The sequence below is a fragment of the Pecten maximus genome, chromosome 7 (genome assembly GCF_902652985.1).
Source record: "Pecten maximus chromosome 7, xPecMax1.1, whole genome shotgun sequence".
NCBI classification, from domain to species: domain Eukaryota; kingdom Metazoa; phylum Mollusca; class Bivalvia; order Pectinida; family Pectinidae; genus Pecten; species Pecten maximus.
Window position 1 is genome coordinate 44,646,981 of NC_047021.1, and position 55,301 is coordinate 44,702,281.

Sequence of the window (55,301 nt, forward strand, 5' to 3'; positions counted from 1 at the left end):
ACTTTCCAAATTGATCATCGAAAACTTATAATCGATTGATTGTCAGTTATAATCAGTTTTCTAAATTTAGTACAGAACTGTCCTTTAGTAGAAAATCTATTGATAAGTACATTTGTTACATGCCTTGGCCTTTGTTATCCATATTTTAAATACTGAACAAAAAACAAAGAATTTAACTTTTGGTAATACATTTAAGACTTCTTAATCACTGGTAAATGACCAATAAATATTTTTTGTAAAATATACGATCAACTACTTCTTGGTACGGTGACAATATAAAAAAATTGAAGCCAAAGACACTTTTAGAAATTTCTGATTTAATTTCCTTTTCAAAATTTTCATCAGTGATTTTTTTTTTTTTTTTTTTACTATTTTCAATTATTTTCGATCATAGCACCACCCCTGATTAGAAGTCCTTTGTTTTCATTAGTAATACTGTTATTTGAATCTGTAAGGTTAAGTAAATTAAAATCCTTCATTGTAATTGTTTTTTAGCGGCTGGCTTTGGGAAAAGTTTATATAGTATAAGCCAACATCAAAATTGATAGATATATACATGTACATGTATTCCCAAAAATGATTTTTATTTGTCCATATTCACAAATTTGACATTGCATTTTTAACTTTTTAACATACCAGTGAGTAGTAAGAGAAAGAATGTTCAAGATGGTGTGTGACAGTCATTTTGTATTTTCATTTTTTACCTGTACTTTTTTCTAGAAATTTCTTCATTTTACCAAGTGTCCCGGTAGACTGTTGTCATAAAATCAGTATCATGGTGTTAAAGGTAAAGGTCATCATAAAGGTCATCATAGAGGTCATAATAAAGGTCATCATAAAGGTCATCATAAAGGTCATCGTAGAGGTCATAATAAATATCTTCTTTGAGGATTCTGCATAACAAACTTGAGAAGCAATATTATATTGGCATTTTGCATGTTAATGGGTTAAAAATAATGTAATTGTGCAGATATTTTTGTCCTGGTTCTGAGGCAGTCCTAATTTCCAGACTTTTACACCCAGAACCACCAATTTATACAGAATAACCATTGTATACACTATCTGTATATGTGTAGAGTCCATTTCAACGCATGAAAGATTCTTACATGGTAACATCGTTTATGAAAACACCTCTTATAGTATGGATGAATTGAACATTTCTTCCGCCCATGAGTTGGTTTGAATGACATATTTTGAAATGTACAACATTTGAAAATTGAATAGCATAATATATGCATGAATTTTATAAGAGAGCTTTAAGGATGAGTGCTTTTACAGCTAAAATGACCAATGATATACAATTATAGTCTTTTGATCAGGTGAATGCATGGTTTTATTAACCTTAAAAAATAAAAACCAATCAGAAAGTGTGAAAAATATGATTTTATAATAATAGACCATATGAGATACATAACATGTTTGATATCTACACATATCCAAAATTAGCTCATTTTCCATAAGAATTACTGGTGATGAATTTAGAACAGAAAATTGATGTATTAAAATTGGTGGTAAATGATAACTTTATATAGTAACATTGAATTTTCCGTGTGTATGACTTTCAAACATTTCCAATGTGAAAGAAGTGTTGGTGTCATTTGAAGTAGACATGAAATTTAAAGTAGCCTTATAAACTAAAACTCATGTTCAAAATTTATGTGGAGTATGTCACTATATGAAAAGAAAATGCAATAGTTGATCTTTACCATGAACTGTTGTTTGATACAGACATATTTTGTTGTCTAATAGATATTTTTATTGTATTTTCATGGAATTTTGATGTGTTCTATAAATCTATGAAATAGATATTTAATAAAATATTTTAGTTTTAATTACTATTTTTTTTTTTTTTTATTTGCACAATTAAACATATCTGGGAGAAGATATACATGTATAATATCTTCCTCACAAGTAATGGATATATAAATTAGCAAGCTATGATTTTTGTTATCGCTACTCTTATGATACATGTACGAGATCTCTAATAGTCAGTAGAAATTTCAGAACAAGACTTCATCTGAGGAATTGTGAGTGACTTATGCCTCACTCAAGACAGCAGCCATCTTGAAAATCTTTTTAGAATTATTTCTGAACAGAAGCATGACAGGACTTCCATTTATGAGTTGTATATGGTCAATAGATGCATTGGAACCTGATTTATTCAGATGAATATGATAAAGATTATGTCAAGAAAAATGCTGGAATTTTCTGATTTTAAATTATGTCATTCCTTTTAATAAGAATTAGAAATTACAAACATTGTTTAAACAGGATATCAAAATGCAAACAAAGATGAGAGCTATACAGTATCATCAATAATGATGCCTGTGATGTAAAAAAAAAAAAAAAAAAAAATCTGGCATATATACACATACAAATACATAGAAATTTGTTGTCTATTAACAAGCCAGATGAAAATAAATTATGACTGGTGCATGTGAGTTTAATACATACAGCTGTCTTTACCCCTTAAAATTGAAATATATTTCACAAGTGTTAATTATGCGACATTATTACAAACAACAGGCATTTGATTTAAATATATTTTATTTGCTTCAAAAGCATAAAAGCATTAGACACAAGCTATTACAACATTACTTAGGCCATCTTCACAATACATAGTATATAAATTGAGAAATAGCATAATGTGATCGCAATGAATATCATTTTTAGAAAAATAATTCAACAACAAAAAAGCAATGTATATCATATCATATTATCGAAACCACAGGCTGGATTTTATTAATTTTGCACACTTCTAAAATGTTATTGTTTACATCTACCATCAGATTTTCATTTCCTTCCAGCAGTAAGTTTAAATCAATGACAACATACAGATTTAAATTTTGTAAATTTGAGAAAAGGTTACGTCTTTGTAAAATATGAGGACGGGTGAAAAAGAAACGTTGGACATTCTCACGGGAATTTCCACGCCAACACTTAGACGTTTCAGTTAGATTTACTCTGAAAAGTTCATAGTTTACTAGTAATGAACTACATTTGTACCTCAATTTTGCATGCAAAATGTTTTATTTTATTTCCCCAAAACTGTAAAAGGAAGGTGTTTTTTTGGTGGTTAACTGGGTGAGAAATAGCGGATTTAGAAATAAAGAGAAGGAGAAGATCTTGTTTCCTAGTTTAAACTGTTCCAAGAAAGCGAAATTTAAATTAAGCAATTAAGCAAAAATAATGATCATTATGTAAAGTATAGTTTTAACGAAGATTGAGTACTGTTTAATCTTTTTTGATTTGGAACAGTAAAATCATTTCTGTTTCTTTAATGGATTGAGATTATTAAAAGCAACACTAGGTGGCAAAAGGTCATTAAGGAATCGGGGAGTGATACTATTTTTCATTTTAGATAACTACTGTAGAATCTAGTGATTGTAAGTCTTGCTTTAATTTTCAATTTCAACACAAAAAGATGATTTAGTGATAGATGTTTCATCGTCGAATAGTGGAGATGAAGAATGTAAAATTTCAGAGATATATTTAAAAAGAAAAGGACCGAGAACATAGCCCTGAGGCACTCCTGCTTTAATGTCACCAATGGAAGAAAGTGAATAAGCAATGCCAGGAGACCTACATTTATAGCATGTCTGTCAACATCTGAGTTCTGTTACATGTAGACGGGTGTAAGATCTACAGCTGCCATAAAAACTGTACCAACAAGGTGTGATTAGGGTTTAATTGTTTACTTAAATTGTCGATACACTTTATAGTACCATTTGTATATCGTTATCTTCAAATACACAAGAATCCTTATCCTATTTTGAGAATCCTTCATCCCACATTTCCATTCCATTTTTACAATACTGATTATCCAAAAAAATAATTTTGCTCAATAATTTGCTTGGTTGCAGTTAAATGTAAATACTATCTGAAGTAGACTAGTTCAGATCTCAAATGTTATCTTGAGAAAAAAAGGATTTCTGACAAGCTTTGTTTGCTGGGTTTTATTGCCTTGTGAAAAAGTCATTTTGATGCGGGGTCTCCTTGTAGTAGTTGGTGACTACCTCACTGAACAACATACGTGAGTCCCGTCGCATGTCACCCAGAGCAATTAAGATAAAGTGTCTTGCTCAAAGACAAAACCACGAAAGCACAGACCGGTCGGTTCTCGGATTCCCGAGAAGCTTTTTCTGACAAGCTCCTGACAAAAATTAACCAACATATCCATGCTGGATTGAAACTAAGTAGCAATAAGATTAAACATTAACTCATTTTATCACATAGGTGGCACATTCTGCCGTATCATAAATATCGTAAGACACATGTGTAATAACACTATTGTGACGTCATAATAAATATGTGACATCGCATGATTGTCAAGGTGATTTCGATTGTCTTATATAAAAAAAAAAAAGAACATGACAGTTTTTACTTAGTATAAATAGTATTTATGTGATAAATATAATCTTACACTCATGGTTATGTCATGAATTAAACTCGTTCAATAATTTGATATGCCACACGCTTAAATGCTTATGTCATATCAACTTATTGAACCCGTTTAATAAATTCCATATGACATATAACCACAAGTGTAATATCCTCCATGTTCATTCAATTATAATACATATGTAATTATGCAAAATAAAAACACTTTCCATGCATTTGTGTATTTCACGAGGCACATATTACATGAAAAACAAAATAGGATGCTTCCTCAATTAAAACAATTGCTTAAATCATCGTTAAACGTACAGTTAGTGAATGACTGACGAAAATTTGACACCCAAATGTGTCATCATGCCTTACAAACAATGATACCATTTTATTTTGATTATTTTCTGTCGACGCGGTCAACGATTTACATAATGCATAAGCAAAATCGATATACAGCCTTTTTTCGGAGCTTTTTAGTACTGCTCTCACCAATGGAACGCCGGCGATAGTGAACATATCCGATGGTCATTAATATATTAATTGTATTTATTCATCAAAAACGTCACCCACGAGTTCAATTTTAATGGGATAACATGAAAACAGTATACCTATAACAACAGGCAGTCCTTTCAAAGTTAAAGCAATTTAGTATAAACTTTTATCGATACACATTTTAAAGAAGGTACAAATCTAATGATTTGAGTAATATGACATATATTATTCATCGCTGCACAGCGCCTGTAATGATGCATACTATCCAATTTGGAAGAGAGAAATGTAAAAACAAGGATTCATAAAACAACAAACATTTAAGTTTAAAATTTAAGGAAAAGTCTTATTGAATACCAGGTAAGTCCGTGAGTAATACAACAAACGTTCACGGATCTTCCTCGAGTATCAATTTGGTTCTATAAACATTTCATTTACAAAAATATAACCAACATATCATATTCAATGAGTAACTTTGGAGCAAGGCAGATCAAATACTGCAGAAAATGGTCATGAATATACCTGGAGTATTTCTCTACGTTTGTCTCAGTTCAATGTGGTTCTATTGTTTAATAAACATTCCATTTATAAAAAGAAAACAAAAGTTCAAAATGACAATATCAAATAATAACACCAATCGCTAAACATATCTTATACAAAAATAAAACAAAACTTTGAAAAAATACTGAAGATTCTGGGATTACGTAACAAAGGCACTTGTGCAAGTTTAAAACAAAAGCATAGTTTGAAAAAATACTGAAGATTCTGGGGTTACGTAACAAAGGCACTTGTGCAAGTTTAAAACAAAAGCATACTTTGAAAAAACACTGAAGATTCTGGGATTACGTAACAAAGGCACTTGTGCAAGTTTAAGACAAAAGCATACTTTGAAAAAATACTGAAGATTCTGGGATTACGTAACAAAGGCACTTGTGCAAGTTTAAAACAAAAGCATACTTTGAAAAAATACTGAAGATTCTGGGATTACGTAACAAAGGCACTTGTGCAAGTTTAAAACAAAAGCATACTTTGAAAAAATACTGAAGATTCTGGGATTACGTAGCAAAGGCACTTGTGCAAGTTTAAAACAAAAGCTTTGTATCAATGGACTTAAATATTAAAATACATTTGATCAAATGGTAAATCTCAGAACTTATTGCTTGATGAACAAGAGGCCAAGAGGGCCTGTGTCGCTCACCTGGTTATTTCATTGATTATGGCAAAACGCTCTATTGTCATTATATTGGCTATAGTTTCTCAGTCTCAGATCTACCAGTCAGTACCATGCATTCCGTGTCTTTGTTGATTAACGTAAGTTTCGAACCCCGTTACAGTGGTGGACATCAGACCTCGTTAAACCTATCACACTTCACTTATACCAACCTTAACCATTGAGGACAATTGTCTATAACCAGGGGGATATATATATATATTGAACATAGTGCAATAACGATAGGAATTTCAAATCTCAACCATCGGGTCAGGAACATATAGTCTATATGACATTGTGTTATAAGTGTATATATATATAGCACAATAACACAAATGACGAAGCAAGACTCGTCCCCTGGAACTCATCATATACGACACCTAATCCCATAGCCAGAACCACATGCAGCTAGCACCACTACACCAAGTCGACGTCGAACGAACGCTTCCTTGGCGCTGTGATGAACGCGCCGATGCTTTGACATGCTCATAGTGACAAATTGTCTTTTAGATATTATGAATACCTAGATGGCAAGGAAATGTACATACAGATGTTAATTTTCACACAATTACGACAGGAAATTCAAAACATTGGTTAGTTATATATAAGAAGCACGTTAGAAATAATCTCGTATTCTTGCAGATTAATTACTATTCCACATACCATTTGTTATTCATTGCATTAATATCACAGTTCTGAAATATGTTCGAGTTTCTTTTAAACTTTAATGATCGTCAGATAGTACCACTTCACAGATCATTATGTAAAGTATTGTTTTACCAATGACGTTTGTAACGTCCTAAACCTCTTCATCTTTCTCTTGTTTCTTATTCACTAGAACAACTAAATGATCCGGAAATTCGTCCTTTGTGTTCGATTCTGACTCAGGTGTTCCCGGGCTTTAAAGGTTCTGTCTCAGATTCGTCACTCGATTCAACCTTGACGTTTGTCATCTCAATATCTGTGATTGGTCGGTCTGCAGACTCCTCGACGTTTGTTATCGCAATATCTATGATTGGTTGGTCTGCAGACACCTGGACGTTTGTTATCTCAATATCTGCTACAGTCCATTCCTCTTCGTATTTTCTGATAGCATCATTTAACACTTCACGAAAATGGAGGTTTTCAATGTCAACCCCTATGTTCTCAGGAGCTTGTAAATACTTTCTTAATAACCAGTGAATTAGACACCCCGCGATGGCTGTCAGCGTTTGATTAGTACCAATAGAATCAGTCTCCTCACCGAATGACAGAGGAACAACCAAGACGAAGAATAAGAAGAAAAATATCCCCAAGATGCTGTTGAAAACATCTAAGAGATTTTGCCCAAGTGGACCCGGGATTCCTACACAGTCAAAGACACACGCTTCTGAGAAAAATTCCTCTTGGTGTGAAGGGCGTGTCTTTTCTGTCAAGAAAAAACAACAACCGTTTTGTTTTCCAGGAAAGCGTTCCATCCTCATGAACTAAACTGAAGTTGTCAGTCGGTATGACGCTCGCTTGCTCCACATCAGGGTTCCCTTATAGGTGTCTCGTCAACCAACTGAAATGCTAAATTTTTCTGAAGTTTTTCATTGGACAGGGATATTCCAACAATGTCTCCTTTTGTTTTCTTCATTGCTTCTGTAATGATGGTATTATTGAACTTAATGTAGCGATTTGTCACACCTTGAAATAAATCGCGAATACAAAAGGCCAACATGAGTGATAAAATCACGTATTTTGTTGTAAATGACGCATTGAGGAGTAGACCAATCAGGACGTAGATAGATATATCTATATAGAATGACATACAATCCAGCACTACGAAGATAAGCAAAGGCAATGAGCAGATTAGAATAAGTATGATCAGCATATCGGCAGGTGAGCTCTTTTCGTCATTTACATTGTCAGCTTTTTTTAGGAAGATAGGATTGAGCCCTAACCCATCGGAGAGGTATTTTGCGATTGCTCGTGCGCATCTACTACTTGAAAGACATCCACACTTGTTGGACAACACAAACGTGAAGAGATAGATCGGAACGGAACACGTCAGATTAACCGTAGGCAAAAGATAAAAGAAGAAGCTAAAAATAACAAAAGGAAGAAACAGTACAAAATAAACCAGAGCAAGCACTCGGCCTAGCATGGTTTCCGCAGTGACGACTGAACAACACGCTTTATATATCGTCTGGAATGCTAACTTAATCCGCCTTTTACGCGAATCCCGGAGGCACTGTTTCAGGATTTCTATTACAACATTTACTCGATGTGTCCCTCGAATCTTAAAGAACTGAACAAGTAAAAACAGACCGATGAGAACTAGGTATGTAAGATACAATTCCATGCGTGGAATAACGCTGACTCCGAAGCTGTTGTACTGTAAGAGTTCAGCATTCAGTTGAAGCTTTTCTAAGCTGTTGACAATGAACCATTGGGGTTCGACGTACGCAAAGAAAACTGATAATCTTACAATAACAGGAATGTTTACTAGGATGATAATCAGTAGTAAATACGCTGTATTCAATATCTTTCCATACAGGATACGAAAATACTCTCCACACGACCTTCCCTCACTAAATTCACGTCGCCTAAGTTCGTACCGTGCAAGCATGTCGTAAAGGATTGTAAAAGGCCCAAACGGATCGCCATCCTTGCCGATTAAATTATCTTTATCCACATAAAAGTGGATTTTCTCAAGCGTACAGTCGTACTTGACATCTTTATCAAGTCCAGCCAAAGTTTTACTGAAACTTGGCATGTCTTCGAAATACGTTTCTGGAATCTGTATCTGTGTTTTTTCCTTGTGAAGATCATCTGCCCGTTTAGTAACGTGAACATGAAGCTCTGTGTCCAAATTATGCTGAAAAACGGAGTCGTTAATGTCGTCCCGGAAAAGATCGAACGGTATCAGCAATGGGGCAAACATAAGAGCTACCAGTGGTAACACGATAATACATAGAAAGAAAACATCCATCCAGTCATTACGTTTTAGTTCATAGCACGTGGAAAAATCATCTTTTGAGCAACACACAAAGTACACTTCGGTACCAGTTTTACCTTTTCTGAATCTGGCGTTGCATATTTCATTGCCTGACCAGGCGTTGGTGGTGGTGGAATCAGTGAGGTTGTTAAGGATGAAATCTCGAACAGCCACCGCAACTTCCGATGACGATTTTGTACTTAAACATCCCTCCGGATTATCGGATAGCTGTATTTCAAATCTGGCAACACCGTATCTTAGACTCGTCAGTGATAACAACTCAAAGTTCTGTCTGAGCCAAAATAAACCCTTGCCATGATTTCCGGACACGTGGACCCACGTCATAGGCTGAGGGTAGTCTACAGAAGTAGGAATATCCCGACTTGCATTGCTGAAGGAAAATATCATGAACAACATATATTTCCCAACTTCCAGAGCTTTTTGAAAGTCCTCATTGTTCTTATCAGTATTAATGTTGCAGGTTTGTCCATCAGTGTCAGAACACAGCATTAGTAACAGAATGGATACCAACAAGACCCCGTTCATAGCGGAAGACTTTCCCATGGCTGCGTTGTATGCTCTAACTGTAATCCCTCTTATACCATTTGGAATATGTTGTTATTTCTGAAATGAAGAGATATTATAGATTTATTTAATGCAAATGTGGAATCTTAATCAAACATCAATAAATCTTCTTTAATTGGTCAATTGAATATGCCCCTGTACACTTCGGAAGTCTCTTAAAAAATGTCAATGTTACAATATCCGGTGTACAAATTTAATGACTCTTTTAAACATCAGTTTTGATATTCAAGTTACTGGATATTTCTATATGGTCTCATCACTAGAGTTTATAGCGCGATATGGAACACAAAATTTCTTTCTGTGAGAATGTTACGTAAAGAGAAACCAGGAAATAAAAAGTACACCCACCCACACCAGTGCTGTTTATTAAGTGGCGCTATCTTTAGAAGTTGTGTCATTAATCATATCCTGTGTTATACGACATCAAATGTGAAGTAACTTGAATATCACAAATGATGTTTAAAAGGGCTAAAATTGACATATTAAAGGCGGCGGTCGAAGTGATAGAACAGAAATATAATGACGTTAAATGACGTTTGTTTCTGTTGGGTACAAACAAAGGAAGAGACGTCACAAAAGTATTATGTAAGATGACAAAGCTTTAGCATTTTAAAATCATTACCCTTCCATATATTCATACATTGAGTATATGCACTACGTATGGTTCGTCTAAAGATAACAGTGTGCTATCAGACACGACGTCACATCTCGTAACGATATAAATCCACAAGACGTAAAATAACATATGCAACGCTTATGAATTACGGTAACATTCCATCTGCATACTTCCCGAGCGAAACCTTCCTTGTGTTCATACGGAAATGATGTTTTTCACGGGATCGGAAATGAGTCTTTAAAATACCATATGATAAATAGAGACAAACAGTTCGAATAAATAAGGCATTTTCATAACTGAAATTTGCTGTTCTATTTTTGCGATCTTCATTAACAACACATTGTTAACAATTCTCTCGAATGTGACAGATATAACCCAGTTCCGAATTTTCCTTTCGTGTCACACACGTATTCATTTTGCATGTAAATGGAGTCGGGTTTATCCATTGGGATAAAGTAAAATGCATCTTTCCTAAGAATCAGTGTTAGAATTCAAGTTTATGTTTAGTAGTATTATAATAATACGGCTTATACACAAATAACGAATACAGCTAGACTGCGCCGTATTATCTAGGTCATGCTTGCTGTCTTGAAGCAGAGTAACAACTTACAAGTATAGTAATTATATCAGTTTGAATCATTTTTGGTGATAATAGGACTGCAAATGTGTCATTTGAATAGATGCATCTACTTATTCAGCTTGCATTCAATTGGGACATCACGGCAAAAACGTTGCAATTTTCACTGAATGTACGCGTTTTGTTCCTTTCCAGTTATGTTTCTGTGCTGTCCCAATGTTCACAGTCAATCCCTATGTCCAGCTTGACCACTCGATTTAGTTGGGAATCCCCCACTTAATTTAGCGCGGAAATTGTTTTTAAATCATTACGTGACTGTTTTGAAATCGCGGCAACACAAACAGACGATAGTTTACAAGGCGATATCTATATTCCATCTGTGTTAGTTGGATAACGATATTTTACAGTGGTTTAAATGTTAAATAACACGTTCTGTATATATTACGGCACACATATTTATGTGTAAATAAGTGTAAACACTGTTCATATAGTATAGTGACAGAAGCGATGTACTGGCACAGACTGTGTAAATATTACCGAGTTTGTGGAACTATTACCGAGTTTGTATTAATATTACCGAGATTGTCATAACCTACTATCAAACAATCAAGCAGAATACGAGCGGCGTCCGTATTACTGCTGTTTTCATGTTTGAACTGTTACAATCTATTGTACTGCTTCCCAAGTTTAATTCTAGGATTGTGTTTGACCCATTTTCCTTTTATTCTCTTCATTGCAGAGGCTGTTATCGTTTCCAACCGCAGTCGATTCGCATTGGAAGCCATTTTTGTTTCCATGTTTTAGTTTGTTGTGCGCATGCGTTTATCGTATATGTCACAAAATTTGCATATTCAGAGTGATAACCTTTTAATAATTGATAATTGATGTTTTATGTGCATACATCATCAAATTCGAATGGTTATTGTTCAGAAGGTTATTTTTTAAAAAGATATACCCAATAATATGATAGAAAATACAAAATAAATATTGGTTTACCGTGAGATCCCTTTAACTTTGTTTCGTTTTTAACTGTATATCTGCATTTTGCATTGACCGCTACATTGACCAATCACGTACTTCATCTTGACCAGAAACGCTACCTGTCGCGTCATATCCGGGGTCAAAACAAAATTAGACGGCTATGCCGAAAAAATGCATTCATGCAAAAAGGTCAGAGTTATAAAAGTTTACTGTGAATGAGCACGACCATATTTACAATAGCATAATGCATGTCTTTTGTTTATAAAACAATAATTCAGGTGAAGTAGTTTTTATATATCGTTACTATACACTGTATATAACGAAAGTAGCTTACAGGTACATTGCAGTAGTTTCTACGTTGTTTCGAGCTACCGGCTGTGTGTGACCGTAACACTTTACGGTGTACTGTAATGATCAACTCGTTTCCCGTGGAAACGAAAATGCATAATTAATACCTCACCATAAAGTTTGTGTGTATTACTAATTAATTCAATGTTGTCATACTGGATATCAACATTGGTTATATGTTAATACGTTAATTTCCACTGATATAGATCTATCTGCTATATTGATCCATACAGCATTATAGTTGAACTTTTGCAAACCCACAACAAATAATTATATTATTTGGCAAATTAGGTTACATACATTTTAAAATTAGGAAAAAAGGATATGATTATTTAAGCTAAGAAAGAAAAATAAATTTGAAACATCAAAGTCATTTTTTCTTACTAAAATATAGATCATCGATCAATTATTTAATAGCTTTCCAAAAAAGAATACAAAATATCATATATTTATTCCATCTAATGACTCTGAGTTCTAGTCAGAAACGGAATTTGTAATTAAGTGAGTGATATATTCTTTGCTGGTTATTTTATTATACCAGTTATGGTTGACTACTTCAAAAATACATTCATATTAGTATATTTTCAAATTCAGCCTTCACAATCACATTTATGTAAAACACAAATGAAGAAAACGGCTAAAATATAGATATGTTTTTGCATAATTAATTATCGCTTGTTAGAGAAAGCACACTCAAATATGCGCGAGGTGTTGCAGAAGTGTTAGATCTTGTTTTTTTTTTGTTTTTTTTTTAGAATTTATCACAAAGTCAATTCTTAAGATTTCACAGTAATAACAGAAAGCAAAACGAAACCTAGCTGAAATCGATGATAGAGAGCACGAACAAAAACTATAGATTTACATGGAGACATTTGACCTGGTGTTCCGTGAGAGTAACCGTCTTCTACTCCGTCAACGACACCCGCCATATTAAATCTAGGACAAATCTACGACACCCGCCATTTAAAATCTGGGACAAATCTACGACACCCGCCATGTAAAATCTAGGACAAATCTACGACACCCGCCATGTAAAATCTAGGACAAATCTACGACACCCGCCATGTAAAATCTAGGACAAATCTACGACACCAGCCATGTAAAATCTAGGACAAAATCTAGGAAGGTGACAACAGAGCCTCTAGGCATATTAACAAGCCTCACTATATGACTTGCATCGAACATAGAAAAAGAACGTTTCCAATGATATCACAATGTCCACCACGAAACTTCTCTATAGTCTCCCTCTAACTGCATCCTCGATATACTGTGTTGTTCTTTTGTCCTACGTCAACATCTGCCATAGAAACTGTGATATTGGGAACGAGTTCTTGAATATCGAATCAACAGGGATATGTAAACATCATACATTGGGAAAAAAGTATATTACTATCTAGAAATGGAAAATTAACAATTTGGTCATTTAACTCATTACGCGTATCATGTCTCTGTTACTTACGTTGTAGTTAAGATCTAAATTGGGATTGGCTCGATATTTCTAACGTCTTTTCAAAAGCTAAAATCATTTACGGACTCCCCTGTGAGCGCGATGAATGCGTGTTCGATATCCTTGTGATAGCGCAGCATGGAGCATGGGCGAACCACTCATCCCATTCCCATTCCCAACTACCATTGTTATAGACTCAGGCATGTCTCGGTCATATGACAGGACCCAAAAACTTCCTAACGGGCGAACGTACAACTAAATATCATAAATGAGGGCAGTGTCAAGAGAGACATTAGGAAGAAAATGACGTGTTAAAAAAATATATATTTATATGAGATCTTAAATTAAGTCGTTTTTACGATCGAGGTAAGCTGAATTGTCATTGACATCAACATTATCAATAACATTTTTGTTTTTTTTTGTTTAAGAGTTTCACATCATAGGAATATCCATAGGTGAAATCGAAGGTATTCCCAAGGCCTCTGGTACCTGTTCTGATAATCCACCTGGTATGAAAACAAAAAACAAAGTTGACCAGGAAAGGGACATTATTTGTTCCCTATGGTGTGCCAATAGTCAGTTGAAAGATCTTAGCACCAAACTTAACAAAGATGTCGATCGATAAAAAAGCAATAAACATCCGATGAAAATGTCAATTTAACCTACATAAAGATTTGCCTATTACAAGGACTGTCTTGGTTACATCAACATTGACCTGGTGATTCATCCTCGCCCACAAAGAACGTACATTTCCCTATATTACCATAGGATCAAGGCTTACACACAAGATGTTGCGCATAATATGAACAACTTTTATTTCCATTTTACTTCATACCATGTGTACTGTTTCATATGTGTATACAGACCTTAGGAGAGGCTAAAACAATTGTCTCTCGATTCGCTGTAACTGTATACCAAATCACTAGAACTGAGATATGAGTAACAATTCTAAATAAATTCAACCATTCTGCAGTAGAGACCATATGATTGTGGAGTGTCACCTAATCCGAAATTTGGTCCTTTATATAACAATGAAACATTTGTGGACATTGAATGGGAATTTGTCTACAGCTGAACTGCTTGACATTTATGCAGACATATAAAACGTACAATATATAGTTTGCTAAACTCATACTACCTATATGCATTCTGTATTGTAAAATTTACATAAAATTATGCTTAAAATAACAGAATAGCACGAGAAAACCAAGAAAAGAATAAACATATATAGAGCGAAGTGAAAACAAATATAGGCATAGTAGGTCTACCGCGTGTGACAGATGTGCTTCGAGGTATAAACCAAATCACAATACAATGTAATTAGAATCTAATAAGTTGATAAAATGAGGAAACGTGTTATAATTTACATAATGCACCTACACAATAATTTTGCATTACATGACAAAAGGCTAGTTTGTTTTGTAAACTAGAACATATATCCGCCTGAAAGTAATATTCAGGGGAAGGGAGGTAACTCCTGAGTGGAAAGTAATGAATAGATAAGTTTGTGCTTCAGTTACAGGTCATACACAGGATGTAGTGATGATTCCCCATTTGGTGCTAAAGCGGAAGTAAGATTGAGGGTGTTTTAGAGGATTTGACTTTCAACTGAAAATGCAATAAACAGAGTGCTACGAGACGCATGCGACAGAGGTAAGAAAGTAAGTCACAGATTGAATTCATATTGTCTAAAAATGTATATTTTCATGAATCGTTTTTTATCATCAAAACCTACTTACGAGGTAGATAACTAGCTTTATTGCTGTATGTTAAAATATATTTAATTTTCGCCATATAACTTGTACATGGAGCTATTGACAATATCATTTAGTTTTCCAAAGTGTATGTAACACGTTAATTGGATATGTTTTACACACACATGAATGATATAGTGTTATCATTTATATTATATATAGATATATTATTTACCATCAAGCGCTTAATTAATGTATAAAACTGCATTTACGACACAGATAAGTGAGCCTACGACCACACAATACGTAGATTCTTGAGCTTAAAATATTCAGTTTTTTTTTTCTTGGAAATGGATTTTTTCTAACGAAAAAGTTCTTATGTTTACCTTGTTTTTATGCCCGTATTTTTCATTTTGTGCATTTCTATCTCAAAAAATATACACATATATATAATTCACATGAAATACGCACTCAAGATCGATCGTAGAATTTTCTTCACATTAGCATGTCAAGATAATTTACAAAGGATTAATATATGTACGGGGTTATTTATATTATATGTCAAAAATGAACTTCTGCAGGCTATTTATAGATACTTGTCTATAAAGCAACTATAACTGATATAGATTTATAATTCACACACAGGAAACAGCTATTTCCTCCTATAAGTAGTGAAATCGGTTTACAATATAACAATACACAAACATATACGATAAATAATATATAGGGAACAACCAACCGATTGAAAAAATAGATTTTTGAAACAGCCCCTGTGTATAGAAAGTTGAGCCAAGGATAAAATGTCTGGCAGCCACTGATTGGCCAGTATGTTATGAAGCGAGAAAATAGATATGTAGCCTGATAGGTAACTATCAATAAGAAATGTTGATATTAATTTCGTAAGTCCGATTGATATTTTCCCCAAAAGTTCAGGTAATAACAATTAACAGGTAAACATTTAAGATTTTTGAGAATTTTTACTGCGAAATTCACCCATTTTCAAAATGGCTACCCTGGAGAAAATTTGAGCTGAAGGACCCAACTTTTTTTTTTGATTAGGTGTTATATCAGACCCTAAACTTTTGTTATAAACCATAATTGTCATACTGAATTCAAGAATTTGAATGAAATACTCCAAAACGTTAACACTAAAGTCTATGGGAAAACAATTGGTTGGTTGGTCTCTATATAATGTATAACATAGAATGTATCATACATACAGTTATAAACAAGAGACCCAATGACCTTAACGGTCATCTGACTCTAAATTAAAGACCCTCATACTACTGTATTATATATTCTCTGTAGCAAGTATAAAGTGGCACTTTTGGCCATGGTGGCCATCTTGGATTTCTGACTGACCCAATAAATAACAACACTTGGTCAGGACCATCTCAGGATCATTTCTGATAAGTTAGAGCTGAATCCCACTGGTGGAATTTGAGAAGAAGTTTGAAATATGTGTTGTTCAGGAAAACCATGATTGCCCAATCATGTTACAAAATGGCCACCATGGTTGCCATGTCAAATTTTTTACGAGGCCGAAAAATAACAACACTTTGTTGCCTCTCCGTCCTTAACATCCTCACCAATTTCCAGTTCAATGGCACCAGTGGAACTGGAGAAGAAGTTTAAAATGTGTTTTTCAAGATGGTTGCCATGGCGGCCATCTTGGATATCTGACCGACTTGAAAAATAACAACACTTGGTCAGGACCATCTTAGATTCATTTCTTGTAAGTAAGAGCCCAATCCCACTGGTGGAATTTGAGTAGAAGTTTTAAATAGGTGTTGTTTAGAAGAACCATGCTTGCGCAATCATTTAACAAAATGGCTGCCGTGGCTGCAATGTCAAAGGATTTACGAAGCCGAAAAATAACAACACTTTATTGGCTCTCCTTCCTTAACATCCTCACCAATTTCCAGCTCAATCGCACCAGTGGAACTGGAGAAGAAGTTTAAAATGTGTTTTCAAGATGGTTGCCATGGCGGCCATCTTGGATTTCTGACCGACTTGAAAAATAACAACACTTGGTCAAGACCATCGCAGGATCATTTCTGGTAAATAAGAGCTGAATCCCACTGATGGCATTTGAGAAGAAGTTTTAAATAGGTGTTGTTTAGAAGAACCATGATTGCGCAATCAATTAAGTAACCATATTTATTCACAGCACCACAGGATAAAACCATCTTCCACACTATCATATAAAAAGCAGTTACTATCCCAAAACACAGACTGAAAGACTGAAGGAAAGTAACCAGCCAATGGCTTCTCTAAAGTGTAAGGAAAGTGGAGAAGGGAAAAAAGGAAAGTATAAAAGGGAAGTAAATCAACCAACTTGTAACAATGAAGTACCAGCCAATGGCTTCTATATCTTCATACACACACTTCTTACATTGATACATTTAGATGAAAACATACCTTAATTGACACGTTTTTATAAGGAAACAACATTCAATACACAACAGCATACGAAAGTTAGTAATGGGTTATAGAAAATTAACGGAAATACAGTTTCTTAAATCTGGATAATATTCCAACGATTGTTTCGTAAAACCAAAATATAACCATATCCAAAATATCCAAAAGTACGGTACCTATATAGAATGTATCATACATACAGTAATAAACAAGAGGCCCAACGGCCTTAACGGTCATCTGACTCTAAATTAAAGACCCTCATACTACTGTATTATATATTCTCTGTAGCAAGTATAAAGTGGCACTTTTGGCCATGGCGTCCATCTTGGATTTCTGACTGACCCAATAAATAACAACACTTGGTCAGGACCATCTCAGGATCATTTCTGATAAGTTAGAGCTGAATCCCACTGGTGGAATTTGAGAAGAAGTTTGAAATATGTGTTGTTCAGGAAAACCATGATTGCCCAATCATGTTACAAAATGGCCACCATGGTTGCCATGTCAAATTTTTTACGAGGCCGAAAAATAACAACACTTTGTTGCCTCTCCGTCCTTAACATCCTCACCAATTTCCTTTTCAATGGCACCAGTGGAACTGGAGAAGAAGTTTAAAATGTGTTTTTCAAGATGGTTGCCATGGCGGCCATCTTGGATATCTGACCGACTTGAAAAATAACAACACTTGGTAAGGACCATCTTAGGATCATTTCTTGTAAGAGCTCAATCTCACTGGTGGAATTTGAGTAGAAGTTTTAAATAGGTGTTGTTTAGAAGAACCATGATTGCGCAATCATTTAACAAAATGGCTGCCGTGGCTGCAATGTCAAAGAATTTACGAAGCCGAAAAATAACAACACTTTATTGGCTCTCCTTCCTTAACATCCTCACCAATTTCCAGCTCAATCGCACCAGTGGAACTGGAGAAGAAGTTTAAAATGTGTTTTCAAGATGGTTGCCATGGCGGCCATCTTGGATTTCTGACCGACTTGAAAAATAACAACACTTGGTCAAGACCATCGCAGGAACATTTCTGGTAAGTTAGAGCTGAATCCCACTGATAGCATTTGAGAAGGAGTTTTAAATAGGTGTTGTTTAGAAGAACCATGATTGCGCAATCAATTAAGTAACCATATTTATTCACAGCACCACAGGATAAAACCATCTTCCACACTATCATATAAAAAGCAGTTACTATCCCAAAACACAGACTGAAAGACTGAAGGAAAGTAACCAGCCAATGGCTTCTCTAAAGTGTAAGGGAAGTGGAGAAGGGAAAAAAGGAAAGTATAAAGGGGAAGTAAACAACCAACTTGTAACAATGAAGTACCAGCCAATGGCTTCTATATCTTCATACACACACTTCTTACATTGATACATTTAGATGAAAACATACCTTAATTGACACGTTTTTATAAGGAAACAACATTCAATACACAACAGCATACGAAAGTTAGTAATGGGTTATAGAAAATTAACGGAAATACAGTTTCTTAAATGTGGATAATATTCCAACGATTGTTTCGTAAAACCAAAATATAACCATATCCAAAATATCCAAAAGTACGGTACCTATATAGAATGTATCATACATACAGTAATAAACAAGAGGCCCAACGGCCTTAACGGTCATCTGACTCTAAATTAAAGACCCGCAAACGACTGTAGTATGTATTCTCTGTAGCAAGTATAAAATGGCACTTTTAACCAAGGGGGCCCGCGGTGGCCAAATGGTCAGATCGAAAAATAAACAGTGAGGTGCACAACTTCAGATTGCCATCTATGTTCACGCAAAGTTTCATTTCAATCCGTCTTACAGTGTTCGAGAAACGCGTCGGACATAACTTGGCGGAAGAGTAATAATAAGAAACGGAGTAAAAACAATAAGTTATGTTACTTTCTACACCACAAAATACTGTGTGCGATAACCAATAATTTTACACACTATCGCGGTGTTGATATTTGTTGATTCATATCCCACCGTGTCCAAGCTCCAAATCGGGCTCTAGAATTGGTCTATTTGGCAATACTGGCAAGGAGAAGCTAAAATTTTAATTGTGTCTAGAGACCCCTTGGTTCACATGTTAAGAGACCCTGTGTCCACATGAAACGCCGATAGTAAACTTTCCCAATTCTGAAATTATACAGCCACAAGAAACAAAAATCATAATCTGTTGCTTTTCATTTACAAAATAGACTTGTACAAGATTGTCAGGGAAAATTGCATTGTAATGGGGAAAGGGCGATTTTCAAAGCCCGGATTGGCCAAACTGTGCAAACGTGTTTGAAATAAGAGTACTCAGCCACATTCAAGGACGTAATAGATCACTGAAATATCGCTGCGGTCCGTGCGCTATATAAAAAAAATGAAGATAGAATTTGGGACGCAGACACCTTTACCTACCTGACCTACTTTGGACATATAAAATAAAAGTATATAAATGCAATACTCTGATAAACTTACCCGATTCAACCGAGCGTTCTATGTTTCCGCGAGTGAGCTCTAACATTACGTATGTAGAGATTGCCTAATAAAGTACATTGCGTGGCTCTGTATTTACTCGTTGTCACGGACAGTGTAAACCATTGTACACAAACACGTTATTTGATATTACCAGGTGCTGATAATTATAACAAATTATTCTTTTCGTAATACTTCAATACCTTTGTCACTATAATAGCAACCTGGTTGAGTGTTCAGGGTTCAGAATCAAAGATAACAGATATGTATAGATCCATTGTAACATTTACATTGACGGTTTACATATGCATTATTTCCGATTTCGTAATTGACTACACATCAATGGTCAAGTTAACAATACAACGGTATTAACAAAAGGTTTTGGTGCACATTTAAAAACAAGCAATGACTTGTATTGAATGTATTAAACACTGGTCCTTAGACACCTTTCAACTTATAGGGAACAACCAACCAATTGAAAAAATAGGTTTTTGAAACAGCCCCTGTGTATAGAAAGTTGAGCCAAGGATAAAATGTCTGGCAGCCACTGATTGGCCAGTATGTTATGAAGCGAGAAAATAGATATGTAGCCTGATAGGTAACTATCAATAAGAAATGTTGATATTAATTTCGTAAGTCCGATTGATATTTTCCCCAAAAGTTCAGGTAATAACAATTAACAGGTAAACATTTAAGATTTTTGAGAATTTTTACTGCGAAATTCACCCATTTTCAAAATGGCTACCCTGGAGAAAATTTGAGCTGAAGGACCCAACTTTTTTTTTTATTAGGTGTTATATCAGACCCTAAACTTTTGTTATAAACCATAATTGTCATACTGAATTCAAGAATTTGAATGAAATACTCCAAAACGTTAACACTAAAGTCTATGGGAAAACAATTGGTTGGTTGGTCTCTATATACATATTTTCCGGGATTAAGCCACGGTTGATCTAGGTTGATGCTTGTTTACAATTCCACACGGAGAAAGCCGAATTGGGTGACGTGAAAGTACTGTAGCACTCAAACTTTCTAAAGTTAATAAAGTGTATTTTGTGATATGGGTATATTAAGATTTGACAAAAGAAAATGTATCTTAAGTTTAATACCAACGATTGATAATTGTTTATTATGCTGAACTTGTATCTAAAGTAGCAAATGTCCAGTCTTCAAGTTAACTGAAATATCAACATTTATTTCATATGAATCTTGACATTTGATAATGGAATTGACATTCAAGAATAATCTGTCAACGTTTTCCCTTTGATATATTAAAAGTATACTTTCATTCTTATCTATATAGTGTCATAATATCTTGATTTATTACATTTTACCTGTGAAATATCGAAAATTATTCATTCTCTATAACAGTGATATTTTTCACTAGTCAAAAATAACACATTTTCTGATATTTTTCACATGTGAAATATATCACATTTTTCTGATTTGACCAATAAAAACACTGCTCTGCAATGGAGAAAATTATGATTTGTATATGGCTCTCCATCAAATTATATGACGTCATAGTGTAAGATAGAATACATAACGTCTCGATTTAGCGTACACTTGTGAGCCGTTTACAGGGGACCGCAATGAATTCTGGGAGAGATTGAGCTGCCTCGGTATATATTTTGCTATAAAATAATTAAATAAACAATATACAGTATCTAACAGTATCTTCAGTAATACAAAATATATAAGATATCTCATAAACGTATAATATATCTCATAAACATATTCTATATCTTATATGATATAAAAGATATATTATATAATTATAATTTGATAAAATACTGGATCAACATTGCTGCAGGAATAAATGACAACTTGGCTTGCCATATCCTTCTTATAACTTTGTGTTCTCATTGCGACCTCACATATACAATTGTATCCAGGATGTAGTTTGAGGTAGTGACATCGTGTGATAGAGGTTAAAGGCGTATCAGTCTGGTCCCTGTGACACCGTGCCTATGTGAGCAAAAACCGGTTTTTGTGCAGCGTTGTTGACCTTGAACGACGTCAAGCAGACACAGAAGTGTCAATTACCATTTTTAGAGACAAAGTCTTCTTCAAATTATATCCTTACTCACATTTTTTACGAAAGATAAGAAAGAATGGTAAAATATGAGTACTGTTTTATATGTAGGCATCAACGTGAGGTTTATTGTTGCGCACTTCTGAAAATGTGAACAAAAAGAACCTAAAGCAGTAACGACATTACAATCAAATCTCTTTAACTCAAAGACAGTTGGGTCATTAAGTTCCTGATAGATTCAGTGTATTTACTTGTATTCGAAGAAACTTAGCATATTTTAATATAGAACTTTACTGTTGGAACTGAATCTGAGTCTTCTAGTTCACTAAACATGACCCCCCCCCCCCCCCCATCCCACCAGTAATAAATGAGTAAAGTTCTTACTATAAAGGACCCCCCCCCCCCCCCCCCCCCCCCCCATCCAACCAGTAATAAATGATTAAAGTTACTATACAGGATCCCCCCCAGTAATAAAACAGTAAAGTTCTTACTATACAGGACCCCCCACCCCCCTTCCACTAGTAATAAAACATTAAAGTTCTTAGTATACATGACCCCCCCCCCCCCCCCATCCCACCAGTAATAAATGATTAAAGTTACTATACAGGACCCCCCCCCCCCCCCCAATCCCACCAGTGATAAATGATTAAAATTCTTACTATACAGGACCTCCCCCCCCCCCCCCCATCCAACCAGTAATAAATGATTAAAGATCTTATTATCTTATTATACAGGACCCCCCTCCTCCATCCCACCAGTAATAAATGAGTAAAGTTCTTACTATAAAGGACCCCCCACCCCCCCATCCAACCAGTAATAAATGATTAAAGTTACTATACAGGATCCCCCCCCCCCAGTAATAAAACAGTAAAATTCTTACTATACAGCCCCCCCCCCCCCCTCTTTCCACTAGTAATGAAACATTAAAGTTCTTACTAAACAGGACCCCCCCCCCCCCATCCCACCAGTAATAAATGATTAAAGTCTTACTATACAGGACCCCCCCCCCCCGACCCACCAGTAATAAATGATTAAAGTTCTTACTATACAGGACCCCCCCCCCCCCCCCATCCCACCAGTAAAAAAATGATTAAAGTTACTATACAGGATCCCCTCCATCCCACCAGTAATAAATGATTAAAGTTCTTACTATACAGGACCCCCCCCCCCCCCCCCCGACCCACCAGTAATAAATGATTAAAGTTCTTACTAAACAGTACCCCCCCCCCCCCATCCCACCAGTAATAAAACAGTAAAGTTCTTAATATACAGGACCCCCCCCCCTCCCACCAGTAATAAATGATTAAAGTACTTACTATACAGGACCCCCCCCCCCCCCTCCCCATCCCACCAGTAAAAAAATGAATAAAGTTACTATACAGGATCCCCCCCATCCCACCAGTAATAAATGATTAAAGTTCTTACTATACAGGACCACCACCACCCCCCCCCCCCCCCCCCCATCCCACCAGTAAAAAAATTATTAAAGTTACTATACAGGATCCCCCCATCCCACCAGTAATACATGATTAAAGTTCTTACTATACAGGACCCCCCCCCCCCCCCCCATCCCACCAGTAAAAAAATGATTAAAGTTACTATACAGGATCCCCCCATCCCACCAGTAATACATGATTAAAGTTCTTACTATACAGGACCCCCCCCCCCCCCCCCCCCCCCCCCCAGTAATAAAACATTAAACGTCTTACTATACAGGAACCCCCCCCCCCCTTTCCACTAGTAATGAAACATTAAAGTTGTTAGTATACCTGCCCCCCCCCCCCCCCCCCCCCCCCCCCCCCCCCCCCCCCCTACAGTAATAACAGTAATAAAACGTTAAACTTCTTACTGTACAGGACCCCCTCCCGCCATCAGTAATAAAACATTCATAAAAAGTTCTTAGTACACAAGCGAACATGAAAACACGAGAAACGAGCAGCTCCTCCTTCTTTCGTTATTCAGCCTCCGTCAAAAAATAACGATTACGGCCAATGGTAGGATCGTTGCATATGCTCTTCAAAAGAAGTAAAAAAAAAAGTGCAGGGATTTGGGTACAGTGAGGTTTTTTTTTAAATTTTTTTTAGTAGAAACTATAGGATAAAAACATTATGAGGGTGTGTTTATGGTGTGTGTTTGAGATCATCAAGGGCTGCATTGTGTATATGTGCCTTGACGATCTCTATTGTAGTGCATTGTACTGCTGCCATCGGGAGGAGGTTCCTTTGTGTTATTGTGTGTGGGGAAAAAGGAGTATTTGTATGTGTCATTGGTGGCAGATAGGTGTCTGAAGGTGTAGGGGAGTGTTTGCCTTGTCCTAGGGTCAGCTGGGTGCATGATGCCGTGTGGGTCTATTGCGACATGATGGTGAATGATTTTGTATAATAGTATGAGTCTGGTCTTGAGTCTACGTGTTTGAAGTGTGGGCCAGTTGAGTTTGTCCATCATGTCTTGTACTGAACTTATGTTGTGGTATCTGTTTTGTACGTATCGTGCTGCTCTGCGTTGAATTTTTTCTATTTGGTTGATTTGGTTTGTGTTGTGCGGGTCCCATATGGAAGAGCAGTATTCCAGTTTGGGTCTCACTAGGGCTTTGTATGCATGTTCTTTTATATGTTGTGAGTTTATTTTCAGGTTGCGTTTTAGGAAGCCTAGTGATCTGTTGGCGTTTGCAGTGATGTTGTTGATGCCAAATTTAGTACTAACTATATATCTCGATTAAACTTTTCGTTATAGATTTACACTAATATGATAAAATGTTTGACCCTGAAAATGAAAATATGTTGCTGAAAGATATATAACCTAATGTAATGGTTAACTGTTATTTATACATAGAATTTGTTAATCTCAGTCTGAAAACTTGTCATGTACAAACAAAAACAGGTTGACAGGTGATATTGTCATGTTAATAAAATTTGTTGAAAGTGAATGCATGTCTTGAGCGGTTTTTTTTTCACGCCCCGCAATTCATTATCTGATGTTTTAAAATTATGATTGCTGTATAATAAAGATGGACATCTAATCAATTAATCAGCTAAATTTGACTTTGATTGGACGAGTGATTATTATGCTGATGTACCGGCAAAGTTACGATGCATTACACATGTGAGCGTCCTGTGAGGAATGAGTGTCCTGTGAGGAATGAGTGTCCCGTGAGGAATGAGTGTCCTGTGAGAGTTTTTGCACAGAAATTTAAAGAAAACCATACTTTCATCAGTTTAAACATTCACGAGGTTCACACAAGCCTTGGAAAAACCTTGAATTTCATCTTGGGTGTTGAAAAATCTTGAATTCACTCTGGGCCTTGAAAAGCCATGAAATTTTTTTTACGGCCTTGAAAAATCCTTGAATATTAAGGTTTCATTAGGATAAGTGAAACCCTGGCCACTCCTTCAATGCTATTCTTTCTAGCCTGATAAATAAACACAAAAGCTTTGTACGGCCTGGGATATGGTCAACCTCTCAAAACTGAAAAGAGTCTGGTTATTTAGATTCAACTTTGTCTGTGCCGCGTCCCCTGTAGACGTTATTGTTTTAATAAATGTTTGATAATACTGGGAGAGGGAGATCCAACGTTCGTGTAGATGGTGCAGTAGAGTTCTGTGTGGTTCTGATGACGACACAACACGTGTCGAAACTAGTCGACATTCTTTATTAAAGCCGATTAACCCAGCAAGACGCTGTCATGGTGGTCATCTTTACCTATCAAATGTTTGATAAGAATAATTACAATGTCGAGTTGTATTTTGATCAAGTGGACAGTTGTAAGTTGCTATTTTGTTCTCTGATTCTTTATAGGTTTTATGTATCTATCCTTTAAAATGAGATCACACCAGTGTGTTAAGGTAGCTAGCAAGGCTTTCTTGTTTTTCTTAATCAACATTGGTGACAAGGGAGGTAATTACATAATATCATGATGAAGATTTTAATGAGATAAATTTCCAACTTTTAAAATTTATGACAAATTAATACCCTGTCTGTGGTGAAGCATCAATTCACTGAAATTTTTGTATGTACTAATTGCAGATCCGATTCCTTCACTGTTTGTATGGAGTGTACCACAGCGATCGTGGACGGACCACTTGCCTTTTCTGTCGCACTAGCCTACATCACCAGAAGTCCCTATCGCTATGTTCTACAGCTGGTTGTCTCCCTTTGTCAACTCTATGGCGACTTTCTCTACATGACCATCGAAGCCAAGGAAGGTTTTATTCATGGTGAATTCAATCACCCTCTACATTTTTGGTTTTATTTTGTCTTTTTGAACCTTTGGTGGATATTCGTACCCTTTGTTTTGATTATCCAAGCCAGTATGAGATTAATGAATGCACAGGCATTGTCGGATACAAAATTTAATTCTACCAATTCAAAATCAAAAAAGAGAAAATGAAAAAAAGTTGTGATGTTTTGGTAGACTAATTATTCATGCTTTAAAATGTAATAAAAGCAATGATTTATTTATTCCAGATATCTTTTTTCTTTAATTTTTAATTATTTTTTTCCTCAATGTATACATTTACAATGTATGTCTGTGCTTAATTTTTAAATCGTATTGCATTTAAGAAAATATTGTTGATACTGTGATGTTAAGAAATGAAATGGTACTCATTACTTATTGCTGTATAGTCTGTGTAACATTTGTCTTTGGTTCCATTGACATTTTACCTGATTGTTGTAGGTATTAACTGGCTTTGGGGAAAATTTATATGGTATAGCCAACATCAAAATTGATACCTCCTTGATACATGTAAATGTTTTACCAAAAATGATTTTTATTTGTCCATATTCACAAATTTGACATTATATTTTTGTTTAACATACAAGTTAATGGTAAGAGAAAGAATGTTCAAGATGGTGTGTGACAGTCATTTTGTATTTTGATTTTTTACCTTTACTTTTTTCTATAAATTTCTTTATTTTACCAAGTGTCCCGGTAGACTGTTGTCATAAAATCAGTATCATGGTGTTAAAGGTAAAGGTCATCATAGAGGTCATCATAGATGTCATCATAAAGGTCATCATAGAGGTCATCATAAAGGTCATCATAAAGGTCATCATAGAGGTCATCATAGAGGTCATCATAGAGGTCATCATAGAGGTCATCATAAAGGTCATCATAGAGGTCATCATAAATATCTTCTTTGAGGATTCTCCATAACAAACTTGAGAAGCAACATTATATTGGCATTTTGCATGTTAATGGGTTAAAAGTAATGTAATTGTGCAGATATATTTGTCCTGGTTCCGTGGCTATCCTAATGTCCAGGCTTTCACACCCATTTTAACGTATGAAAGATTCGTACATGGTAACTTCATTTATGAAAACATATATTAGTATGGATGAATTGAACATTCTCGCACCTATGAGTTGGTTTGAATGGCATATTTTGAAATGTACAACATTTGAAACTTAAATAGCATAATATATGCATGAATTTTATATGAGAGTTTTGAGGATGAGTATTTTAACAGTTAAAATGCCCAATGATATACAATTATAGTCTTTTGATCAGGTGGATGCATGGTTTTATTAACCTAAAAAAATAAAATAACCAATCAGAAAGTGTGAAAAATATGATTTTATAATAATACTAACATGTTTGATATCTACACAAATCCAAATTCGCTCATTTTCCAAAAGAAATACTGGTGATGAGCCAGGGCTTTTTCTGAGAGATTTTGGGGGCTGTTAATTGGGTCCATTCCCAATTGAAATTATTTCAGATTTAAGCCGAATTCCCAAAATTTTCAGCTTACTCCTGTAAAAATCAATTTTCTTCCCAAAATGAGACAAAAAGGCCCCATTCCAAACCAGTGAGAAAGAGCCCTGCTGAACAAAGAATTGATGTTTTAAAATTGATGGTAAATGATATTTTTAGTTACTTTGAATTTTTGGTGTGTATTATACTTTCAAACCTTTCAACCTGAAAGAAGTATTGGCGCCATAATAAAAATGTGACATCGCATGATTGTCTAGGTGATTTCGATTGTCTTATATAAAAAAAAGAACATGACAGTTTTTACTTAGTATAAATAGTATTTATGTGATAAATATAATCTTACACTCGTGGTTATGTCATGAATTAAATTCGTTCAATAATTTGATATGCCACACGCTTAAATGCTTATGTCATATCAACTTATTGGACTCGTTTAATGAATTCCATATGACATATAACCACAAGTGTAATATCCTCCATGTTCATTCAATTATAATACATATGTAATTATGCAAAATAAAAACACTTTCCATGCATTTGTGTATTTCACGAGGCACATATTACATGAAAAACAAAATAGGATGCTTCCTCAATTAAAACAATTGCTTAAATCAATTATCGTTAAACGTACAGTTAGTGAATGACAGACGAAATTTTGACACCCAAATGTGTCATCATGCCTTACAAACAATGATACCATTTTATTTTGATTATTTTCTGTCGACGCGGTCAATGATTTACATAATGCATAAGCAAAATCGATATACAGCCTTTTTTCTGACCTTTTTAGTACTGCTCTCACCAATGGAACGCCGACGATAGTGAACATATCCGATGGTCATTAATATATTAATTGTATTAATTCATCAAAAACGTCACCCACGAGTTCAATTTTAATGGGATAACATGAAAACAGTATACCTATAACAACAGGCAGTCCTTTCAAAGTTAAAGCAATTTAGTATAAACTTTTATCGATACACAATTTAAAGAAGGTACAAATCTAATGATTTGAGTAATATGACATATATTATTCATCGCTGCACAGCGTCTGTAATGATGCATACTATCCAATTTGGAAGAGAGAAATGTAAAAACAAGGATTCATAAAACAACAAAGATTTAAGTTTAAAATTTAAGGAAAAGTCTTATTGAATACCAAGTAAGTCCGTGAGTAACTACTACAAACGTTCACGGATATTTCTCGAGTATCAATGTGGTTCTATAAACATTCCATTTACAAAAATATAACCAACATATCATATTTAATGAGTAACTTTGGAGCAAGGCAGATCAAATACTGCAGACAATGGTCATGAATATACCTGGAGTATTTCTCTACGTTTGTCTCAGTTCAATGTGGTTCTATTGTTTAATAAACATTCCAATTTATAAAAGAAAACAAAAGTTCAAAATGACAATATCAAATAATAACATTAATCGGTTAAAATATTGTATACAAAAATAAAACAAAAAAATACTTTGAAAAAATATAGAAGATTCAAAGGCACTTGGACAAGTTAAAACAAAAGCTTTGTATCAATGGACTTAAATATTAGAATACATTTGATCAAATGGTAAATCTCAGAACGTATTGCTTGATGAACAAGAGGCCAAGAGGGCCTGTGTCGCTCACCTGGTTGTTTCATTGATTATGGCAAAACGCTCTATTGTCGTTCTATTGGCTATAGTTTCTCAGTCTCGGATCTACCAGTCAGTACCATGCATTACAATAAACATTTTTCTTTAACTTACATCTGGCTTTCTGACAACGACTTACGACGACGGACACTGCACCATAACATAAGCCCGAAGGACAAGTGAGCTAAAATTGAAAGGCAAAAAAAAAATGAGTGTCGCTAAACCTGTCAGCTGCATTTCTATTCCGTCCGGGCTAACCTATAACACCATTCAGTATTATGCTCATACAACACTTTGATGATAGTTCCTTCCGTGTCATTGTTGATTAACGTAAGTTTCAAACCTCTTTACAGTGGTGAACATCAGACCTCGTTAGACCTCTCACACCTCACTTATACCAACCTTTACCATTGAGGACAATTGTCTATATAACCAGGGGAATATATATATTGAACACAGTGTAATAACGATAGAAATTTCAGATCTCAAACAATTGGATCAGGAACATATAGTCTAGATGACATTGTGTTTATAAGTATATATATATAACACAGCAACACAAATGACGAAGAAAGACTCTTGCCCTGGAACTCATCATATACGACACCTACTCCCATAGCCAGAACCACATGCAGCTAACACCACTACACCAAGTCGACGTCGAACGAACGCTTCCTTGACGCTGTGATGAATGCGCAGATACTTTGACATGATCATAGTGACAAATTGTCTTTTAGATTATATGAATACCTAGATAGCAAGGAATGTACACACAGATGATAATTTTCACACAATCACGACAGGAAATTCAAAACATTGGTTAGTTATATAAAAAAAAACAGGTTAGAAATAATCTCGTATTCTTAAAGATTAATTAATATTCAACATCCCATTTTAGTTCTGAAATATATTCGAGTTTCTTTAACTTTAATGATCGTCAGATAGTACCACTTCACATGATCATAATGTAAAGTATAGCTTTAACAATGACGTTTGTAACGGCCTAAACCACTACAGCTCTCGCTGGTTTCTTATTCACTAGAATAATTAAATGATCCGGACTAACAGAAAACTGTCGAGAAGTTACTTTAGTCTGTTGCTCATATACATGTTCTTTTGGAGAAGTGCTTTCTCTGTTGCCGCTTGGCAATTCCTCCTTTGTGTCAGATTCTGACTCAACTGTTTCAGAGAAAGAATTAAAACTTTCGGGCTTTGAAAGATTTGACTCAGACTTGTCACTCATTTCACGACCTTCTATGTCTGTAACAGTGATTGCTTGGTCTGCAGACACCTGGACGTTTGTTATCTCAATATCTGCTACAGTCCATTCCTCTTCGTATTTTCTGATAGCATCGTTTAACACTTCACGAAAATGGAGGTTTTCAATGTCGACCCCTATGTCCTCAGGAGCTTGTAAATACTTTCTAAATAACCAGGGAATTAGACCCCCCGCGATGGCTGTCAGCGTTTGATTAGTACCAATAGAATCACTCTCCTCACCGAATGACAGAGCAACAACCATGATGAAGAATAGGAAGAAAAAGATCCTCAAGATGCTGTTGAAAACATCTAAGAGATTCTGCCCGAGTGGTCCGGGAATTCCCAAACAGTCAAAGACACACGCTTCTGAGAAAAATTCTCTTGGTATGAAGGGCGTGTCTTTTCTGTCAAGAAAAAACAACAACCGTTTTGTTTTCCACGACAGAGTTCCATCCTCATGTACTAAGCAGAAGTTATCCGTCGGCATGACGCTCGCTTGCTCCGAATCAGGGTTCCCTATAGGTGTCTCGTCAACCAACTGAAAAGCTGTATTCTTCTGAAGATTTTCATTGAGCAGAGATACTCTAAAAATGTCTCCTTTTGTTTTCTTCATTGCTTCTGTAATGATGGTATTATTGAACTTAATATAGCGAGTTGTCACACCTTGAAATAAATCGCGGATATAAAAGGCCAGCATGAGCGATAAAATAACATATTTTGTTGTAAATGATGCATTGAGGAGTAGACCAATCAGGACGTAGATAGATATATCTATATAGAACGACATACAATCCAGCACTACGAAGATAAGCAAAGGCAATGAGCAGATTAGAATAAGTATGATCAGCATATCGGCAGGTGAGCACAGTATACTTCTCTCTTCGTCATTTACATCGTCTGCTTCATCTACTCCGTCAGTTTGATATAGAATGATAGGATTCAACCCTAACCCATCTGAGAGGTACTTTGCGACTGCTCGTACGCATCTACTACTCGAAAGACATCCACACTTGTTGGACAACACAAACGTGAAGAGATAGATCGGAACAGAACAAGTCAGATTAACCGTAGGCAAAAGATAAAAGACGAAGCTAAAAATAACAAAAGGAAGAAACAGTACAAAATAAACCAGAGCAAGCACTCGGCCTAGCATGGTCTTCGCGGTGACGACCGAATTACACGCTTTATATATCGTCTGGAATGCTAACTTAATCCGCCTTTTACGCGAATCCCGGAGGCACTGTTTCAGGATTTCAATAACAACATCTACTCGATGTGTCCCTCGAATCTTAAAGAACTGAACAAGCAGAAACAGACCGATGAGAACTAGGTATGTAAGATACAATTCCAGGCGTGGAATAACGCTGACTCCGAAGCTGTTGTACTGTAGGAGATCAGCATTCAGTTGAAGTCTCTCTAAGCTGTTGACAATAAACCATTGGGGTTCGACGTACGCAAAGAAAACTGCTAATCTGATGATAACAGGAATGTTGACTAGGATGATAATCAGTAGTAAGTACGCTGTATTCAATATCTTTCCATAAAGGATACGAAAATACTCTTGGCATGACCTTCCTTCGCTAAATTCACGTCGCCTAAGTTCGTACCGTGCAAGCATGTCGTAAAGCATTGTAAAAGGCCCAAACGGATCATCATCCTTGCCGATTAAATTATCTTTATCCACATAAAAGTGGATCTTCTCAAGCGTACAGTCGTACTTGATGTTTTCATTTAATGTAGCCAAAGTGTTACTGAAACTTGGCATGTTTGCGAAATACGTTTGTGGAATCTCTATCTGCGTTTTTTCTTCATGATGATCAACTGGCCGTTTAGTAACGTGAACATGAAGCTGTGAGTCCAACTTATGCTGAAAAACGAAGTCGTTAATGTCGTCCCGGAAAAGATCGAACGGTATCAGCAATGGGGCAAACATAAGAGCTACCAGTGGTAACACGATAATACATAGAAAGAAAACATCCATCCAGTCATTACGTTTTAGTTCATAGCACGTGGGAACATCATCCTTTGAGCAACACACAAAGTACACTTCGGTACCAGTTTCACCTTTTCTAAACCTGGCGTTGCATATTTCACTGCCTGACCAGGTGTTGTTGGTGTTGGAATCAGCGAGGTTGTTGAGGATGAAATCTCGAACATCTACCGCAACTTCCGGTGTCGATTTGGTATTTAAACATCCCTCTGGATTATCGGATAGCTGTATTTCAAATCTGGCAACACCGTATCTCAGACTCGTCAGTGATAACAACTCAAAGCTCTGTCTGAGCCAAAGTAAACCCTTGCCATGATTTCCCGACACGTGGACCCAAGTCATAGGCTGAGGGTAGTCTACAGAAGTAGGAATATCCCGACTTGCATTGCTGAATGAAAGTATCATGAATAACATATTGTCTCCAACTTCCAGAGCTTTTTGTAAATCCTCGCTGTTCTTATCAGTAACAATGCTGCAGGTTTGTCCATCAGTGTCAGAAAACAGCATTAGTAACAGAATGGATACCAACAAGACCCCGTTCATAGCGGAAGACTTTACCATGGCTGCGTTGTATGCTCTAACTGTAATCCCTCTTATACCATTTGGAATATGTTGTTATATCTGAAATGAAGAGATATTATAGATTTATTTAATATAAATTGGAATCTTAATCCAACATCAATAAATCTTGTTTAATTGGTCAATTGCATATGCCCCTGTACACTTCGGAAGTCAAAAATGTCAATATTACAATCTACGATGTACTTAAATTAAATGACTCTTTTAAATATCAGTTGTGATATTCAAGTTACTGGATATTGCTATGTGGTTTCATCACCAGAGCTTATAACGCGATATGGATCACAAAGTTTCTTTCAGGGAGAGAGAGTAGTGTAACGTTACGTAAAGAGAAATCAGGAAATAATATTAAGTGGAGCTATCTTTAGAACTTGTGTCATTAATTCATATCCTGTGTTATACGACATAAAATGTGAAGTAACTTGAATATAACAAATGACATTTAAAAGGGCTAAAATTAACATAGTAAAGGCGACGGTCGAAGTGATTGAACAGAAATATAATGACGTTAAATGACGTTTGATTCTGTTGGGTTCAAACAAAGGAAGAGACGCCACAGAAGTGTTATGTAAGATGACAATGCTTTACCACTTTGAAATCATTAACTCTTCCATATATTTATACATCGAATACATGCACTATGTATGGTTGGTCTAAAGATAACAGTGTGCTATCAGACACGACGTCACAACTCATAATGATATAAATCCACAAGACGTAAAATAACATATGAAACGCTTATGTATTACAGCAAAACTTACCGTGCGAAACCTTCTTTGTTTTCATACGGAAATGATGCCTTTCAAGGGATCGAAAATGAGTCTTAAAAATACCATATGATAAATAGATACAGACTGTTCGAATAAACAAGGCATTTTCATAACTGAAATGTTCTGTTCCATTTTTGCGATCTTCATTAACAACACATTGTTAACAATTCTCTCAAATGTGACGGATATAACCCAGTTCCGAATTTTCCTTTCGTGTCACAAACGTATTAATTTCGCATGTAAATGGAGTCGGGTTTATCCATTGGGATAAAGCAAAATGCAGCTTTCGTAAGAATCAGTGTTAGAATTCAAGTTATTGTTTAGTAGTACCATAATATTACGGCTTATATACAAATAACGAATGCAGCTAGGCCGCGCCGTATTATCTAGGTCATGTTCACTCTCTTGAAGCAAAGTAACAACTTACAAGTATGGTTATTTTCGTACCAATTAATAAAAAAAATATTGCAGGGTCAGAGTTATTTAAGTTTACTGTGAATGAACACAATCATGTTTATAATAGCATAATGCATGTATTTTGTCTAAAATAAAACAATAATTCAGGTGAAGTAGATTTTACATATCGTTACCATACACTGTATATAACAAAAGCAGCTTACAGGTACATTGCAGTAGTCTCTACATCGTTTCTAGCTACCGGCTGTGTGTGACTGTAACACTTTACGGTGTACTGTAATGATCAACTCGTTACCCGTGGCAACAAAATGCATAATTAATACCTCACCTTAATGTTTGTGTGTATTACCAATTAATTCAATGTTGTCATACAAGATATCAACATTGGTTATATGTATGTTTTGTGCATCCGTTAATTCCCACTGATATAGATATATTCTGCTATATTTATCCATACAGCATTATAGTTTAACTTCTGCAAACCAACAACAAATCCATTATTATATTATGCATTTAGCCAATTATGTTACAAACATTTAAAAACTAGTAAAAATATGATAATTTCAGTTAACGAAGAAAATAAATTTGAAACAGCCAAATCATTTTCCTCAATAAAAGATAGGTCATTGGTCAATTATTAAATTGCCTTCAAAATGAAAAAAATAATAATATCATATATAACTCTCATCTAATGACTCTGAATTTTGGTAAGAAATGGACGTTCGCAATTGAATGTTGTTTGACTACTTAAGAAATACTTTCCTATTTGTAACTTGTCACAGCCAAATTCAGCCTTCACAATCACATTTATTTAAAAAGACATATGAAGAAAACGGCTAAAATATATATATATGTTTTTGCATAATTAATTATCGATTGTTAGAGAAAGCACACATTCAAATATGCGCGAGGTGTTGCGGAAGTGTTAGATCTTGTTTTGACAGAATTTAACACAAACTCAATTCTTAAGATTTCACAGTAATAATCTTTGACCTGGTGTTCCGTGAGAGTAACCGTCTTCTACTCCATCAACGACAAATCTACGATACCCGCCATGTCAATCTAGGACAAAAACTAGGAAGGTGACAACCGAGCCTCTAGGCATATTAACAAGCTTACTATATGACTTGCATCGAATATAGAAAATGAATATTCCCAATGATATCATGCATGCACGATGTCGACCACAAAACGTCTCTATAGTCTCCCTCTAACTGCATCCTCGATATACTGTGTTGTTCTTTTGTCCTAAATCAACATCTGCCATGGAAACTGTGATATTGGGAACGAGTTCTTGAATATCGAATCAACAGGGATATGTAAACATCATACATTGGGAAAGAAGGTATATTACCATCTAGAAATGGAAAATTAACAATTTGGTCATTTAACTCATTACGCGTATCATGTCTCTGTTACTTACGTTGTAGTTAAGATCTTAATTGGGATTGGTTCGATATCTCTAACGTCTTTTCAAAAGCTAAAATCATTTACGGACTCCCCTGTGAGCGCGATGAATGCGAGTGCTCTATGTGTTTGTGTGTTTTTTATAGGCTGTGGTATTTTCGTGTTTGATATCCTTGTGGTAGCGCAGCACTGACCATGGGCGAACCACTCATTCCACTCCCATATACTCAATTCAGCAGGAGTAGCAACTACCATTGTTATAGACTCCGGCATGTCTCGGCCAGATGACAGGACCCAAAACCTTCCTAACGGGCGAACGCACAACTAAATGTCATAAGTGAGGCAGTGTCAAGAGAGACAATAGGAAGAAAATGATGTGTTAAGAAAAAAAAGAAAATATGATATCTTAAATTAAGTCGTTTTTACGATCGAGGTAAGCGGCTAATATTGAAGTCTGAATTGTCAATAACATTTTTGTTAGTTTAAGAGTTTCACAGTCATAGGAATATCCATAGGTGAAATCGAAGGAATTTTCAAGGCCTCTGGTACCTGTTCCGATCATCCCTACAACATGATCATGCATGGTATGAAAACGATAACGAAATTAATTGTCCAAGAAAGGGATGCTATTTGTTCCCCTGGATGTGCCAATAGTCAGTTGAAAGATCTTAGCACCAAACTCAACAAAGATGTCGATCGGGAAAAAAGCAATAAACAACCGATGAAAATGTCAATTTAACCTTTATAAAGATTTGCAGATTACAAGGACTGTCATTGGTTACATCAATATTGACCTGGTGATTCATCCGCGCTCACAAAGAACGTACATTAGCATATATTACCATAGGATCAAGGCTTACACACAAGATGTTGCGCATAATATGAACAACTTTTATTTCCATTTTACTTTCATACCATATGTACTGTTTCATAGGTTTATACTTACACAGACCTTAGGAGAGGCTGATAAACAAAATGTTATATCACACGTAGTCACGTACTGCAATACTTGTATATCAAATGACTAGAACTGAAATGAGAGTAATAATTCTCAATAAATTCAAACATACTGGATTAAAGACAATGTAACTGTGGACTGTCACCTAATTATAAATCTGGGACTTTATACAACATTAGAAAGCTGGGACCTTTTATAACAATGAAACATCTGTGGACATTGTATGGGGATTTGTCTATAGCTGAAATGCTTGACATTTATGCAGACATATATAAAGTACTATGTAGAATACAGGCGTCAAGGTCTAGTTTGTTAGACTTATACTACCTATATGCATTCTGTATGGTAAAACTTACATAAGATTATGCTTAACATAACAGTTTAGCACGAGAAAACCAAGACAATGGGATGTATATAAACATATATAGTGTAAACAAATATAGGCACAGTAGGTCTACCGCATGTGACAGAGGTGCTTCAACGTTTAAACCAAATCACAAGAATTCAAATTTAATTTAAAGTAATTAGAAAATGAGGAAGCATGTTATAATTTACATGATACACCTACACAATGGTTGCAGTCGGGAGCACCCATTTGAATTTCGCATAACATGATAAAGGCATGTTTGTATTGTAAACTAAAATGCGTGTCCGCCTGAAAGGAATTTTCAGGGGGAGGGAGGTAACTCCTGAGTGGAAAGTAATGAATAAATAAGTTTGTGCTTCAGTTACAGGTCATACACAGGATGTAGTGATGAATCCCCATTGGGTGCTACAGCGGAAGTAAGATTGAGGATGTTTTAAATGGTTTGACTTTCAACTTGAAATACACAAAACAGTAGAGTGCGTCGAGACGCATTCGACAGAGGCAAGAAAGTAAGTCACAGATTGAATTCATATTGTCTAAAAATGTTTGCTTTCATGAATCGCTTTTTAATTATCAAAACTATAGATAACTGGCTTTATTGCTGTATGTTAAAATATATTTAATTTTCGCCATATAACTTGTGCATGAAGCTTTTGACAATATCATTTAGTTTTCCAAAGTGTATGTAACACGGCAATTGGATATGTTTTACACACACATGAATGATATAGTGTTATATAGATATTATATATAAATATATTATTTACCTTCAAGAGCTTAATTAATGTATAAAACTGCATTTACGACACAGATAAGTGAGCCTACGATCACACAATACGTAGATTCTTGAGCAACGTTAAAATATTCAAGGTTTTTTTTCTTGGAAATGGAATTTTTCTAACGAAAAAGTTCTTATGTTTACCTTGTTTTTATGCCCGTATTTTTCATTTTGTGCATTTCTATCTCAAAAAATATACACATATCTATAATTCACATGAAATACGCACTCAAGATCGATCGTAGAATTTTCTTCACATTAGCATGTCAAGATAATTTACACAGGATTAATATATGTACGGGGTTAGTTATATTATATATCAAAAATGAACTTCTGTAGGCTACTTGTCTATAAAGTGACTATAACTGATATAGATTTATAATTCACACACAGGAAACAGCTATTTCCTCCTATAAGTAGTGAAATCGGTTTACAATATAACAGTACACAAACATATACGATAAATAATATATATACATATTTTGCGGGATTAAGCCACGGTTGATCTCGGTTGATGCTTGTTTACAATTCCACACGGATAAAGCCGAATAGGGTGATGTGAAAGTATTGTATTACTCAAACTTTCTAAAGTTAATAAAGTGTATTTTGTGATATGGGTATATTAAGATTTGACAAAAGAAAATGTATCTTAAGTTTAATACCAACGATTGATAATTGTTTATTATGGTGAGCTTAATGTCATGTAGCAACTGTCCAGTCTTCCAGTTAACTGAAATATCAACATTTATTTCATATGAATCTTGACATTTTATAATGGAATGGACATTCAAGAATATTCTGTCAACATCCTCCTTTTGATATCTTAAACATATATTTTCATTCGGATCTATATAGTGTCACAATATCCTGATTTATTACATTTTTACCAGTGAAATATCGAAAATTATTCATTCATTAACTGTGATATTTTCCACTAGTCGAAAAATATCACTTTTCTGATTTTGTTATCTGAGCAGTCAGAACACTGCTTACAAACGACAATGGGGGAAATTAACATTTACATATAGCTCTCCGTCATGTTATCCGTCGCGATTTAGCGTACATTTTTGAGCCGTTGACAGGGGACTGCAATGAATTTTGGGAGAGATTGGGCTGCGTCGGTATATCTTGCTATAAAATGTTATAATGTAATATCTAACAGTGTCTTCAGTAATACCAAATATCTTTAACGAGTGTGGCTAATATTTTTTTTATATTTTTCACGAGTGTATATCATCTATGTATCATTATTCACAAAACCTTTGAACAAAAGACATGATATAAACTGTTTGATTGTCAAACCTAACGGTCATGAACACCATTGCCTGGACGACATTGCGTATCAGGTTTTGTTCGATGGTGTTTCAGTCAACTATCAAAGCTGTCATCAGCTCATGGAACGTACTTGGTATTTAAATCCGGCGAGCGAGCTTTCCAATCCAAAGTCTCTTGCTTTAGGCCTTCTCAGACAACCTAAGCAGCATGTACACTAGGATTTACACTCATAAGGATGGGTTTTTTTTTCAATATATAATGAAGGAATTGCAAAGCATGAGTACAATGTAGGGTCTAGTTATTTCATACTACCTTTATGCAATCTTTATGGTAAAACTGACATAGATTTATGTTTAACGTAAAAATACAGCACGAGAAAACTATGACCATAGGATGTATACAAACATGTATAGAGCGAATTGTAAACAAATATAGGCACAGTATGTCCACCGCTTGTGACAGATGTCCTTCGACGTATAAACCAAATCACCTTTAATTAAAACAATGGTGAACTATGCTTTGTTGCAGTCGAGAAAATACAATTAAATTTTAAACACCCATACAGCACAATATTGAAGACTAACATATTTGTCCAAAATATAACGGAAGGAAAATATAACATTCTAACTAATAAATGAAATCTACTTTTTTTTTTTAAATATAAGGGAGGACTGGCAGAATATGAGTACTGTACATGTATTATATATAGGTATTGACGTGAGGTTTATTGTTTCGCACTTCTGATAACCTAAAGCAGTAAAGCCACTGCATTATTCCGTGATTTGTAATTTAATCAAATCGAATTAATTTCTTTAACTCGACGACAGTTGGGTCATTCAGTTCCAAACATATTTAGTGTATTCACTTGTATTCGAGTATTCGAGGAAACTTAGAATATCTTATCATAGAATTTTACTGTTGGAACTGAATGATTTTTCCTTCGAGTCTTCGAGTTCGAGATATCGAAATTTGACTGTAATTCTCTGTCGTTAACAATGATATACGAAAGTCCAAATACAATTCTCATCTTTTTATTTTGACGAGTTGCTTCACGGGTACGTTCATGTTGAATCGTTTGAAGCAATGACAATATTTCCTTAATGGATAAAAGGATATTTCAGTAGATTTGTTAAATAGCAAATGTACGATGCATATAGATGAGTTAGTAGTGAAACGAAACTTACATTTGTAAGTGAAGTGATTAACCCCATATCAGTGTTTTTATCGAGAAGGGATCTAACTATAATGTGATTTGTTTCTTTTCCAGGGAGAATGGAGAACTTAACAAGGACCTGTGACGTCATGGTGGTTGTCGTACTTCTGATATTTTGTGTAACAGTAAATTGTCAAACCACTACATTGAATATCACAGAAAGCGGGTCGTCGATACCTCCAACTTTTCCTAATGGCAATAACACCATCGCGGGTTCTAACTCCTCAACCTCTGACGTTGAACCTGTCACGTCTTCGTCACCAGGAAATGACTGTAGTATATTTGTTGATAAGAACAGTGAAGATTTACAGCAAGCGATAGCGGTGGGATACAATATGTTGGTCCTTCTGTTCTCCTTCAGCAATGCCAGTCGAGATATTCCTATTTCTCTGGACACTCCTCAGCCCCTGACATGGACGCATGTATCAGGAAATCATGGCAAGGGTCTTCTGTGGCTCAGACAGGACTTTGAAATGCTATCGCTGGCGACTTTAAGTTACGGCATATCAAGAATGGACATACAAATATCAGACAGGCCAGAGGGATGCTTAGATACAAAGTCTGCATCGGAAATCGCAGCGGATGTGCAAGATCTGATTCTTAACAACCTAGCTACAGATCCCGTAGCAAATATCTCCTGGATCGGAAGTGAAATTTGCAACGCTCGATTCAGAGTCACTGATACTGGTACCGAAGTCTATTTTGTTTGTTGCAAAAAGGATGCAATATTGAACATCACTTGTTACGAGCTGGAAAGAAGCATATGGATGGACATATTTCTACTGACTATTCTCGTTTTACCCTTTCTAGCACTTTTGTTCGCTCCTTTACTGATACCCTTCGAGTTATTCCAAGACTCTAGCAGTGACATATTCTTCCAACACAAAGTGAGTTCTCAGCTTCGAATTCATATTACCAAAGACTCTTATAAAGATCGTGGGGGGAAGACCTCTCTCAAAGTATCAAAAAAACATTTCAACGATATGCCAAGATTCTGCAGTACATTGTCGACACTAAATGACAATATCACGTATGACTGTACACTGGAAAAGATTTACTTTTACGTCGACAAAGACAATCTCATTGGAAAAGATACCGATCCGTTCGGACCATTCGATATGCTGTACAATATGTTAGGACAGTATGAACAGAGAAGGCGTACATTCCGAAAGGGAGTTTCGTATCGAGAATTTTTCAGCATATTGTTCGGAAAGATTTTGAATACCGGTTATTTGCTTTTGATTATCATATTAGTAAATATTCCTGTCATCGCAAAATCATTTTATTTCATAATCCGAATCAATCCAGATTGGTATATTACTAACACCTTAGAAGATTTGAACCAAAACGCCAACGTTTTACAGTATACTAGTTTCGGGATAAGTATCTCGTGGCGTAAGGAAATGTATATTGTGTATGTAGTTCTCATTTTTCTATATGTGCTTGTACAATTATTCAAGATTCGCGGAACACATCAAATAGATATAGTTATAGAAATCCTGAAACAGTGCCTCCGGGATTCGCGTAAAAGGCGGATACATTTAGCATTCCAGACGATATATAAAGCATGTCATTCGGTCGTCAACGCGAGTACCGTGCTAGGCCGAGTGTTTGCTCTGGTTTATTTTGTACTATTTCTTCCTTTTGTTATTTTTAGCTTCGTCTTTTATCTTTTGCCGACGGTTAATCTGACGTGTTCCGTTCCGATCTATCTCTTCACGTTTGTGTACTGTCCAACAAGTGTGGATGTCTTTCGAGTAGTAGATGCGCACGTGCGATTGCAAAATACCTCTCAGATGGGTTAGGGCTTAATCCTATCTTTCTAAATCAACCTGACGGAGAAGATGACGATGACGATGACAGAGGCAAATTTTGTTCAGTAGCCGACACATTCATCATACTCATTCTGGTCTGTTCACTTCCCGTGTTAATCTTCGTAGTGCTGGATTGTATGTCATTCTATATAGATATATTTATCTACGTCCTGATTGGTCTACTCCTCAATGCGTCACTTACAACTACATACGTGATCGTTTCGCTCATGCTGGTCTTTTATATCCGCGATTTATTTCAAGGTGTGACAAATCGCTACATTAAGTTCAATAATACCATCATTACAGAAGCGATGAAGAAAACAAAAGGAGACATTCTTAGAGTATCTCTGCTCAATGAAAATCTTCAGAAGAATACAGCATTTCAGTTAGTGGACGAGGCACCTTTGGGATCAACCGATGTACAAGTCTCACAGCATGTCGACTTCAAACTATCCTTCGAGAGAGGAGTGTTGCTGTGGAGAACAAAACGGTTACTATTCTTTCTTGATAGAAGAGACACGCCTTACATACCAAGGAAGTTTTTCAGAAAAACGTCAGTCATGGACTGTTTGGGAACTCCTGGACCTCTTGAAGAGAACCTCCGGACTGTTCTCATCAACATTTGGCAGATTTTCCTCTTCATGTTTTTCATCATATTAGTTGCTTTGGCATTCAGTGAGGAGACGGGAACTCCAGGCACAAATCAGACACTCACAGTGATCGCTGGGGGGTTGGTCCCCTGGTTACTGAGGACAGTGTTGAAAGCTCCCGATATTGAGGGCGTTGATGTGGAAAATCTCCATTTCCGCGAAGTTTTCAACAATGTTATTAGAAAGTATGAGGAAGTGTGGACTGTCGCAGACATTGAAATAGCAAGCGTGGAAGTATCTACCAAACAAACTCTTAAAGAAGAGAAACGAAATAACCCGCATGCGAGTTACGTGACTTCCGAAAATGTTACATCTGGCTCTACAATTCAGGATATCAGCACTGAAACTATGGGAACAACGTCCAGTGGAAGTAAATCGCTAATAGAAAGCACACTCGAACGTGAAGCCGCATCACCAACATCGCACGACCCACAAACATTCGAAGACGACCATTTAGTTATTCTGGTAAAGAAGAAATCCGCCAGATCAGACGTAGTTTAGTCACAAAGTAGAGGAACTTTAACATCGAGATTCGCATTTCTTAAAAACATTTTCGAAAGCCTATTGTAAATTATTTTTAACATTTTTGTCTATCTTATCTAACACTATAAACATTGTATGACCAAAGTTACTAATAGTAAAACGAGTTTTTTTTTTCTTATCTTTTAACCCACAATATCATAGGTATGTCCCAAAACACAAAAATACGCATTGTACATATTAGCTGGAAAGTTAATTTTATCTCCCCTCTCCCCCTTTATTATAAAATTATACATATATATATGTGTGTGTATATAAAATACGTTTTTGCCTTGTTTTATTTCGAATGAATACTGAAGTCGACATTTCAATAGTATTCATTCTGTATGTCTTTAGTTCTCTCGTTGTTTCCTCATTCATTAATTCATGTCATCCAAGAAAGTATGACAACTTGTTTTGCATTTATTCATCTATTCATTCATGCATTCATGCATTCATCCATCCATCCATTTATCCATCCATCCATTTATCCATTCATTCATTCATTCATTCATTTATTCATTCATCCATTCATTTATTCATTCATTCATTCATTCATTTGTATCACTCGGCTTTATGGCAACATTTACATTCGGGTATTTTTCATTCTTTTATGTTTTTTCTTCTAAAATCCTTCATTTTGAAGGTCAATCATCGGGGAAATGATATTCCTGCACTAGCTCACTTCATGCCGTAAGAGTTGATTTATTGTGAGACCCACTGCCGGGTCTGGAGTGTTTTCTCCTTTGTCTTCTGTCCAGGGGACATTTGAGATTTGAGAGCGCAAGAATAAGGCCCATTACATGTTGATCGTAAACGGCGACTAAACTGGTCCCCTGAAGAATCTGGGATTTTCTTCCGTGCTTTCTATCTAGGAGGAATTGAAGAGGCCAAAATAGATATTTTGTCCACATTGCACCACTTAGGATATTATTCTTTCTCCCTCCTCCCACACTATTCTTTCTCCCTCCTCCCACACTATTCTTTCCGTGCTTTGCTTTCTCTCTCTTTGTTCACGTATGACCCTGGCTAATGCGAGGACGTTATAACCCTAAAAAACAAACATGAAAGTTTCTCTTTTATCCTATTATATGCTGTGAATTCAATGATGTATTTGCGTTTGTAATATAAAATGGATATATTCAGCATTGGTCGTTGTCATTACTTTCTACAGAATAAAAGTCGTTTTCCGCTAATCGTCTGAGCTTAAAATACAAGTAAAATATCACGTGATTTATGGTGATTCCCACGATGGACACGATTAGAATTTCTTCGTGATGCCATTACGTTATCCACTTTGAATCTAAAAGATAACAAGAGGCCCATGGGGCCTGTATCGCTCACCTGGTTGGATTAGACCAAATGTCAAAATAATGTTCATATTCTATTTGTTTTATTTGTAAATCCCTAACAATGCTATATATGGTTATAGTGTGAGAATCCGAACTGCTTTAAAGATTAATGAAGTCCAGACTCTCTAAGGTCTGAAAGACCTCAAGAATTGTTTTGAGAACATGCATGCATTTATCACTTTATGACTAGTAGCGATTTAAAGGAATTACCTCGATTTCCCCTATTGGGCCCCACCCTTTTGGCCCCTCGGGGTCAGAGTCACCAATTATACAAAATCTGTTCCCCTTCCCCCAAGGATGTTTCTGACCAAATTGGGTTCAAATCCATTCATAACTTTATAACAGGTAGCGACTTAAAGGAATTACCTCTATTTCCCCAATTGGGCCCCACCCCTTTGGCCCCTTTGGGGTCAGAGTCACCATTTATGCAAAATCTGTTCCCCTTCCCCCAAGGATGTTTCTGAACAAATTGGGTTCAAATCCATTCATAACTTTATGACTAGTAGCGATTTAAAGGAATTACCTCTATTTCCCCTATTGGGCCCCGCCCCTTTGGCCCCTTTGGGGTCAGAGTCACCATTTATGCAAAATCTGTTCCCCTTCCCCCAAGGATGTCTCTGACCAAATTGGGTTCAAATCCATTGATAACTTAATAACAAGTAGCAATTTAAAGGAATTTCCTCTATTTCCATTATTGGGCCCCGCCCCTTTGGCCCCTCGGGGGTCAGAGTCACCATTTATGCAAAATCTGTTCCCCTTCTGCCAAGGATGTTTCTGTCCAAATTGGGTTCAAATCCATTCATAACTTTATGACTAGTAGCGATTTAAAGGATTACCTCTATTTCCCCTACTGGGCCCCACCCCTTTGGCCCATCGGGGGTCAGAGTCACTATTTATGCAAAATCTGTTCCCCTTTCCCCAAGGATGTTTCTGACCAAATTGGGTTCAAATCCATCCATAACTTAATGACTAGTAGCGATTTAAAGGAATTACCTCGATTTCCCCTATTGGGCCCCGCCCCTTTGGGGTCAGAGCCACCATTTATGCAAAATCTGTTCCCCTTCCCCCGAGGATGTTTCTGACTAAATTGGGTTCAAATCCATTCATAACTTTATGACAAGTAGCGATTTAAAGGAATTACCTCTATTTCCCCTATTTGGCCCCGCCCCTTTGGCTCCTCCAGGGTCAGAGCCACCATTTATGCAAAATCTGTTCCCCTTCCCCCAAGGATGTCTCTGACCAAATTGGGTCCAAATCCATTCATAACTTTATGACAAGTAGAGATTTAAAGGAATTACCTCTATTTCCCCTATTGGGCCCCGCCCTTTTGGCCCCTTTGGGGCCAGAGCCACCATTTATGCAAAATCTGTTCCCCTTCCCCCAAGGGTGTTTCTGACCAAATTGGGTTCAAATCCATTCATAACTTTATGACTAGTAGCGATTTAAAGGAATTGCCTCTATTTCCCCTATTGGGCCCGCCCCTCCGGCCCCTGGGGGGTCAGAGCCACCATTTATGCAAATTCTGATCCCCTTCTGCCAAGGATGTTTCTGACCAAATTTGGTAAAAATCCAATAAGAACTTTTTGACTAGTAGCGATTTGAAGCAAATGTTGACGGACGGACGACGGACGGACGACGACGGACGGACGGACGACGGACGCCGCACCATGACATAAGCTCACCGGACCTTCGGTCCAGGTGAGCTAAAAATAGAAGCTTGATCAAACGTTTAGATGATATTAATAACGTAAAGTACATCAGTATGTTGCAAAGGTTACAAATTCTATTTTCCCTGGGAATGTTGTTCCATCTACCGTATTCAACTGGTAATTTGATATTACATGTTCGAAGTTTACAAAAGAGAAGCGTTAATGGAGGGAGATTTAGTAGATATTTCTCTAATATTAAATCTATATAAATTCTATAATTGGTCCCTTTCGGGGAATTTTTCCAAATAAATATATGAACATATTTTTGAGTGTATGAAAAACAGTGTTTTTCAACCATTGCGTACCAGAAAATTCATGATTTTCAAAAAAATATAATGAATTACATTCGTCAAAGAAAAAATTTGATGTAGTTTGAACATGAGGTTATATAATTTCTATATACTAGTATATTACAGTTTGTCACTCAGTTTGATATTAGCGGATTGTATCATTTTGGCCCAGAGTCCAACCATACGCACTTTTATGTATACATTTTTCGGCATAGCCGTATAATATTCTTTTGGCCCCGGATATGACGCGACAGGTGGCGTTACTGGTCAAGATGAAGTATGTGATTGGTCAGTGTAGCGGTAAGTGCAAAATGCAGATATGCAGTTAAAAACGAAGCAAAGTTAAGTGAATGCAAGCTGAATAAGTGGGTGTATCTTTTCATATGACATATTAATAAAGTATATTCCTGATTCAAATGCAGTCTTATTATGAAATGATTCAAACTGATATAGTTTTGTTATATGTGGCTGTGCTGATACGCATTATTTCGTTGATTTATTTCACCAGCAGTTTAACATTATAACCACCAGCATTAAAACTATGCCGTTTATCGTGTTTAAAGATATTTCTTGTTATGTCTTCACTGAATGGAAATCTCCCCAACTGATTTTCTGTAAGTTAGGTATGGATGTTTTCAACTGAAGAATGTGCTTACAAAATTTTAGATGTAGGCGTTCTAAAAGTTTAATGGCGTAAAACCCTCAAGTTATAACTTTATCAAAAACATTTAATTTACAGTCAGTAGAGAGATTGTGATTTCTGCATTTTGATATAGCACCATGCATGGCTTTAAGACCATTTTCATATAATTGCTTGGTATTTAAAAGGGTAAACCCTTACGGGGTCAAATAATCCACAAGATGCTTGAAACCTTTTTTACAATTTCTATATCATTACCATTATAGGTGGAACGTATATTTTGAGACACCATCCCTCTACCGAAAACCATTACCTTAGTTTTATCAATGGCACTATAAATTTTAATCAATGTGAAATATATTTTGTTGCGTTTGTAAATTCTTTACAGAATCTTACATACATATTTAGGTAATTTGTGACTCGGTTTCCAGTTTTCCTCACCTTAGATAGGCCTTTACAATCACGTGATACCGAAAAATGTTCCAAACCATCAGAGACTTGTATATCATGTACATATATACGTCTCTGAAACCATATAAAAAGTTGGATGCTTGAAACCTTTTTTACAATTTCTATATCATTACCATTATAGGTGGAACGTATATTTTGAGACACCATCCCTCTACCGAAAACCATTACCTTAGTTTTATCAATGGCACTATAAATTTTAATCAATGTGAAATATATTTTGTTGCGTTTGTAAATTCTTCACAGAATCTGCTAATAAATTAGTATGATCGGCATATATCATATTGAATACATACATATTTAGGTAATTTGTGACTCGGTTTCCAGTTTTCCTCACCTTAGATAGGCCTTTACAATCACGTGATACCGAAAAATGTTCCAAACCATCAGAGACTTGTATATCATGTACATATATACGTCTCTGAAACCATATAAAAAGTTGGATAACAAAAATGGGGATAAATTTCCCCATGCCTAATATAACCCTGGAATTACAATAAAATTATTAGAAACTGAGCCACTTTTAATTAATTTGGCCTTAATTCCGTTGTACAAGTTAATATTATTACTTTGAAACATTTCCCATAGGCCTAATTTAATATTTGTTCCACAGTCACTGTCGAATGCTTCCTCAAATTCGACGAAAGCACACGATTTTTAAACTGTTTAGAAAGTTCAATTCAAGAATAAATTGAAATTATTGTATCAATAGTAAAATGTTACTTTCGAAACCGAGCTTGGTTTTGAAGTATTCGTGAAGCGATATCCGAATTACGTTAACGGAAAATGCCGAAGATTCCCGATAATTTCTACTTTCAATTTGATCGCTCCGCTTCCGGTTTTGGTAACATAACGTAAAGAGACCAAGAGACGCGGTGCTTTTATCTGAGTGAGAATGAGCTTTCTCCTCCCGTCACTCAATTCTAAAAAGGATATCGATGATGTCATCCGAAATACAGCAGATAAAATTGTGGTTCTTCGCTTTGGCCGGCAGTATGACGTAACTTGCCTTCAGTTAGACCAAATAGTAAGAACTAGTAATCGATCCATGCACAGGCGTTTGAAGTTCTGACTGTAAACTGAGATATAATACCATATAAAAAATAAGGGTATTTACTATAAAAAAAATCTCAGTTTACAGTCAGAACTTCAAACGCCTGTGGTCCATGAATTTTGCTTTTACTGCAAAACGTATAGCTAGTCGACAGGGGCATGTTTAGTCTTATTAAAAACAGCCAGAAATACCTATTTATATATAAGACTAGACATGCCCCTGTGGCTAGTCGCTGTGCTGATGATCTACATGTTCCTATGCTGTCTTATGACCTCCTCCTAATACCTCATAGAATTATACATATGCCTGTCAAGTGTGTTCTGAAAAGTGATCATTACTAAAATATCTCCATTGCTGTGAAGTTCTGTTTGCTTATATAATACATGTGTAATAGGAGTGAAGAGTAGTACATTCGTATGTACGTGTGCCTTCACTGGGGATCGAACCAGCGACCTTCGGCTTACTGGTCCGCTGCTCTACCGACTGAGCTAAAGGGAAATTCCCCCTAGCATGAAGGTAGAGCTTAAGGCGACCATATCACTATGTACAATTAAAACCTACCATGCATGTATGTCCCTTTAGACTAGTGGTAAGATGATTGTCTTGGGAGCAAGAGGGAGCTAGTTTGAGTCCCAGAACAGGCAGGGTAGTTTTCATTACTCCTATTACTGTCTTCTGCATAAACACTCATAGGACAGGTAGCATGTGGCTTTGATCTGAATATATATACCCTGTCCATTCTAGGGCAGGGGTTGACACTAACAGTAGCCCGGCAGCCCTGTGCTGCCTGAAATCTGATTGGGCTGCCAGAATATCCAGACCAGCAGCCCTGTGGGCTGCCAACATTTTCAGCCAAATGTATAATGTCCATCTAAAGTTTTCTTTATTTACTTCATTAATTTATTATCAAAACTTTTTTGTATAAAACCTGTTGGTGTAATATCTAATATCTTTTATGCTCAGAATGAACTAGACAGCAGGAAACTACATCTAAAATTATTTTTTTTCCCTCAGAGTTAGGGTTAGGGGCTGTAGGGACCTGCCCCAAAATCCCCCAGGAGGGGCTTCACAATTGGCAGCCCGGGCTGCCTCATTTCAAAACCTGGCAGCCCTGCGGTCTGTCACAGCGATTAAGTTAGTGTCAACCCCTGTAGGGTTCGAACCAGTGACGTCTAACTCTAGAGGCAAACATCCAATCACTAGACTAAAGGGAAATTCCCGCTAGCCTGAGCTAGTGAGGTGAAATTGGACTCTGTACTTTTACACTACTCCCTCTTTCACACAAAGTCTTCATCCCAAAAGACAACCACAAAAAAACAGGTACTTTAGCTCCATGCGAGAAGGGAAAAATGAAAAATTCCCTGCTTGCGCTGGGGCTTGAATTAGTAACCTCTCGCTCACAAGGCAACCATTAGGTTAAATGGAAACTCTCCTGGTGCGAAGGTGACTATTACTATCAAAACCTCCTACTAGTCTAATGCTAGGATGTGAGTGGAGGCTAGTTTGAGGCCCGGTGTGGACAGGGTGTTTTCATTGTTCCTTCCTAATACATTTTTACAGCACATTCGAAACCATGTTTTTTTTATTATGGATGACCATCTTTAGACGTGCACCATGTGTGTCACTTTTATCTCAAATTTCCTCTGGGCCTAAAATCACACATTAGACATTTTGATGGACAGATTTCTGGTGGGCCCACACAACAGTCAATCAAAATCTCTATTGTCTGGTGGGCCCACACTACATCTCTGTAAAGCAAAGTATCTAATGTCTGGTGTTGGGGCAAGCTAGTGTCGCTATGATCAATAAAAAAATTGTAAATATCAATTTCTATAGATCTGCTAAAAATTGTCTTCTTTTATCATAAATTAATTAAATTGAGTTGACAAAAACGTGATCTACTCAAGTACTCAAAGGGTGAAACTTCTTACAATCTTAAAAATTGGTTACCTTTAATCATGTAACAGAGCACATGATAATTTATTTCAATGTCTCCATTAAAGACTGAACCCGGAATCTCTGGCTATAGGGTTACGTGCGGCTGATCAAGCTGAAGAAATTAAACGTCTCTCTATCCTAGCAGTATATATTGCAGCTAGTATTTACCATGATCATACTAGTCAATTATGAATTGTATTTGACCTGGATGTGTTGATTTTGAGGGTTGCACATGTGACATGATTTTGACCTCAATTGACTCTCAATTGTAACAAGTGAATAATACACCTCATTTATTTTAATTTCCTCAGCTTGAGAAGAGTTCCGCTGATTTGGGTAACATGGCGGTGATATATACCGTGGAAGTTGATGAGGTACCAGTGTACAGACGATATTTTGACATCACCCTCATCCCATCCACCATCTTCTTCTTCAACTCTCAGCACATCAAAGTCGACTGGGAGTAAGTATAAAGTGTTAATATGTTTATATTTGATTGAAAGTAAGTTTTTTTTGTTTTCTTTTTCTTTTTGTATTTTCAGTTCTTCATTATTTACAAGGGACTGAGAATACAATACAAATGTTAATGAAACATTACCTCATATACAAATTCACACACTTTCTGGACTGGGTACCCACTAACTCGCAATACATTACAATTGATAACACACCAATTGTCACTCCATAATACACACATACAAATCCACACACATACAAACATACACACATACAGATCTACACACATACAAACATACACACATACAAATCTACACACATACAAACCTACACACATACAAACCTACACACATACAAACCTACACACATACAAATCTACACATATTCAAATCCACACATACAAACCTACACACATACAAACCTACACACATACAAATATACACACATACAAATCTACACATATACAAATCCACACATACAAATCTACACACATACAAATCTACACATATACAAATCCACACACATACAAACATACACATATACAAATATACACATATACAAATCTACACATATACAAACCTACACACATACAAATCTACAGGCATACAAATCTACACATATACAAATCCACACATACAAATCCACACCCATACAAATCCACACACATACAAATCTACACACATATAAATACACATACATACAAATACACACATACAAATCCACACACATACAAATCTACACACATACAAATCCACACTTACAAATGCACAATTACAAATCCACACCCATACAAATCCACACACATACAAATCTACACATATATAAATACACATACATACAAATACACACATACAAATCCACACACATATAAATCTACACACTTACAAATGCACACTTACACATTCTGGCCTGGGAACCCACTAACTCACAATACATTACAATCCATAGCACATTCATTGAGTGTCACTCAGTCACACAAACAGATACAACACAATTCCACAACCATACATACACACATACAAATCCATACACACATACAAATCCATACACACATACAAATCCATACACACACATATGGTGTATTATAAAGTAATATCATTACACTTAATCTAATTGATGGATACAGGGAATTGTTTAAAAAGGGGAGATAACTACTCCAATATCAAATAGAGTAGGTTAATAACTCTTTAATAAGGATATGATAACTCTTAAGAATAAGTATTGCATTGCTGTTACATAGAATGGCTGTTTATAAATTTCTCACTACATTACTTTGTCTATGTGCCAATGTGTTCTACTTTTTGATGCCAGATGGTGCAAAAACACAATTTTAGAAATTACCCAGTTTTCGAGAAATAAGAAACTTAAGTCAGAAATGACCTTGATGATCTTGAATGAAGGTCATCCATAACAACTTACTTTGTAGTCCATTATCTTAGCATACTACAGACCCAATAACATGTGTCTATGCCTCTTGGTTCTCGAGGAGATTAATTTAACTTTTGTTTACCTAAATTACCCTTGTGACCTTGAATAAAGGTCAATGTCATTCATTTAAACAAACATGTGAGACCTTTATACTAGTACGCTAGACCCAACATGGGGTTCGTGGGCCTCTTAGCTATTCAGAATTAGTATTTATAGATTTTAGCCTATTTGACCCCTCTGCTCCTAAATCCCTGTTATGGCCTCGCCCCTCTGCTCCTAAATCTTTAAAATGGTCTTGCCCCTCTTCCTATAGGGCAAAACCATTTGTTTTACAAAATTTAGTCCCTTTCACATAAAATCTGGTTGATTTAATCTGTATGGAAAAAGTTTATATTTCATAAAAGTAGAACACTAGTAATGTTTGAATAGCTTGTCATTATGTATCATTTCAGGACGGCTGATCACACCAAATTCATTGGAAGTTTCAAGACCAAGCAAGATTTCCTTGATGTTGTGGAGGTGATATATCGGGGAGTGATGAAAGGGAAAGTCATGATCCGTAGTCCCTTAGACCCTCGCTCAGTTCCCAAGTATGAACTCATCTACAAGGACATATGAGAGAATACATGTTCATGTATTTGAGCAAAAGTCTCCAGTAAAAATCGGACTGGTACATATCCGACATCTGAGCCAGTTCCAAGTACCTCAAGGGACAATTACACCGACGAAAATTAAACTCTGGGTGTTGTTGGTGAAGTATATTTGACATTTGAGTCACCTCAAGTGTCTCATCCAACATCTGAGCTAGTTCAATTACCTCAAGGAAAATTAACGTGACATTTAAACTGATGTCATCGTTTAATTACATCTACGACATTTGAGGTGACATGGAGTGTATCTTCCGACATTTGAGCTAGTTCAATTACCTCAAGGAAAATTAACATGACATTTAAACTGATGTCATCGGTTTATGACATCTACAACATTTCAAGTGTCTCATCCGAAATCTGAGCGAGTTCAAATACCATAAAGGAAAATGTCAATACCTAAAAGATTTGAACTCTGGTACCGGTGTCTCAAGTAAATAACATTAAAGGGTTTAGGACACATAGGGTATTTTTCCATTTTCTGTTAGCCCGACCCCATAAATGTTGGCTGACACAGGTTTTACCTCGCCTTACAATGCTGTTTATCTATTTTAGGCCAGTAGGGGGATATTGCTGCTGGCTGAAAAATTTTAATGAGCTAGGTGGTCACGTGGTCCAACGCGTCATCTGGTTCACCTCACCAGTATCACTAGGCTAAAATCTGCCTTGTTATATGCATTTATAGAGGGAAACTTCAAAGAGCCCCATATTATTTTGTAAACATTGAAAGCAATGACAGTGAATGTCCTGATTTTATCATCTTACATGTTTAGATTTTCTTTCCACACCTCATGTCTGTAACTGTATAATCAAAATAGTAGACTAGCGGACAATATCATAACCTTGGTAATTTACTAATATCACATGTCATCTTTAAAAAAAAAATATTTTAAAAACTCAAACAATGGAATATACACTATATAGGTCTACTCAGAGATGTAAATATCACATATGTGATATATACATCTCTGGTCTACTATACAGTGAGGTGACAAAATGATCTCACTTGTGCAGTCTTTTTACGGTGATTAATTTTCCTAGCCTTGTTAACCATTTTATTTTTGGCATAAAAATATCCATTTCTTAATTTTGCAAGATAAAGATTTGATAAAAATGCAGTAGTTTGAAATACAGTTGTCTCATCCTGATACAATTTAATTAGATAGTACGTAATCACAGAACTGATTTTTTTTATCTAAGACGATACACAGGTTGTTTGTACAGTGAACTTTGAGGATTTCCTTTGTACATATTAAATCAAGAATTTTTACATATTGGTTGAAATTAAAGCGTCCAGATAATTAGCTCACCTGGACCGAAGGTCCGGTGAGCTTATGTCATGGCGCAGCGTCCGTCGTCCGTCCGTCCGTCCGTCCGTCGTCCGTCAACATTTGCTTCAAATCGCTACTAGTCAAAAAGTTCTTATTGGATTTTGACCAAATTCGGCCAGAAACATCCTTGGCAGAAGGGGAACAGATTTTGCATAAATGGTGACTCTGACCCCCGAAGGGCCAAAGGGGCGGGGCCCAATAGGGGAAATAGAGGTAATTCCTTTAAATCGCTACTTGTCATGAAATTATGAATGGATTTGAACCCAATTTGGTCAGAAACATCCTTGGTGGAAGGGGAACAGATTGTGCATAAATGGTGACTCTGACCCCCGAGGGGCCAAAAGGGCGGGGCCCAATAGGTGAAATAGAGGTAATTCCTTTGAATCGCTACTAGTCATAAAGTTATGAATGGATTTGA

General features: G+C 36.0%; 2 protein-coding genes and 2 long non-coding RNA genes across 4 annotated transcripts; 3 read left to right on the forward strand and 1 right to left on the reverse strand.

Annotated features, from left to right (window-relative positions):
* The first annotated feature begins 6 nt into the window (after positions 1-6).
* LOC117330954 lies at positions 7-1,832 on the forward strand. The gene is made up of 2 exons (XR_004533424.1): positions 7-817; positions 866-1,832. It is a non-coding gene; the product is annotated as an uncharacterized LOC117330954 (long non-coding RNA).
* Positions 1,833-27,048: 25,216 nt separating this feature from the next.
* On the forward strand, positions 27,049-29,072 carry LOC117330956. The gene is made up of 2 exons (XR_004533425.1): positions 27,049-27,190; positions 27,251-29,072. It is a non-coding gene; the product is annotated as an uncharacterized LOC117330956 (long non-coding RNA).
* Positions 27,774-34,204, reverse strand: LOC117330955. Its single transcript, XM_033889535.1, has 2 exons — positions 34,164-34,204; positions 27,774-33,444 (listed from the first exon to the last, which is right to left on the reverse strand). Exon 2 carries the CDS (start codon positions 33,382-33,384, stop codon positions 30,577-30,579), a length of 2,808 nt encoding a protein of 935 aa, XP_033745426.1. The 5' UTR covers positions 33,385-33,444; positions 34,164-34,204; the 3' UTR covers positions 27,774-30,576.
* A 14,656-nt stretch (positions 34,205-48,860) lies between these two features.
* Positions 48,861-54,849, forward strand: LOC117330957 (thioredoxin-like protein 4B). Its single transcript, XM_033889537.1, has 3 exons — positions 48,861-49,056; positions 51,333-51,484; positions 53,358-54,849. The coding sequence occupies exons 1-3, from the start codon at positions 48,925-48,927 to the stop codon at positions 53,521-53,523; spliced, it is 450 nt and encodes a 149-aa protein (XP_033745428.1). The 5' UTR covers positions 48,861-48,924; the 3' UTR covers positions 53,524-54,849.
* The last annotated feature ends 452 nt before the right edge of the window (positions 54,850-55,301 follow it).

Excerpts from the sequence above, each read along its gene's own strand:
- LOC117330957 (XM_033889537.1), top strand. The coding sequence starts at position 48,925 with ATGAGCTTTCTCCTCCCGTCACTCAATTCTAAAAAGGATATCGATGAT. Across the intron at positions 49,057-51,332 it reads GCCTTCAGTTAGACCAAATA|CTTGAGAAGAGTTCCGCTGA; the intron begins GTAAGAACTAGT and ends TAATTTCCTCAG. Across the intron at positions 51,485-53,357 it reads CACATCAAAGTCGACTGGGA|GACGGCTGATCACACCAAAT; the intron begins GTAAGTATAAAG and ends GTATCATTTCAG.
- LOC117330955 (XM_033889535.1), bottom strand. The coding sequence starts at position 33,384 with ATGGTAAAGTCTTCCGCTATGAACGGGGTCTTGTTGGTATCCATTCTG.